Raw genomic sequence first — 54,436 nt, 5'->3', positions numbered from 1 at the left:
TGTTTGCAACCCACATTCGAAGCGACATTAGTCACAGCAGCAAAGAGGTGAAGCAGCCCAAGTGTCCATCGACAGAGGAGGGGATAAACCTGGCCATCCACACGCTGGACAGTCACTCAGCCTGAACAAGGAGAGACGCGCTGACACCTGCCACAGTGTGGGTGGACGTGGGGGATATGATGCTGAATGACACGGGCCAGATACCGGGGGACACATCCTGAAGGATTCCACCCACAAGAGGTCCCTAGAGTCTCCAGATTCACAGGGTCAGAGAGTGGACCATGAGCACAGGGCTGGGGGAGGGACAGGGTCAGTGTCTCCTGGGGACAGAGAGTGGACAGTGGTCACGGGGGAGGGATGGGGGCCAGTGTCTCCTGGAAACAGAGAGTGGACGGTGGTCACAGGACCGGGGAACAGATAGGGGTCAGTGTCTCAGGGGGCCAGAGTCTTCATTTGGGACGATGGACAGTCCTGGAGATGGATGGTGGGGACACTGCACACCAGTGTGAATGTGCATAGTGGTCCTGAGCTGTGGCTTAGAGACGGTGAAGATGGTATATTTTGTTACCCGTGATTTTTCTAATTGGAAGAAAAACTAAAGCAAAATCCCCACCTTGAGAAAACACCCGTGAGTAACGTAGGCAGATCTAAAAGGAGGCATTTGCAGCAAACTTTCTGAGCCTGTTTGCAGCCCAGGGGTCCTCCTGCCCATGGCCCCTCCCGCCGTCCTAGCCAGAGGGGCTTCAGCTGCCCCAGTTGCCCAGGTTTGTATAAAATACAAATAAACAGGCTGGGTCTCTGGGTATGTTCACAACAGCAATGGCTTGGCGGTTGCTGAGCCAGGCTGGGGGCTGGACCGGCGCCCCTGGGGCACCCTCTGTGGGGGCTAGAAGCCTGGAGGTGCTGAGGAACCACCCTGCCTGGGGCTCCCGCTCAGCAAACCAGGCCCCGGGACCCTGAGGACATCCGTGAGGGCGAACAGCCCCAGTGCTCTGTGCCAACCTGCTCCGCACCTGCCCCCCACGCTGCACCACGGCTGGACTGCGATACCCCACCTCCCTCCACCTGGCCTCCAGTTGGGGGGGGGGAACAAGCCCACATTGGAGCAGACCCTATGCCCTCCCCCCTCCACACTTCGGCTCCCCCAGGATGCCAACAGTTCCCCTTTGCCTGGGGCTGCCCCAATTTTCAGTTTGAAAGTGCCAGGACTCTCTTTCTTCCCCAGGACACAGGAGAGCCAGCCACCCTGGCCCTGCCCACGGAACTCATGCGGACTCATGCCGACCACACAGAAAGCCACGAGGTGGTCGGCAGGCAGGCACTGGGGACCTCGGGAGAAGTCCCCTGCTCTGAAGCCGGCGGCCAGGACCCAGACGCGTGGACCTCGGCCCCAGTGGGGCAGGTCAGCCCAGCCCACCCTGCCCAAGCACCCATGGGCCTGGGAAGAAGGAAGCTCCAAGGGCTCTGTCCTGGGACCCATGGAGTCCACCCCCTTGGGCAACTGCATTCCCGTCAGGCTTGGGTTTGGGCCACTCTGGTGGGAGCAAGGTGGGGTCCTGCATTTTCATTCGAGACACCCTGGTGACCTTCAGACTGAGCACTTTTGTGTGTCTGTGGCATTTGGATTTTTTTAGATTGGCTTGTTTTTCTTTTATCAATTTGTAGGGATGCCTTTATATACTCAATACAAGTTCTTTGTCGGAAGTTTGTGGGATGCTTGGGGGGGTCAGCGGTTGAGCATCTGCCTTTGGCTCAGGGTGTGATCCTGGGTCCTGGTATCGAATCCCGCATCATGGTCCCTGCATGGAGCCTGCTTCTCCCTCTGCCTATGTCTCTGCCTCTCTCTCTCTCTCTCTCTTTGTGTGTGTGTGTGTGTGTGTCTCTCATGAATAAATAAATAAAATCTTTAAAAAATTTGTATTTACTCATGAGAGACACACACAGAGAAAGAGAGAGGCAGAGGCACAGGCAGAGGGAGAAGCAGGCTCCATGCAGGGAGCCCAACGTGGGACTCGATCTTGGGTCTCCAGGATCATGCCCTGGACCAAAGGCAACGCTAAACCACTGAGCCACCCAGGCTGCCCAAGTAAATAATTTTTTTTTTAAGTTTCCACCGTGAATATTTTTTTCATTGCATCTTTTCATGAAATTTTAATTCTGATGGAGCCAAATTTATTCATTTTATCTTCTGTAATTGATGTGTCTGTGTCCTGCTTGGCAGCCTTTGCCGCAAAGTCCTAAGGATATGCTCCCAGAAGTGCTTCTACAAGTTATACCACGCACTTTGCATGTAAGACAGCGACCCGCCTGGAAACGTTCCTCACGTGTGGTGTGCCACAGATGCCAGCCTCATGTGTGTCCCAACCGCAATTGCCCCAGCACCGCTGGCATTCCTGGTGCGTCTGGCATAGATGGAGTGGCCGCGTGCGTGGGTCTGGCTCTGGGCCCCTCTGTCCCACCCACCTGTGGTCTGCCTCTCTACCTCTGTCCCTCCATCTTGATTAACAAAGTCTAGGGAGGGATCCCTGGGTGGCGCAGTGGTTTGGCGCCTGCCTTTGGCCCAGGACGCGATCCTGGAGACCTGGGATAGAATCCCACATCGGGCTCCTGGTGCATGGAGCCTGCTTCTCCCTCTGCCTGTGTCTCTGCCTCTCTCTCTCTCTGTGACTATCATAAATAAATAAATTGAAAAAAAATTAAAAATATTTTTTAAAAAATTTTTTTAAAAAAATACAAAGTCTAGGGAATGGTGGTGATTCCTCAGCGTGGCCCTTTGAAGCTTCCGTGGCTGTGCGAGGTCTCTATGTGGCCCAGCAAACCCTAGACCGAGCTTGTCGAGGCCTAAAAAGCAGCTGGGATTTGGATGAGGACGGAGTTCACAGGTCGGAGGGGAAGCAGAATCTTACCAGCGCCATGTCCTCCAGTCTGTTCACGTGATGTGTCTCGCCATCTACTGTGTTCCTTTGAGGTCACTCCCAGCAATGCCTTGTGGTTTTCCAGAGAGATCGTGCATATCTTGTTTGATTTATTCCTATTTGGAAAGTATTTTATTTTTAAAGATTTATTTATTTATTTGATTTTTTAAAAAAATTTTTATTGGAGTTCAATTTGCCAACATTTAGCATAACACATGCAGTGCTCATCCCACCAAGTGCTCCCCTCAGTGCCCATCACCCAGTCACCCCAACCCCCTGCCCACTTCCCCTTCCACTATCCCTTGTTCATTTCCCAGAGTTAGGAGTCTCTCATGTTTTGTCACCTTCATTGATATTTTCACTCCTTTCCCTTTATTCCCTTTCACTAATTTTTATATTCCCCAAATGAATGAGACCATATAATGTTTGTCCTTTTCCAACTGACTTATTTCACTCAGCATAATGCCCTCCAGGTCCATCCACATCCAAACAAATGGTGGATATTTGTCATTTCTAATGGCTGAGTAATATTCCATTGTATATATATGCCACATCTTCTTCATCCATTCATCTTTTGATGGACACCGAGGCTCCTTCCACAGTTTGGCTATTGTGGACATTGCTGCTAGAAACATCAGGGTGCAGGTGTCCCGGCGTTTCACTGCATCTGTATCTTTGGGGTAAATCCCCAGCAGTGCAATTGCTGGGTCGTAGGGCAGGTCTATTTTTAACTCTTTGAGGAACCTCCACACAGTTTTCCAGAGTGGCTGCACCAGTTCACATTCCCACCAACAGTGCAGGAGGGTTCCCTTTTCTCCGCATCCTCTCCAACATTTGTTGTTTCCTGCCTCGTTAATTTTCCCCATTCTCACTGGTGTGAGGTGGTATCTCATTGTGGTTTTGATTTGTATTTCCCTGATGGCCAGTGATGCGGAGCATTTTCTCATGTGCTTGTTGGCCATGTCTATGTCTTCCTCTGTGAGATTTCTGTTCCTGTCTTTTGCCCATTTCATAACTGGATTGTTTGTTTCTTTGCTGTTGAGTTTAATAGCTTCTTTATAGATCTTGGATACTAGCCCTTTATCTGATACTTCATTTGCAAACATCTTCTCCCATTCTGTAGGTTGTCTTTTAGTTTTGTTGATTGTTTCTTTTGCTGTGCACAAGCTTTTTATCTTGATGAAGTCCCAATAGTTCATTTTTGCTTTTGTTTCTCTGGCCTTCGTGGATGTATCTTGCAAGAAGTTACTGTGGCTGAGTTCAAAAAGGGTGTTGCCTGTGTTCTCCTCTAGGATTTTGATGGAATCTTGTCTCACATTTAGATCTTTCATCGATTTTGAGTTTATCTTTGTGTATGGTGGAAGAGAGTGGTCTAGTTTCGTTCTTCTGCATGTGGATGTCCAATTTTCCCAGCACCATTTATTGAAGAGACTGTCTTTCTTCCAGTGGATAGTCTTTCCTCCTTTGTCGAATATTAGTTGACCATAAAGTTGAGGGTCCACTTCTGGGTTCTCTATTCTGTTCCATTGATCTATGTGTCTGTTTTTGTGCCAGTACCACACTGTCTTGATGACCACAGCTTTGTAGTACAACCTGAAATCTGGCATTGTGATGCCCCCAGCTATGGTTTTCTTTTTTAAAATTCCCCTGGCTATTCGGGGTCTTTTCTGATTCCACACAAATCTTAAGATGATTTGTTCCAACTCTCTGAAGAAAGTCCATGGTATTTTGATAGGGATTGCATTAAATGTGTAAATTGCCCTGGGTAACATTGACATTTTCACAATATTAATTCTTCCAATCCACGAGCATGGAATATTTTTCCATTTATTTTTGTCTTCCTCATTTCTTTCAGAAGTGTTCTGTAGTTTTTATTTGAGAGAGAGAGAGAGAGAGAGAGAGAAGGAGAGAGAGAGAGCAACAGCTGGTGGGAGGGAAGGGCAGAGAGAGAGAGAGAAGCAGTCTCCCCTAGAAACAAGGAGCCCACACGTGGTACTCCATCCCAGGACTCCGGGATCATGACCTGAGCCAAAGGCAGACGCTTCACAGCCAGAGCCCCCCAGATGCCCCATATCTGAAGAGTTTTTAGCGCTAATTTCCAGTCGCTGGTTTCAGCATTATTGTGGGGAAATACTTTCCTGTGTGTTGACAGTCTTAGGCTGGATCCTGACCCCAAAGACACCCAGGCCCCAGTCCATGCGACCTGTGGGTGAAAGGGACTTTGTAAGTGTTATTAAAGCTCATTGGATGGGGCATGGGGTTGCCCTGGAGGGTCTCAGGATCTCAGTGTGACAAGGTCCACGGCCCTTATATGAAGGAGGCAGGAGGACCTGAAAGGAAACAGCAGGAAGAAGGCGGGGGAAGCGAGGTCGAGGGGAGAAGACCCACCAACGGGGGTGCCGATGGGGGACAGGCCGCAAGCCAGGGAACACGAGCACCTCCAGGAGATGGGTGGAGCAGGGGGCAGGTTCCCCTGAGCTTCCAGAAGGAGGCATGTTTTCTCTGTTGACACTTCCATCAAAACTTCTGCTGATGTTTAAATTGAGCCATTGGCTTTCTTATCTTTGCTTCTGAATCCAAGCTCTTTCCAAGATCTGAGACCCGTCAACAACGTTTCCCGTCAATGACCGCTCACCGCATCCACTTCACGGGCCCAGCCAAGAAGCAGCAGGTTTCACCACGAGGAGGCTCAGTTTCCAGACTCCTTTCATGGGTCTTGCTTCTGGAGATGCAGCTAACAGACCTTGCCTTACCCGGGCCATGAAGATCTTCTAGAGGTTTATGACTTTAGGTTTTATATTTAGGTCCAGGTCCATGTTGAGGGAATTTGTGAACGTGGTGTGAGGTAGGGCTGGAGTTGTGTCTCACCTCCCTTCTTTCTTCTTTCTCTTACACGTCAATGTCCAATTATTTCCACACCATTTGCTGAAAAGACAGGTTAAGATATTTCAACGTTTTTTTTTTTTTCAGTGAAGCCATTTATTCAAGGATAATTGTGGATTCCCATGGAGCTGTAAGAAATAATCCAGAAGTTCCATGTCCCCTCTACCCAACCTTCTCCCCATGGTGACAAAACCATAGCAGGAGGTCTCAGCCAGGCTCTGACACTGACACTCAGGACAAGGAACCTTGCCAACCCCACAAGGAACCCTCAGGCCGTTCCTCTACCGAACCCCTCCCCACGCCCACCAGCTACATAACCACCCCTGGCAACCACACCTCCGTTTTCTATTTCAATCATTTTGTTGTTTCAAGAATAGTCCCCAGTCTTCAAGGATTGGCTTTTTCATCCAGCATAATTCTCCGGAGATTCACCTCAGATTGTTTTGTGGATTGAGAGCTCGTGGCTTCTTCCTGCCAAGTGGCATCAGGTGGTATGGACGTCCCACTGCTTGTGTAACCTATCACCTGTGGAAGGACAACTGAGCCGCTTTCTGTTCTCAGCTATTCCAGAAATAAAGCTGCTATAGACATTGTGAGAACATTCGCTTTTGTCTGGGACAAACACCCAAGAACATAACTGCTGGAGAACCTGCCAACCTGACATCCAGAGGGGCTGTCCCTGGACATTCTCATCAGCAGACATCGAGCACGCCCGCTTCCCTGCATCCTGACCAGCACCCGGCGCCCCCAGGCTTTCCCACAGCCATCCTCGTCTCAGTGTCCCCACATGCCTCTGTGGTTTCCATCTGCACTACCTCCGGGCTCATGATGTCCAGCATCTGTCCTCGTGCTTATCGGCCATTGGTAGCCCTCTTCAGGGGACCAACTCTCCATATCTTTTGCCCACTTGTGATTGGTTTGTTTGATCATCAGTGCTGAGTTTTGAGATTGTGTATTCTAGATACTGATCCTTTGTTGAATGTGTGGTTTGCAAATATTTCCTCGCTGGCTGCACCTCGTCTTTTCGTCCTCATAGGGTCTTCCATGGAGCAAAGATTTTTCATTGGGATGCAGTCTGGTTGGACACCTGGGTCAAGGCCACCAACTCTTGGACCGTCCCTGGATCCCCAAGATTTTCTCCTACTTTTCCTAAAAGTTGCACAGTTTTGCATTTTACCGTCAAGACTGTGATCCATTTGAGTTAAATTTCATATAAGCTGGAGACTTGGATGTGGGCTCCTTTTTGCTCCTGGATGGCTTATTGAGAAGACAGTCCTTCTTCCATCAAATTGCTTTGGCAGATTTGCCACAAATCAGTCAGGCATATTACGCATCTCTGTTCCTGGGTTCTCGGTGCTGCCACACGGATGTGCATCTCCATCCCTCTACCAACACCACACAGTTTGATCCTTGCACCTTAGTAGGTCTACAAATCTGGGAAGTAATTTCTCCCACCAATATCAATTCCCCCTGCGTGAGCTTGGCCTTCAATTTCTGACACATTGTGTTTTCATGGTCACACGGTTCAGTCTATCTCTATGCTCCTTTTGACTCTTCCTCCCTGGTCCCTGGATGATTTAGACATGTGTTTCTGAGCCTTTGGAGATTTCCGTGCTAACTTTCTGTTCCTGCCTCCTAATTTGATTCTGTTGTCAGAGAACAAACTCTGCCTGGGTTCAATTATGCCAAACGTGTTAAGGTTTGTTCCGTGACCAGGATGTGGCCCATCTTGGTCTACGCCCTTTGGGTGCCCAAAAGGCGTGTGTGCTTTGCCACTGGTGGGTGGCGTGTTCGGTGAATGTCAGTCAGGTCCTGTTGGTCGATAGTATTAAGTTCCTCCATATCCTTGTTGATTTTCTGCCCAGCTGTCCTATCAGCCGTGGAGAGGGGCTGTGAAGTCCCCATGAGTAATTGTCAGTTTGCGTATTTACCCCTTCGGTTTCATTAATGCTCAGTTCACGTATTTTGCAGCTTTTAGGGGACATCTTCCTGTGAGTGGATCTCCGTTCCTTCCTCGGAGGACATTTGTCTTCCTTCCACTGATGCACCCCTGGCTCAAGGAGCACCACTCCCCTGACCCCAGGGGAAGGGGTCCTCTCACTAGCAGGCTGTGCAGATGGCCCTGACTCTGCTGGACTTCTAGCCGGAGCTTGGGGTGCCCCCTGGCAGTCCGGCAGGGGTGGCAGGCTGGTGCCCCTCAGTCTGTGCTGGGGGCTGGCGCACAGTTTGCTCCTGTAGTTGGGCAGCTACTGGGTTGGCATCTAGAAGTGCCCTGAGGGCACCTGGGTGGCTCCATCAGTGAAGCATCTGTTTTCGCCTCAGGTCGTGATCTCAGGGTCCTGGGATTGAGTCCTGCGTGGGGCTCCCTGCTCCTCAGGGAGCCTGCTTCTCCCTCTCCCCCTGCTGCTCCCCCATGCTCTCTCTTTCTCTCTCTCATGCTCTCTCAAATAAATAAATAAATAAAACCCTAAAAGTGCTCTGTTCTGCCAGCCTTCCCCTCTCTAAACCATCTTAGCTCAAATGGGTAGGTTTTGCTGGGAGTTTGCTGGCCCATTGCCCACCTCTTCAGCTCCATGCCCAGGATACGAGGCAAAGATAAAGCCCAGAGAACTCACCCCTGGGGTGCACTTTCGGCCCCAAGGCCTCTTCTCATCACTCTTCCACCTCCTTATGTTTGTCTCGTATATAATGTTCAGGATCTGGGGTGGTACTAAATGCTCCCCTTTGTCTTATTTGATTTCTTTTTTTTTAAGATTTTATTTATGAGAGACAGAGAGCAAGAGAGGCAAAGACACAGGCAGAGGGAGAAGCAGGCTCCCTATGGGGAGCCTGATGCAGAACTCGATCCCAGGACCCCAAGATCACACCCTTAGCCAAAGGTAGATACTCAACCACTGAGCCACTCAAGTGCCTGTGTTCCGTCTTTCAATTATTATTTGTGATCTCTGTAATCTACGTTGTTGCCATAATGCACATTTTTCTGTAATGACCCCTGAACCAGAGCATTCAGGGCTCAAAACAGATTCTTATATTACAACTTCCCCATGCTTGGGTTTTCTGCTAAGATTGTGTTTCGGGAGACTGAAGTATTTCTCTGACTGTTTTTAGTTTCTAGGAAAGTATATGATCATGAGTTCAGGCCCCACATTGGACTCCATGCTGAGAATGGAATCTACTTTTTAAAAAAACACATTATACCACTCAATGTGAAATATAAAACTTTAGAACAGGCTCTTTTCATTTATCCTCCATCCTTGATGTTATTAGTTGTATGTTTATCTATTACATGTGTCATAAAACCCTACAATTAATTGTTTAACTTAAATAGTTAATAGCCCTTTAAAGAAAGTAAGAAAACTACACTTTTTTATTTCTGTTTAGCCACATATTATCATTTCTGGCATGTCTACCTTGTTGATTTGTAGGTGATTTAGAACTCACTACTTTTTGATTTTCAAATATTTTCTTGCTCTCTTATTGTTACTGGTTTTTAGTCAATATTTCTTTTAGTGAGAAAACAGACTGATGATTTGAGTCCTTAGAGGCTTACTGAGACTTGTTGCCTGGCATTGTTCTCAAGATCTTAATGAACAGTCCACCTGGACTTGTAAAGAAGGTGTATTGGGAGTTCCTGGGTAGTGTCTAAAACACGAGCTAGGTCAAGTCTGCCCATAGTGTCTTTCAGATGTTTGATAGCCTTACTGAGTTTTTGTTTACTTGATTTATCAATTACTGAGAAAAAAAAAAGCTTTAACGTCTCCAAATTTTGTGGATGTATCCGTTCCTCCCTTAAATTTTTTCAATTTTTACTTTGTGTGTTTTGAAGCTCTGTTATTGGGCATGTACACATTTAACATTGCTATGCTTTCCTGTGAACTGGCACTTTATCTCTGGTAAACCTCCTTGTCTTGAGACAATCTACATTGCCTGAGGTTAACATGGCCACTTTGGCCTCCTTGGGATTATTGATCACGTGGCATACATTTTCCCATCCTTTCACTTCCAAACCCTCTGCATACAGATATTTACAATGCATCTCTTGCAGGCAACGTTCACAGTTGGCTTATACTTTTTTTGTATGCAATCTGAAAATATTTGCCTTATTTTTTTAATTTTTAATTTTAATTTTAATTTTTTTAAAAGATTTTATTTATTCATTCGAGACACACACACAGAGAGAGAGAGAGGCAGAGGGAGAAGCAGGCTCCATGCAGGGAGCCTGACGTGGGACTCGATCCCAGGCTCCAGGATCAGGCCCTGGGCTGAAGGCAGTGCTTAAACCACTGAGCCACCTGGGCTGCCCAATATTTGCCTTTTTAATTGGAGAGCTTAGTCCACTTACAGTTGATGTGAATTTTTATATGATTGGATCTATAGTGACCAATTTATTATGTGTTTCTCTGTATGCTCTATGTATTTTTCCCCTCTGGCTGCTTTAAAGATTTTATTCTACTGTCTCTTTAGCACTTTGACTATTGTGTGCATAGGTATGATTTTTTAAATATTTATTCTTCTTGGGCTTTGTTTCTTGGAACTAAGATCCTTAATTTTTAGTCAAATTAGAAGACATTTGGCCATTTTTTCTTCAAATATGTTTTCTCTTTTTTCTTATTTATTCATTCTTTCATTCATTCATTCACTCATGAGCAACACAGAGAGAGGCAGAGATGCAGGCAGAGGGAGAAGCAGGCTCCCTGTGGGGAGACCAATGCAGGTCTCGATCCCAGGACCCCAGGATCACGACCTGAGCCGAAGGCAGACGCTCAACCACTGAGCCACCCAGGTGTCCCTTCAAATATGTTTTCTACTCCCTTTTTCCTTTCTCATCTTCAAACAACTTAATTTAATTTCTGACATAATCTCAGGTCACTGAGGCCTCTTAGAACAACCGTTTCCTCTTTCTTCCTCAGTGCAGATAATTTCTACTCACCTCCTCCTAATCCATCGATCCTTTCCTCACACTACCTGATCTTCTGTTAATGACCACTCATTAGTAGCCATTGAATGACTGTTTTATTTCAGATACTTTTCCTTCAGTTTTAAGATTTCCATTTGGTTGGTTTTCAGAGTTTCTGTCTCTCTCCTGAAGTTCCTCACCTCTTTCCCTTCCATTATATCCATTTTCATCTGAAGTTACTTAGCATCTTTATAAAAGCTACTTTAAAAAGTTTATGTTCTAGTTCCAAAACATGATCTCTTTGGGTACTTCCTTCCTCTCAGCTGTTGGTCATACTCTCATGCCAGGTGACGCTGGACCTTGTGCATGGTACGTAGCAGAGGTTTTAGATTCTGTTATCTTCACCACAGGAGTGTTCTGTGTGGTGCTAGCAGTTTAATTATTGGTGGATTGATGATCTTGAGGAAGATGCTTTAGGCTCTGATATCTGGACCTCTTTCACTTTTGTGTCAGATTTCAGTTATTCTTGGGCACAGCTCTTGGTCCTGGGACACAGTCCTTACTCCAGAAACACGGTGTTGATGGAGTTTTAACAGAAAGTGCAAGCCGTTTATCAAGTGTCTCTGGGTGGCCAACCTGAATTCCAAACTCTGCTCCCTGCTACGTCTTTCACCCTTCCACTGTTTCTTTCCACAGTGATCTGGAGTTGCACCTGACTGGGTGCGACGTTGAAGGACTCAGCCTGTGACTTGTGGCTACATCATATCTTCCTTCCTAACTCCCAGTCTCTCCAGAAGCCTTGAGCTTGGCCTCCAGACTCCTGAGCCCTGTGAGCTTGCTGCATTCACTTCAGCTCTGCCCAGCGTGCCTGTAACCGAGGGAGGTACTTCTGGCAGGAGCCACCAAAATCTGGAACCTTCCTCTTGCTTCTCTTTCTCTAGGGCAGTACCCTTCTGACTGCCATCTGCTTTGGGTTGCACCCCATACTTAAAACCATTGTATTTTATCTTTTATCCTGAGTTCGTCATCCGTACTGGCAGCCATGTGAGTCTGACATGAGCTGCTCTGAAGACACTGAAGAGGCCACTCACGCTGGTTAATCTCTTTATCCTTTTCTTCTTCATTCCCAGAGAAGCTTTTATATCTTCCACATTACTCATTCCAGGCTGTGCACTGCCATCCGCTCTCTGCTGACCCTAGTGGACACGTCAGCCACCCCTGCCACCTATTTCCTTCACACACCTGCCTGAAGTTCACCCACCCTAATCTCAAGTCTGTATTACCTTTCTCATCCATCTTTCACTAATTTTGCTTCACTGAGTCAACGTTTCTTGAATTAATATTTTCTAAAATATATTTCATTTCCCCTTTTATTTATTTATTTTTTACCAAATTATGTTCCCCTCGCCCCACCCCACCCCCAAGGGAAAATGTTTATTGTAAGAGTTAATGAATCTGTCCGCAAGCCCCACTTGTTTGTTGCTCAGTTGCCTTGAGGTGGCTCTCCTGACCTCTGGTGATGCGGGCCAGGGGTTCTATGGGCCTCCAGACTCACCAGGCAGGTAGCTTCTCAGCCAGTTTAGACATCTGACATGACCACATCTCAGCCACAGGCCCATTCTCTTAGCTGAAGCCAGGCAGGTGGGTCCCCCACTGGAGGAGGGCTGGTGCTAGTTGGGAGAAGGGGGAACAGGCCGACACCGGGCTGGGACTCTAGGTGGGTGTGACAGGGGTGGGAAGCTTGGGTCCCACGTGGCCTTCTGGATGGAGGCCACGGGGCAGTTCCCGATGTGAAGTGGCCCCATCTAGACATGTCATCTGGAGCCTCACTGTGGGAGGAAGATGGTGGGGTGGGACCCCAGTCCAGGCCCAACACCATGGCCTTGGCTGTGGGCTCCAGAGGTCTTGGGGACACTCTGCATCTTTGTCCAAGCCCCCTCCCCCACTGCCTATGGGTGGGGCCTGTCTAGAGTGCAGGCTCCTCAGCCCACCTGGCTTTTGTCCCCTGAGCCCCTCAAACAGAAGCCAAGGCTGCAGACAAAGGGGTGTTTGCTTTCCTCTCCCCAGCTGGTGACTTCACCCTGGCCCTGGGCCAACCTTGGGGCTCCAGGCCCACTCTCCCGGAGTGACAGAGGCCAGAAGCGAGCTCCCAGGGCTCAGCCAGAGGGCCCAACCTGGGAGCTTGACCTCAGGAACCTAACCCCTCTCTACAGACACAGCAAGGGGGACAGGAGGCTGAGATGTACTCCAGGAGCTTCTCTGCCTGCAGGGGGCGCAGAGGGCTTCACGGAGGGGTGTCCTGGCTTGGCAGGGATGCAGGGTACGACTTACAGGTAAACAAGGGGCTGGAGGTGGGCAGGTCAGGGCATTCAGAATGGGCATGGTCAGGGAATGAAGGAATGGGAGAAGGAAGGGGCAGCTGGGTGCCCTGGGGAGGTTGCAGCCCGGAGCCCCAGCATCTGTACATCTGCACCCACCCAGATCCCTGTCCCCAACCCTCCCCTGGCTGTGGGTTGAGAGCGAGCCATGCTGCCCGTTGGTGGCCTGGGAACGCCCGCCTCACCTGGGCCTGCCAGCTCCACCTGAGACAACATCCTGGCCCGATAACGCTGATTTCAAGCACCAGGGTGCACACAGCACTAATCTGCTTACCTGCAAGGTCATCCAGGCCGTGCCAAGAGGAGCCCACACTGCGCTGTGACAGCAGAGGAGGGAGGGGCTCGCTCCACTGCCCCATCTAGCTGTCCAGCAGGGTCCCCTCCCCCTTCCCTGGAAGGGTCACTGGGGAGCCATGCCCACCTGCAGGACAGCTGGGCCAGGAGATGACTTCCATCCACGGTAGTGGCCAAGCTCCAGGCTGGGGGATACCCATATGTGGTAGAAAAGACTCAGGACACCCTAAAGCCCCTCCTGGCAGGCTGGACTCTGTCTGTACACCCTGGGCTTGCAACCAGGACCAGGTCCCTTGGTCCCTTTACATCAGCCAGCTCTGGGCAGGGTAGCAGGGAGGCATTTGCTGGGTGACTCTTGGCCTCAGTTCTCTGGCTGGACACTGAGAGTACTTGGGCAGGTGCATTGCACCCCTGAACCCCTCCCCGGGGCTGGGCACTGGGCACCCAGAAGGAGGGAAATGAGACCCTGCCCACAAGACTGCCTGCCCAAGCACAGGGCATCCTGTGGGATGCAGCAGGTTGGTGAGGGCAGGAAGTGGTTGTGACCATGGGAGCTGGAGCTGGACAGGTCCCAGGGAAACCATCAGGGAGTGAGGCCGGCGTGATGCACACTGCAAGCTACTTAAGAGCAGACAGGGAGGGCAATGAGAAGTGGCCAGCGTGATGGGCACTATGGAGTGCCACCTGGGCCCCTCTGGGACCACAGCCATTGGAAGAGTTGGCTATGAGGCTGGACCAGTCCTCCCTGGAAGCAGGCCGCTGCCCCCACAGCCTGGTCCAGAAGGGGTCCCTGAGCCCAGCCCCTCAGCCGGGCTCTGATGCCCCAACGCCCCAGGCCCCATCCCCAGTCCACACCTGGCTATGGGGTGGGAGTGGTGGTGCCTCTACCTGGAAAGGTGCCCCCTCCCCAAAGGTGGTGCTCCCCAGAGCCCACCCACCCCTGTTCCCACTCCTCAGTGAGACTTGGGCCCTCCTGAGGGATGGTGGTCTGTTGGTCCCTCTGTCTCCGGAAAAAGGCCTGCCTGGCTCCCAGCAGCAGCGACCTGCCCATCGGGGATTTTCTCCATGAATGCAAAAGTAAATGGAGCTAAACGGGGAGCATTCTGTTTGCCAAACCAGAAGGTGTCAAAGAGCCAACCATCCACAGGGGCCCAATGGCCAGCGCCTGAATGACCTTAGCCACCTGCGCCCCAGGACATGTGCTGTGGGGCTCATGGGAGATGTGCTGGTGACCTGGCAGGGCCAGGCCCCTAGAGGCACATCGTCCACACCAAACTGCTGGATGTTGCCCTCAAGTGGAGCCAGTACGTCCCAGGTGAGGGTGTCCTCAGGCAAGTCAGAACTGGCTTAGGACGGATCTCTGCACTTGCCACAGAGTGGTCTCGGGGTGCTCCTGGCAGCCCCTGCCTGGGAGAGCCAGTGCACGCACGTGGCCTGGACTCAGGGGTGTCCGCCAGCAGAGGGGGCCACCGGCCAGTACTCAGCACGGCTGGGAGCAGAGCCTGCTGGCCTTGCTTCCTGGGGCTTGCTGGGCTCCCTGGCCCCGGGTGGGATTCCCTCCTAGCCTGCTCGGTGCTGGGAGGGTGCTGGATGGGTTACTCCGACTGTGCGCCCCGGGACAGCGCCATGTGAGCTGCCCTGAGAGGCTGTGGGGTGCCGCGCCCACCAAGCGGGCAGGTGCATGAAGTTCACACCTGTAAGCACCACTGCCTCCGTCCACAGTGGCCCAGGGACACCAGAGCCCGGCCAGCTGTGGGCCTGAGGGAGAGCGTGTGCCTCTCGTCGGATCACTCACTCCCATTCGCCTCCACGCTCTCTGTCATTTGTTACTTGATTCCAAGGTGTTTCTGGGTCCCCGCCCTCCGGAGCTCACTGGGATTTGGGGACACACTGTGTCCAGGCACTGACAAAGCAGCATGTAGGGCCAGGTGCGGGGTGGCACTGGGGGTAGTGGGACCTGACCCAGGCGAGTCCTCAGGCTTGAGGCCAAATTCCAGCCCCCGACTGCTGAGCCCGAGCCAGGGTGGACGCATGTTCCGAAGCCCCACAGGGCTGCAGGCCCGCTGCTGTGGGACCTTTGCTGTTCCTCAGGCCGCCTCACAGACCACGCGCACCTGCTTGCCCCAGAAAGTCAGCCCTTGGCACCCCACATTCACAGCAGGTTTCGCCACACAGCCCAGGGGCGGACACAGCCAGGGCATCCATCAGCAAACAAATGAATCAACACAATGAGTATCGCCACATACTGGATGGTCACTCAGCCTGAACAAGGAGGGACATGCTGGCATGGGCCACAGTGCGGGTGGACCTGGGGGATGTCATGCTGAGTGACACAGGCCAGATACCAGGGGACATATCGTGCAGGATTTCACCCACATGAGATCCCTAGAGTCTCCAGGTTTACAGGGACAGAGAGTGGACGGTGGTCACAGGGCCAAGGAAGGACGGGGTCAGTGTGTCCTGAGACAGAGAGTGGATGGTGGTCACAGGGCCAGGGGAGGAAACAGAGTCAGTATCTCCTGAGGACAGAGAGTAGATGGTGGGCCCAGGGCTGGGGGAGGGATGGGGTCAGTGTCTCAGGGGGACAGAGAGTGGACGGTGGTCACAGGGCCAGGGGAGGGATAGGATCAGTGTCTCCTGGGGACAGGGTCTCCATATGGGAATGATGGACAGTCCTGGAGATGGACGGTGGGGACAGCCACACAACAATGTGGATGTGGGTAGTGCCCCTGAGCTGTGGCTTAGAGGTGGTGAAGACGGTACCTTTATGTGTATTTTACCACAATTTTTTAAGAACACTTTTGACATGTGTTTTGGAAGATATGTAGAGGGGTCAACCTGGTTTAAGGGGGACAATGTTGGGTGGCTCGGTGGGTGAAGCATCTGTTTTCGGTTCAGGTCATGATCTCAGGGGCCTGGGATTGAGTCCCGCATCAGGCTACTGCCGGAAGCCTGCATCTCTCTTCCCCCTGCTCACAAGTCCCGTCAGCCAGTGGCGTGAGCCCCTAATGGATAAATGACAATAAGAATTGTGGGGACAAAACCACACTTCTGAGTCTCCCCCCAATGAAAACTGTGGTGCTGCTAGGGGGCTTATGGACCGAAACGACCTACCTCCCCCTTGGTGCCATGAGTGTACTTAGTGCGGCTGAAATCCACATTTAAAAACGGTTAAGCTGATAAATTTGACATTAAGTGGCTTTCACCATAATTGGAGAAAGAGAGAGAGAGAAAGAGTGAGCAAAGGCCTGCCCCCCCAACTCGGGCTGAGGCAGGGGTAGAGGGCAGGGAAGGAACATGCTCCACTCAGCGCTCGGGCCTCACACAGGAGGGCATGCCCAAGTGGCTCCAGGTCAAGAGGCTTGGGGACCTTGGGGTCGCAGTGACAAGCATCCAGCTGGCTGCATGGGGCCATTCTTTCCCTCCCTTGTTCAGCAAACACCTGTTGGACTGGAGTGTGCCCCAGACCACGGTGCCCGCAGGGAGTGCTCACCCTGTGCTGCTACCTGCAGCAGGGACCCTCGAGGGGCTGCTCGGGGAGTCACCCAAGGGGACACTCTTGGCAGCTGGGACCGCTCAGGGGGGCCCGGCCCAACCCACAGGCTTTGTTGTCATGTTGTGGTGGATCAGTCACCGCCAATTCCCCAAGGGAAGCTTGGTGACAGCCCATGATGACCACAGTGGGGGTGCCGGCCTTCGGGGCTAATCCAGGATGCCCACGGCCCTGGGCACAGGTGGATCCGGGTTCCCTGGTGAAGCCTGAGTCACACACCGTGGCCCCGTGGGGTTCACGGGCCTGTGAGCCATGGACTTGGCACCAGGTCAGCGAGAGTCACGTCTATTCAGAGACAAGGAAAATATCGTGTCTGTTCCCCCTCCTCCCTGGGAAAACAAAGGCCTGGTTCATCTGCACTTCTGGGAACATGCTCTGGGTTCGAGGGACCAGGCCCTTGGGTGACAGAGGGGAACCATGACTCAGCCACCGTCAGCCACCCAGCTTGCTGATGCTGACCCCTGTCTTCGCAGCCATCACTCATGTCTCGGCCAAGGAGGGGCCGGGGGCCTGGGAGGCACCTGCTGGACCAAGGGTCTCCAGGTCTCCACTCTCAAGGACCCCCCATCACGCTGCGTGGGCTTGGCCCCAAGGCCTGGGCTCTTGCCCCTCTTGGAATTTTGGGGCACTCTGGGCAGAAGCCAGGTTTCCAGGATGCCAGGAATGCCTCCACGCACCCTCCCTGGGGCTGGGTTGCCCAGGGCCATGTGGGAGGGCCAGCCATGGTGCAGGAGGACAAGTATCAGGCTGGGGATGGGCCCGTCCTCAGCTGTCCTGTGTCCCTCCAACTTGAGAGCCTCAGGGACTCTGTGCAGCCACCTGCCCCATGGGGATGTTCTCGTGTGGGCACTACTGTCCTCGTCTCTCACACATACACATACACACACACACACACACGGGGCAGCCCTGCCCTGGACATCACGGCTCAAGGGAGAAGATGAGACAGTGGTCACACAGGTGGTGACCAGAACGGTCAGCACAGAGTCTGCAATCACAGCCGCCCCATGCATCCCCCATGCAGGGCACTGGACGGCGGGACACTGGGCTCAGGGTGCTTGTCTGGCTGCCCCTGAGCGCCCCCAACAGCCGCCCAGCCTGGCCCACCAGGAGCGGGGATCAGGCCCTTGCAGTTTAGTGACCTCTGGGTGGGCACTTAAGGCAGAATGTTGTTCAAGGCACTCATGGGGCAAGAGGGAGGCCTCAGCCCACCTGCAGGCCGTGACCTCCCCAACCAGAGCCTCCCATGCACGACCCACAGATGGGGCCCCGGGGGGAAGGGCCCTCGCTGGCCCTGTCCATCTGGAAGCCTGGTGGTTGTCAGAGCAAGGTTTGGGGTTTGCATAAGCAGTGAGGGAAGTGTGGTCTGCCCAACCTGGCCTTCATCAAGCCCTGGCTCTGCCTGGGGCCCACAGGGGATGCCAGGGGTCCCAGCAGGTCTGAGAAAGGCAAGTGCCCTCTGACATCAGGTCATGGTGTTTGGGGGTCCAAGCAGCCCCACCTCCAGCCTAAGGAGCTGAAGCCAAGAGCCTGTCAGAGGAATGGCCCGCTTGCTTGCCCCTGTACCTACCTCGCAGCCGTTTGGGGTGATTCGGAGGGGTCAGACCCTGCCTGCCACAGTCCCTCCCCAGCAGGGGCTCAGCAGGACGGTGACAGAGCCGCTGTCCCCCCATGACCCTTCCCTGCACCCCAGCCCTCCCCAGCAAACCGTGAAGCTGACCCACCCCCAAAAGTCACCAGGTTTGCTCTGCCCTGGCCCTGTCACCAGTGAGAGATGGCGATTTGCAGGGACAGGTCAAGGTCAGGGCGTGGCACACAGGTTCCCTGCTACCCTGAACACATTTCTGCCATCTGTGCCAGGGCCGAGGATGGTCAGCATCGGTGGACCTGCCAATGGATTGAAAGTCCCAGCAGGCGGAGGCTGCTCACGCTGTCCAGGAACGCGGTGGCTTCCTGGCTCCAAGGAGTGTCAGCGCTTTTTTTAAAAAGGTGTTAAAAATGGCAGCTGGAAAAATCCCAGGACGTCCTCCCTGGGGGTCAGATTGGCTACCAGCCGTCTGTCCGCCCACAAAGGCTCCCCAAGTGTCCATGGCTGGACACTGAGGTGCAGGCTCCGGTGGTGGGAAGCAGGCCACATGGCCCTTCTGGCTGAGTCCCCGACTGCCAGGCCCCTGCACGCAAGACCCGAACTTCCAGCCCCAGCATGACTCGGGATTCAGTGGAGATGCGGTGGGGTGTGGCCTCCATGGGTCAGACCCTCATGGTGCCCGTGTCGTGTGACCCATGGGGTTGCCACACAGGGGCTCCACTGCAATGAGCAGCCGGTGTCCCAAGCAGGCACTTTGCTTCCACACAGCCTGTGGGGAGCTGGATCTGCAGGGCGCCCAGTACAAACCGAGCCAAAGCCTAGATGGTGCCGGTACAGCCCAGCGGGTCCCAGCACAGAGGCATGCTGCCCCCAACCCCCAAGCGTTTCACCCTGACCAGCACCCCCAAAGCACTGCCTCCAGGCCCAGGGCCTGTCCCCTCCCAGGGCCTGCTCCTCCCTCCTCTTGGTGAGTCACCCCAGGGACCAGGCCTGGCCAGGGCTGCAGGGGGGTTGCTGGGTGCCCTGAGCCCCCCACCCTGTTACCGCAGCTAGACCCCAGCCAGGCTGGACCACGGTCCCTTTGCATTCTGAAAGGACACCGAGTGCGGGTATGTTAGGACAGCTGGCAGGGAATGTGTCAGAACTGGCACTTGTGGGAGGACTGTCTCACCCCCCATAACTGGTCCCCACATTCCTGAACAGGGTGGAGACCACACGGATGCTTCTTGTTTGCATAAAGGGCTGGCCTGGTCACCTTATTTAGTTATGAGATTTACGGGGTTTTAATTAAGCCTCACGTAATGACGCAGTCACTGGACTACACCAAAGTGGGGATTAGTCAGAGATGCAGAGACTCAGAGATGCGGAGAGACAAAGCCTGAGACCGCTTGGCTGGGTGACAGCTGAGCCCAGAGAGGCAGCAAGAGGCCCTGGGGAAGCAGGCTGGCCTCTCCCGGCCTCATCCCTCATCAGGCTCCCCGCCATGGGGGTCGGAGGTCTGCAGCAGTGCCCTGCCCACAGGCCAAGAGGGAAGATGAAAATCGGTGTCATAATGGCCATAAGCAGGCAGGGCCACTGGCTGGGCCGCTCGGATCTGCTCTTCCAAACCCCTGCAAGCACCCCGGCTGGTAGGTCAACCCGCAGAGGCTCCCCTTCCCTGACTGCCCACCCAGCTCAGGTGAGGGCCAAGCCAGGGGTTCTACTCAGGGGACATGTCTAGGTGGGTCTGAGAGCCGGGGCTCATCCCTCCTTCCTCCTTCAGAAGACACAGGAGCCCCCAAACAACGAGAAAGGGGCCTCAAACAAGCACATGCTCCCCGTGTTCACAGAGTTCACGACAGCCTGAGGGTGGAAGCCACCCCGTGTCCATCAACAGACGAGGGGATAAACGTGGGCCATCCACACGCTGGACGGTCACTCAGCCTGAACAAGGAGGGACGCGCTGACACCTGCCACAGCATGGGTGGACCTGGGGGATGTGATGCTGAGTGACACGAGCCAGACACCAAGGGACACATCCTGCAGGATTCCACCCACGCGAGGTCCCTCCAGATTCACAGGGACAGAGAGTGGACGGTGGTCACAGGGGGAGGGTTGGTGTCTCCTGGGGACAGAGAGTGGACGGCGGTCACAAGGGCCGGGGGAAGGATGGGGTCAGTGTCTCAGGGGGACAAAGTCTCCATCTGGGACGATGGACAGTCCTGGAGATAACAGTGGGGACATCTGCACAACAGTGTGAATGTGCATCATGACCCTGGGCTGTGGCTTAGAGACGGTGAAGACGGTACTTTTATGTGTATTTTATCACAATTAAAATTTTTCATTTTCATGACAAGGAACAAGATTAAAATACTAATAGGAATCATATCCCAACAGTAAAAGACAAAGGCCTCAGTGGGGAGGGACTCAGGCAGAGCCACGCAAGCCTAGGAAACCGAAGCCCTGGACCGGACGGTGAGCCGCAGGCTGAGGAGGGGCTGGGGCGCGGACCCAGAACGGCTCCCGGTGTGGACGGCCCGTGGCGAGACTACAGCCCCAAAGGTGAGTCACAGCCCAGCTGCAGGGGGAGATGCGAGTCTGGAATGTGACACAGCTGGGCCACCCCCACACACTCTGATGACTGGACCACTGCTCCTATTTCTTAAGCGCCGAGAGAAAGGATCTTTCTATTTTGTTTCAGGTCAAGCCAAACCATCAAACAGACGGTAGGACAGAGCAGTGGAGTTCCCAAGGCCCCGAGGGCTTCCCACAGACCCACAGCATAGACACGCTGCACATGGGCCCAGCCCGGGGACAAGTCTACGCAGGGAGGGGGGCTGCCCCCTAAACAGCAGCCCGGTGAGCTCGTCTGGGGCCGGATGGGGACCCATGACAGGGCTCGGGGGTGGGTGGGAGAGCCTGGCAGGCACGACTCCCATGTGGCGGCATCTTGATGCCCTCAGGGGCCTCTCCCACCGCACCCCCACCATGTCCATGCAGGACATCTGGACCCCCGCAGTGTAGGGGGACAGGTACCCAAGACCCAGGCTACAGAAGGGACAGCATCCAGGCTTCCCTGGGGAGGGGTCTGGCCAGAGCCCAGGGGCCCCTTAGCCCACTGTCCACCCTGCAGAGCCATGGCTAAGCCCTGTCCCTGCTCCTGGGCCGGCCGGGAGCTCCTCTCAGCCGAGCAGGACACAGGACAGTGGCTGCACAGCTCGCTGCCCCTGGAGATGCTGAGCAAGCCCTTCCTGGCCCAGGGGCAGCAGGGTGACGGCCAAGAGGGGAGACACTAGGAGGAGCCCATCTCCCTGGGGCCTCTATAGAAGCCGCTGATGCTTAAGGAGATGAGAGTGTCCAAATTACCCTCTGGCATCGCAGGGAGGAGGTGACTTGGCCACGGTGCGCCTTGGGGGAGCAGGATTTCACGCTTTGGGAGCATTTCTGGCCAGGACAGGGCAGGTACATCCTGCCACACTCCCGCCCAGGCCGGGGTGGTAGGAGGATGCTGCTGCCCCAGTGTGTGACCCACGGTCACTAGCCATTCCAGCCAGCTTGTCGTGTGTGAAGTGAAGGTGAGGGCCGACCCCCACCCATGATTGCCACGTGGATTAAGTGGTTTTGCCCTCGGCACAGGGCGCTGAGTTGGTGCTCACTCCCTTTACCCCTCGTGGCTCTTCAGGACAAGGTTTTTGGTGGCAAACTGCATGGCCCTCTCTGAGCTTTCCATCCAGCCTGCCTGGCTCCTCCGTCACTGTGTAGTCGTGGGGTTGATCCCAGGGTGGCTGTGATACAGCGCACACTACAGACACGGATTCTCTCCTGTTCCTGGAGCCCGAGGCCAGGGGTCCAGGCGTGGGCACGTGGGGTCCTCCTGAGGACCTGAGCATGTGTGTAGACGGCCAGGCTCTCCCTGGGTCCTCACGGGGCCATCCCTCTGCATGTCTGTGTCCTGACTCCTCCGTAAGGACCCCGGTCATATGGATCAGGCCGCTGGATTCATACAGCTATCGGCCAAGAATCGACTTTGTTTTTCAAAAACCAACTTATCACTCGTGAGCGTGACGTACGTGTCTCCACATACAAGGATCCACCTGTTTGTCCGTCCACAAAGCAGTTCCATTGTCTCGTTAAGGCCAGGGACGTGTTGTTAGATTTGCTCTCAGGAATCTGCACAGGTTCTGAGGCTGCTATGAGTGAGATAATCTTCTATTACTTTTGCTGCTTAGTTTTGTGTATTTTTTCTTCATCAACCTTGTACCCAACAATGTTATGAGCCCTCTGGCCCCGGACGGAGCAGCGTGCTCTCTCGGCTTTCCTCATCTCGGTGGTCATGGCATCTTCATTTTTTTTTAATAAATTAATTTTTATTGGTGTTCAATTTACCAACATACAGAATAATACCCAGTGCTCATCCCATCAAGTGTCCCCCTCAGTGCCTGTCACCCATTCCCCCCCAACCCCCGCCCCCCTCCCCTTCCACCACCCCTAGTTCGTTTCCCAGAGTTAGGAGTCTTTATGTTCTGTCTCCCTGCCTGATATTTCCCACACATTTCTTCTCCCTTCCTTTATATTCCCTTTCACTATTATTTATATTCCCCAAATGAATGTTACCCAGGGCAATTTACACGTTTAATGCGATCCCTATCAAAATACCATGGACTTTCTTCAGAGAGTTAGAACAAATTATTTTAAGATTTGTGTGGAATCAGAAAAGACCCCGAATAGCCAGGGGAATTTTAAAAAAGAAAACCATAGCTGGGGGCATCACAATGCCAGATTTCAGGTTGTACTACAAAGCTGTGGTCATCAAGTCAGTGTGGTACTGGCACAAAAACAGACACATAGATCAATGGAACAGAATAGAAAATCCAGAGTGGACCCTGAACTTTATGATCAACTAATATCTGACAGAGGAGGAAAAACTATCCACTGGAAAAAAGACAGTCTCTTCAAACAATGCTGCTGGGAAAATTGGACATCCACATGCAGAAGAATGAAACGAGACCACTCTCTTTCACCATACACAAAGATAAACTCAAAATGGATGAAAGATCTAAATATGAGACAAAATTCCATCAAAATCCTAGAGGAGAACACAGGCAACACCCTTTTTGAACTTGGCCACAGTAACTTCTTGCAAGATACATCCACAAAGGTCATGGCATCTTCAAATCAGGGCAGGCTAATCTCTTTCTCATCCTAGTATTTTTATTTCTTTTTCTTATTTTATCAATTTGGCAAGAGCCTCCAGAAGCCCACAGATGGGGAGCAGAAGCACGGGACAGTCCCATTTCCCCGACTTCCATAGGAATGATCTGAAAATCCCAGCACTAAGTCGGATGCTTGCCACCATTTCTTGTCAGATACACCCGAACATGGTAAGAATGTTGCTCGTGATCTTGGTTTTATTTTTTTAAACAATCAAGACTAGCTTTTTACTTTTTTAAAAAAAAAATTAAATTTAAACTCAATTTGCCAACACTTAGTATAACACCCAGAGCTCATCCCACCAAGTGCCCTCCTTAGTTGTTTACTTTCATCACTTGCTGTTTGTGCATCTACTAAGAACTTCACGGGTTTTCTCCTGAAATCTGTGGACGTGCACATCGCGGCAGCTGGTGGCCGCCCGTGGTCCCAGGAAACTACGGCTCTGCTTTCTGCTCCCTTGCTTTGTCATTTCCAGAATCCACGGTATGGACTCATGCAGTCCTGTGTGTTTGTACACTGACGGGTGTCCTAGTGCTTTCTAGATTCATCCGTGCTGTGTAAACCAGGATCAGCTCGTGTTCCCTGTAGATGGATTTTCACTGCTTGGACGGTGGACTCGCCTTTGATGCCACACAAGTGCTCCCCAAGGAAAAGGAGGTGGGGAGACAGTTGGGGGACCCTCTCAACCCCCGCCCTGCCTCCCCAAAGCCACTGCTCAGGGAGACCCCATGATTGAGGGTGAGACAGTGGGGCCCAGGGTTCACCTAGCCTGTGGTGCCCTGCACAGCCCAGAAGGAGTAGCACCAGGGTCTGGACTGGACCTGATACCACAGCAGGGCGACCCCAAGGCCCCTTCCCTCTCTGGGCCCAGGTGGGGGTCCTGGCTCTGCCACCTTCCCCTGTCATGAAGAATGAGCATAGCCTCCGGGAAGCCCAGTAGGCAGCAGGCTGGCCACTGTCCATTTGTCGTTCTGGTCACGATCTGGCTTCGAGGCAAGGGCAGGAGGGTGTCTCAGGCCCTCGGCAGCCTGAACCTGCCAGCATAGCCAGATTCTGAGCCAGACTGACCCCTGGAGGCCACACCTGGCCCACAAGGCCCAGCTCCTGAGAGCACAGGTGCCCACTGACCCAGATACTCGGTGTATGGTGGCATCCACAGGACCCAGATGTAGCAGAACCGTGAGGCACATGTCTAATCTAGAGGATGCTATATGAAAGACAAGGTAGGCCAGCATGGCCAAGACAGGCCACAACCTCTGGACACCCTGTCGGGCCCTGCGTGGCCTGTCCCTGTTCCCCAGAGTACCCTCAGATGGCAGCAGGGACCACGTGGCCCAGCATCTGAGCTTACAGGGGCAGCTGCCCATCTGACCCCCCTCCCAGGTCCTGCATCCCCATGAGCCCCAGACAACACAGTTCAGGGATGTGGGCCAGATGAGGAAGAGGAGAGAGCTGGACGTGAAAGTGGTCTGCATCGTGACCGGACCTCCTCCCTCACTGCCCCGCACCCTCCTCCACCTGCACCGAGATGACACTCTGGCACTTGGCGGTCTGGCTCTGGGCAGAGAGAACCTGAGAAGACAGTCCTGGCTGGGCCGACAGAGTGGGGTCTGTTAGGGAAGGGGGCACCTGCTCTGCTGAGCCCTCCCTGAGAAGCCCCTGCTGCACGTGATCGAGAATATCTGAGGCCTGACCCTGTCATCAGCTGCTCCCGGACAACAGCCATGGAAACAAGGGGGCACTGCTCTGCCTGGGGTTAGAGGGCAGGTCAGCATCCCAACCAGCCGCATGGATGTCAGTGCTGGGCTGGTGCTCAGCCCAGAGTGAGGACCATGGTGGGGGTGCCCCAGCCCGGAAAGCAGCATCTGCCTTGTCATTCTGGCTTTGCACCCCCTGGCAGTGTGGCCTCCACCCTGGGGTGTCCACGGGGACTTCTCCCTAGCTAGAAAGCAAGCCTACCTGGGCAGGGGAGGGACCCCTACGGAGCAGACACTGGGCCAGTGGGCTGTCCTCCAGACCCAACCCACTCTGTGGGGAGCGGAGGCTGGAAATGGGCAGAGGGGAGAGGTGGGGAGGGGTGCAGCCAGGCCACTGCCTCCGGGCAGAAGAGCAGGGTGGCTGCCCACTGCACGGCTGTCCCTAGCAGGCCCCATGTAAACAGTGGGTGTGGGACGGATGGCCTGTAAGAAGTGGAGGGGCCCCCATACATAACAGCCTCTGGGCCAGGTGGGGCTGGTGCAGAGCGCTGGATCACTCACTGGTCCCTCCAGAGAGTTGAGGGGTCTGGGGAGCCCCCTCTGCTTCATCTAGTGGGGGGTAGTGGTGGGGGCCATCTCAGCAACCATCTGACAATGGTCACCAAGTGATTTTTAAGCCAAAAACCTCTTTCCAAACAAAGCCTCATGGAAACCGCCCTGTGTCAAACAGGAAACCCTGGCTATGCTGCTTCAGGTGGGGATAGGGGCACCGCCCAGATAAGCAAGCAGGGCCCAGCTGCACCCTCACCCCTGGTGCCCCTGAGCCCCCACCTCACAGCTTCAGGGCTAGGAGGCAGATGAGAACACCGGCCCAAGGCTGACCCTTCTTGAGCCTCTCCCCCATTCCTGTCCTGTAGGTGACCTGGCCTGGGCTGGGGCTGCCCCCTCAAAGGCACAGGCAGGTGGAGCAGAAGTGACCTATTGCTAGGATGGGCCAGGAGCTCAGCTCCACATCAACGAAACACACCACACACTCAGAACTTCTGGGGTTCAAGGCATCTGTGGCCAGGGAGGGTGGCATCAGAATAGTTGAGGGCCGTGGGGTAGGCACATTGACTGTCTTACACAAAGACTGGCTCTGAAGCACCCAGAACCCCCACCTGACCACATGGCAGAGGCTGTGAGCCCCCCATCCCCTCAGTAAATCTTCTGCTCTAGGAGGTCATCTGGGGGCTCCAAGGCCAGTCCAGGCCAACAGACCATCTAGAAAGTCCACCGGTCTTTGCCAGGGACAATGTGGGCTCCTGAGATTGCCGGAGGGGGCTGTGCAGGTGCTACGGGGCCTCCCAGGCCAGGACGGCATTGGCTAGACCCCAGGCACTGGGTCCAGAGTGGTGCTGATGGTCCTGACTGGCCATCAGCGCCCTCCCTGCTGTCAGATGGGGGCAGGTTGGGGCAGGCTCAGCTGAGGGAGAGCCGAGCCCTCAGTTCCTTGGGAGACAGCGAATGCAGAGGAAGAGGGGTTACAGTCCCCACTGGTGCAAGCCCTCACTGGATCCCAGCATTTCAGAGCCTGGTGTGGGTACCACCTTCCCTGAGAGCCCCCATTCAATCAAGTGTAAAATGTAGTGGAGAATCTTGGGCAAGGACAAGCTGGGAGCCCTGGGGCAGCCATCAGCACCCTCCTCTCAGGCTTCTGAGGATGCTCACAGGTAGGGTGCCTGCACTCAGGGGTCCTCAGGCCAGGGACCCAGGGCTCCCACTCCCTTGCCAGCTGGTCAGGCTGGGGCTGTGCTGCCTCAGAACAGACACCTGGCTCCTCACCCCTCTTGTGAGCTCCAGCTCTTGTCCAGCAGGCCCCATGGCCACCCAGATGGAGACCACCGGCCTGGCAATCTGTGTCATAAAAGGACTAGAGGAGTCCAGTCCTTTCCCTAAAATTCTCATCGGGGTGGCTCTGCTCACGTATCAGCTCCCCAGATACACACAGGCAGTAGACAGGTAAATAGACACATGCCTGTACACCAACACACATGCACACACACAGTGCTGGCTTCCCATCCGGGACCACAGGACCAACCAGAACTTCTGCCAGTGGGTCTATCTGCTGGCCCTGCAGGCACATCACAGACAGAAAGGATCCATCAGGTCACCCTTGCAGCAGGAGCTGGCTTGCTGCTTCTGACCAGTAGACTACGAACGTTCTTTTTGCCAGTGGAGAGAACCAGGGTGAGGCATATTTCAGACACATACACGCAAATGTATGTGCATTCACACTCAAGCTGCACATGCACACACGTGCACACATCCAGGTGCACACATGTGCTGGGCTGTCGGGCCCCATGGGGCAGGACAAAAACCTCACCAAGGGGAAAGTTGAGGAAAGCCACCCAAGGATCCCTTTTTGCAAACTCAGAGCTGGAAGTCCAACCGGAGGGGCGGGGCACCTGCCTCGTGCAGGCCCAGGCAGGGCTTTACACATGCCGAGGGCAGGACGGCGCTGGACAGGGCTTTGGGGAGGGAGCCCTGGAGAAGGTGGCCCCTGGGGATTGCACCGTGCCCAGCAAGATTGGGGAGGCCAGGCTAGGCATGTATGCCAGGCATCTCTGCGTCCCGGTGCAGAGCCCGGGGTCAGGCCCCACATGGGCTGGAGGGGCCCTTCCCCAAAGGAAGCAGCCAGACCCCCACCCGTGCACAGCGACCACCCAGACCCTTGGCAACAACTGAACACACCGGCACAGCATCTGCCCAAGTTTATTTTGGAAAGCAAAGAAATCAAACAAAGACTCAGAAAATAAATATCTGCAGAGAGGAAGTCCGCTTAGGCGAGGAGGCTGAGAGGGTCAGCGGGAGGTGGGTGCACGGAGGGCGCTCGGGGGCAGGGGGCGCTGGATGCTGGACTGGCTCAGTCCCTCTCTGATTACAGGCCCCGGGGACTGGCGCGCCTGGCACGGCCGGGGACACTGCGCTGAGTCTGCGGGAGCTCACACATGGTGTCCTGGCACTGGCAGCTCTCGATGTGGGTGTAGGTGTAGGTCTGCGAGCCGCCCTGAGGGCAATGCAGCACCACCTGCCGCTGGCTGGTGAGCTCCTCCTTACAGCAAGAGCAGCTGTGGTCCAGGCCCTGGGCCTCGGCCGAGTACCTGGGGGAGGGTGGGAGTGAGGAGCTGCTCCCTAGGCACCACCCCCTCACTCAGGGCACACTTGGGGCCTCGGACTCACATGGCAAAGGTCCCACAGGACCCAGAGCAGTAATTCATTGTGACGTTGTTAGAGCAGCCGTTATAAGAAATTTCCTTGGTGACGGGGATGGTGGAGCAATAGATCCTGGTCTCATTACGAGGGATGCCTGGCAAGAGGGGGCGGGGGCTCTGGGGTAGGGTCTCCACACCTTCACGTGGGGCCCACAGGTCCTTCCCCGGTGGCTTCTTCTCCCTCCCCCAGCGGGCCTGGCCTCGGCCACCCCCCAGCAAGCGGGGCACCCCAGGTGACACCCTCAAATTTAACATCTGGCTGAGAGTGGCACAGAGGGCACAGGATCCCCGTGACACCATTCCCTGTGTCTCTTCCCCTTGAGGGCCCCAGATGGAGCTCCCCTGCCCAGCCACACCTGGTGCCCCTGGAGCCAGCCTCCCACCAGCTTATACTCACATTTTTTGCAGCATCCGTTGGGCATGAGTGTGATGGAGCCCTGGAAAGAAGGAGAATGAGTCTGGGAGCCCCTGGCTGCCCCCCAACCATGAACAACCCCCACCTGCCACGGAATGGGAAGGGACAGGTCCCAGTCCTGGGGACCCCCACTCACCGGGATGCAGATGCTGGGGTCAAAGTCGGGGCAGGTGATGTTGGAGACAGAGGAGATGAGCTGGTTGTGTATTTTCACACAGCTGAAGAAGGTGCAGTTATTCTTGGGGTCAGAATGTATGTCCCCAGGCTGCAGGGCACAGGACAGTTTGGTGAGGCCCAGCAGGAGGCCCGGCCGGCAAGACACACCGGAACCGCCTGGCAGGCTTCCCACCACCAGCTGAGGGCAGCTTCTCAGACAGGAGGTCCAGCCTGTGGGCCCAGAGCCCCAGGCAGGTGACGCAGAGACAGCCATCAGCCCCTAGTGCACAGACATGCCTACACCCCAACCCCGGCACCTGCAGATGTTTATAGATGTGATTACGTTAAAGATCTAGAGATGAGACTCCTGGATCACACAGGTGGCCCTAAATCCAACGACAAGGGTCCTAAATCCACACAGGCCCAAAGAGGGGAGGGGCCCAGGGAAGATGAGGCAGAGAGTTGATGGGTGACACAAGCACAGCACCGCCTGGAGCCCCGGAAGCTGAGGAGGCAAGAGAATCCCCCAGAACCCTGTGACACCTGGATCTTGGACTCCGGCTCTGAGGGCTCCCGGTGTTTCCAGCCCTAGTCTGTTCTCACTTGTCATAACCACCCCAGGACACTTGGACAGCCGTGCCCAGAGCTGAGGAGAGCCAGCCAGGGGTTGCCCATGGCTCCCAGCCAGCTCCTCCCGTGTCAAGAGACAGGATGTCAGCAGGTGGGACCCCTCACCTACCTTTAGGATGATGTTCTCCTTATTTGGCCTCTTGATGATGCAGTGGGTCTGCACACACTTCCCACAGCACTCCCTGGGAACCTCAACCAGCTCGAAGCCCTGCAGGACATGCACCACTTGGGTTGGCGGGAAGGAGAGGTGCCCTGGGGGTGGGTGGGGGACGGCCCGTGCTCCCGGGGTGGGGTGCGGCTTACGGGGTTGCAGGAGTTGTTGCAGGGCACGTGGGAGCAGGAGATGATGTTGAGCTGCGAGGTGCTGTTTCTCGTGGTGGTACAGACACAGTCCTGGCACTTGGACGAGTAAACTGGGGAACCCGGCTGAGGACAGACAGTGAGTGAGGCAAGGCATCTCCCATGCCTCCCACCCACCCACAGGAGGGCTGGCCCCTGCCCCAGAGCCCCCAGGGCGGGCACCTGCCACCCCCCGGCCCAGGGCTCACCTGGTACTCGGCATTCCCGTGGACACACACCCCCTTGGGCACTGGAAGAGAGAGTGGGGACATGGGTCAGGCTGGCCCCGCGGCTGACGCCCAGCCACCGGACACTGTGGGCCCTCGGGCCCCACTTACCACAGGAGTAGGACGGGCAGCACTTCCCGGGTTTGGTCTCACTCTTCACTTCGAATCCCAGTGGGCACTTGGGCGGCGTCTCCTGGCACAGGCTGGTGTTGCACTCTGGAGGGAGGGAGGAGACCCAGTAGGACAGGCAGGGCCTGTGGGCGGCAGCCCCCCTGACGCCCAGGGCCCCAGGCCCGCTCTGACCACGGGGCCCCCCAGTGCCAGCCCAGCCCCTGCCCCAGGGCGGCCTTACTGCAGGACGTGATGTTGCAGCACGGGTCCACGGGGTTGACCTCCGTGAGCGGGTAGGTGCCGTCCTCCGTGCACTCGAGGGGCTCCTGGCGACACTCCTTGGGCTCACAGACGATGCCGCGCCCGCCCTCCAGGCACACACAGTCCTTGCAGTCGAACTCGAAGTGCTCTCCAAACTGCAGGGAGGAGGTGGGTGGGCGGGGGGCACAGGCGGGGGCCCGGCCCTCGGCGGAGGAGGCGCCGCCGTGGGCAGCACACCGAGGGTCCCGTGGGAGACCTGTGCCCTCCCCGCCTCCCAGTCCTCGGAGCAGGCTCGCTCAGGCCACATCGCTGGTCGCACAGCTGTGACCGGCTCCCAGCATTCGCCTCCATAGCCTGGCCCGCGGCAACAGAGACACAGACAACACGGCAGCGGCCAAGGTGTCATCCTGGGTTTAGACAGAGCATCAAGTGACTGATGGGTGGGTGGTATGAAGGGGGTGGATGGATGTTTGGATCAGTGGGTGGATGGACAGATAGACAGTTGAACAAACAAAGGGTGTGGGTGTGGGTGGGTAGGAGGAAGGAAAGAAAGAGGAAGGGGGAAGGAAGGGGACACCCTTGCTGACTCAGCCTCCTGGGACTCAAACAACATGACTCAGGGTTTGAGACTCCTGGATTCTCGTGAGCATCCCACTATAACCCCAAAAACTCCAGGTTCATGGGGGAACCCCACCCCAGCACCAAGGGACAGGGCCTACCTTTCTAGGCACATTGTCAGGTCCCACACAGCCTGGGAAGGGAGAGAAAAGCAGTCCTGTTAGCAGAGTCCTGGTGCCGCAGGACTGGGGGGGGGTTTTGGGGGGGCCGTGTGGGCAGGCAGCGTACCACACAGCTCCACGCAGACATCGTATCCCGGGGCGTAGCTCGTGGTGCCCTCCGGACAGAAGCAGCCTTCCACCAGGCTGGTGTTCACCTCTGAGGGCCTGGAGGTGGGTAAGAGGGGAGCACACACAGGCTGGGAGGCAGGCATGCTGGATCCCGAAGCCCAGGCAGCACCTGCCACCATGCACAGCCCCCAGGGCCAGCCCACCATCCCTGCGCACCTTCCAGCCACTTACCTAGACTCGCAGGTGGGCTCCTCTGCGGGACCACAGGCGCGGTACTCCCGGTGAGGCGGACATGTCACCGCTGCAGGCAGGAGACACAAGTCAGAGGTGACAGAATCAAGACAGAGGAGCCCATGGGCCCCCTGGCAAGGGACAGTGCTGCCCAGCATCTCCTGTCCCAGCCGCAGGTGACCAGCTGCCTGGTGCCGCCCACCTCAGTCCCCCACAGGTGCCTGGCTGTGCCTGGCAAGGCTGGCAGTAGCCCCGGGCCCCCAGCCGCTCAGGCTGACCCTTCCTCCCAACCCCAGGCCCAGCCCAGCCCCCCCCAACCCAGTGTGCTCCAGGCTGGGCACAGCGCCCCATGGAGCCCAGAGGCCCCCTCTGGCCCTCAGGACCGCAGGTCTGGGTGAGGGGCAGGCACGCACAGCAGACCCCGTGGGTGTGGTTCCGCCAGTCGACACAGATGCCCGAGTGGGCGCACAGGGCCGCGTAGGCCTGCAGGCTGGCGCACTCCAGGCCTGAGCCGGGCACGAAGCAGGTGTCGAACACACAGGCATCGTAGTAGTGCTGGGGGGGCACCAGGGCGTGGCACTGGGCAAACAAGCTGGAAGGGAGAGGGCGAGGGTCACGCTCTGGCCGGCCCTTCCCACCAGACCAGTACCTCTACCTGGCTGCCCTCCAGGAGCCTGGCTCAGCCTACACCCCACCAAACAGGGGCCTGCAGGAGGACGGTGGCAGGAGAGCAACAGGGCCACCTTGGGGACGAGGACAATCTGCTGGGGGCCACATTCCTGGAGGTGGATGCTCTGCCCTAAGTGGCTGCCAGTTGCCAGAACCACCAGCACCACCCCCACCCCACCCCCCGCAAAATCCTGGCAGAGGGCCATCCAGCCTCAACTTGTACACCTCTGGGGACAAGGTACTCGCTCCCCACGGATGCCAGCCTTGGGAGTGCCTCCCTGCTCCCAGCCCTGAACGCCAGCTCTGTCCCCGTCAGTTGCCCTCCTTAAGGCCTTGGGCTCGGCTGGCCCTGCTGAGGCCACAAAGGGCACGGGGTTGTCTGACATCGAGATCCCCGGCCCTGGGCCCTCCGCGACTCCCCTGTGGTGCCCCAGCCCTGTGCTCATGCCCCTGCCTTGACTTCTATTTGCAGACTGGGGGTGCGGCATGGAGGGGCATGCCTGTCCCTGAGACCCCGCAGCTCGCCAGGCTGGGGGCAAGGGCACCTGTCTTTGATGAGCTCGCAGAGAGAAGAAGCACAGTCCTTGTGGTGGGTGGTGCTGCTGCCCCCTGGTGGTGTGATGAGTGGGCGCTTGGTGGTGACACCGGTCTGGGGACAGTGTGGCTTGGACGGGTCATTCACCACCCAGTGGTCAGCTGCGAACTCGCAGTTGGAAACCACCTCCCCACTGGGCAGCATGCAGTCGTCCGCGGTGTTGTTGGTACAGGTGCCTGTGTTGGGAGGAAGCCCGCTTCGTACCAGCACACAGCCCCCGGCCGGCCCTGGACCCTCCTCATCTCCAACCAGCTCCCCCGGTGACCCTCAGGCCTCCGATGGGCCTCTTTCCATGGGGCCCCGAGCGGGGCAGCAAGAGAAGTACCTCACACCCTCCTCAGCGACACAGGCACAGCCCATGGCTGTGGGGAACCTTCTGGGGGGTGGGGGCGAGGGGCTCACCACACTGGCCCTTGGTATTGTTGCCAAAGTGCTGGTAGGGCAGCCTGATGGAGAAGGAAAGCCCATTGTAGGAGATGACGGCGCCCAGCTCGGGGATGTCCACCACGTAGTTGATGCCTGACTGGTACACCTGCAGCCCGTACTTCCTGTAGGGCAGCGCCACGACCTGCCTGTTGACCTGCACCTGCGTCCAGAACAGCTGGGGTCAGGAGGGCCAGCAGGGCAGACACAGCGGCCGCTCCCCCGGGGCCCTCCTGGCCACCTCAGGAAATGGAGCATCATGGCTCTAACCAGGGTGAGTCTTCAGAGAGCACCTGAGTCACCCCACCCCTGCCTGTTTCCAGGCCTGTGCCTCCAGGGTGGGGGTAGGGGGAACCTCTGCCTGTCCCCCTGCCCCTGCTCTGGGCCAGACTTGTCCTGGCCAGTCCCTGGGGTAAGATAGCAAGGACCCTGCCCTCACAGGCCCCTGGAGACTCTGGGACCTATGCTGAAGAGAGAGCCCCCCAGGCCGCACGAAGCAACACCATGCAACTGTGTGCACAGTCCCTGCACTCAGGAAGGGGGCTTCTGCCCCAGAGACCTGGGGCAAGGCGGATGGTGGGAGCAAGAGCGGGTGAGGTTAAGGGGTCCCTGACAGCCCCCAGAGGGGCCTGCTGAGCGAGGGTGTCCTCCACCTTGCCAGCGCACCTGGACCTTTATGGGCATCAGCTGCAATGTCTTGATCAACACCTCCTGAGACTCGTGGCGCACGATGAGTGTGCGCGGACAGGACACCTGGTCATTGACGTCGCAGTGGTAGTTATCGATGTACACTCCAAAGTTGTCCACCTTGGAGGTGATCTCCTCCACAAGCACGTAGGTGCAGTTGCCCTGGTAGCTGTAGTAGAGCCCATCGAAGGTGACGTAGTGTGGGTCCCCCCAGCCTGTGCAGTAGCCTGCGGAGGGAGCTTGGCTGAGCCACGCTGGGGGCCAGGACGGGGGCAGGAGCAGCCAGGAGCCCAGGGACGGGCGGGGAGAGCAAGCAGGGATCAAAGGGGTGCCAAAAATTCTGGTCCCTGGGGCACGTGGGGCATCTGAGCCTGTGCTGTGGGATGGAGCCTTACTTTGGAGCTGGGAGGTCTGGGGCCCAAGTCCAGCTCCTCCAAACCTAGGAGCAGCCTTGCTCTGGTCCAGCCCCTCCCCTGCCTGGACCCTCTGCCTAAGGTGGGGAATGAGCAGAAGGCCCACAGCAGGCAGCCATCACGTCCACCTGGGTTCTGCGCCCCCAGACCCCGGCCCCACAGAAGGCATCAGGGGACTCACAGTCACATTCCCAGTGCCAGCAGCAGCCATCGGGATCCAAAACTCTCACGGGCTGGAGGCCGTTGGTGCAGGTGGGCATGGGCGGGGGCTCACACTCCACCTCTACTAGCTCCACGGTGTTGTTGTACTTGCAGATGGCCATGGTGCAGTTACACAGCCACCACGTCTCATTCTCCTATGGCAGGAAGGGCACGGGATCAGCGAGGGCCAGCCTGGACCCCCTGGCCTGCAGAGAGGGTGGGCCTGAGGCCCCGTGCAGGAGGCAGCTGCCCTGCCAGCCTCGCTGAGGGGGACCAGGGACACCCTGTGCCCAAAAGGCTGCTGGAAGCCTCAGTGGTGATGCAGGGCATAGGAACGGGGGCATCTTGGATGACCAGCAGAAACGCAGTGCCTGGCATCAGACACCTGGCTGGTGCTTATGCTCAGTGCCAAGGGGACAAAACATGGCCCACAGCACACTGACCTGTCTGGGAGGAATAAAGTCTGGGCACCCAGGAGGCTTGCTGGTGGTCGGTGTGCTTGATGCCACAGGTGTGGGTGTTTTGGGTGTTGAGGTCGGTGTAGACTTGGAAGGGGTGGGCGTTGGGGAGGGTGTGGATGGGCATGACCAGTTGAAGATCTCAAGGGTGCAGGACAACGAGCAGTTCACATAATAGCAGGTGTCTCCGTGCGTGCCATTGTACACCACATCACCTGCAAGGGGAGAGAGACCAGGCTTCCACTGTCCAGACAGGGCTGACCACCAGGGCCTGCAGGCAGGTCCCCATGAGGCCACCAACCCCCACTTCCCTGACTCATAGCCACAGCAAAGTGGGGCCAACCACAGGGACAGCCGCCCATACCCAGCATCCAGCTTCCCAAGCAAGCTCCTGGTTTAGACTTATGCCTGACCCCTGAGCACTGGTAAAAGCAGACCAAAGCTTCACCAGCCTCTGTCACCTGAGAGCCAGAAGTGAAAAGCTTGGGTACCTGGTATGTAGTATGTGTCATTCAAAACGCAGCAGTAGACGAGGGTAGAGGAGGGGATGAAGCCCGTGCTTTTACTGATGTGGGGAGAGGAGATTGAGGTCTGTGTGGGGGTGGGCCCATGGGAGGTCGTGGTGCTGGTGGTCTGTGGCGTGGGCGGCGTGGGCGGTGTGGTCGAGGAGGGCCTGGGGGTGGTCGCACTGGTGGGAGTGGTCTTCGAGGAGGGGGGACCAGAGGTCTGCGTGCCTGTCAAAATGAAGGTTTCAGGTGGGAACTCATGGCGTCCATTCATTTTAGAGGCCACAGGGACCTAATGGCAAATGCAGTCAGAAAACGGGCTTAGGGCATGGCACGTGGCATGAAAAGGCTGACGTCCACCTTTCTGGCTCTCAGTCGCCACATAGATCACGCTGAGCAGGGCCCCTGGTCCACAGCATATGCAGGGGGTAGGTCCACAGGGATGAGGCTGAAGGGGTTGCCACAATACCGGTCTATCTGAGATATGCTGACCAGCTGCCCTCTGAACCCCCTCGGGGAGGGGAGGTGTAGGCAGAAGTGGGAGACAGAGGGAGGGTCTCCCAGGGACCTGACTGGCAGCTTCCATTCCCTGCCCAGCCCTGGCCTGACATGATACAGTGGGTCCCCCTCAATGGGCTGCTTTGCCTATGTTGCCCATCACACAGCCAAGGAGTGAAGGACAAGGACCTCCGGCAGCTGTGCCTGAAGAATGACATCTTGTGGGGGAAAGTGAGAGCACTCAGCTCTGCTACCCACACATAGCGTGATGGTCAGCAGCTCCCTGAGCACTCAGTGGCCCACCCTGGCCTGAAAGGGAGGCATGCTGAGCCTGCCTGGAACCTCTCTGCTACTCTCTCTCACTAGACAGACTCATGTCTGAGAAGCTACAGGGCTCCCCTAGCAGAAAAACATGCTCTCCTAGGGTAAGGAAGAACCACAGCCCATCATTGGGAACCACACTAGCTCTGTGGTGTTTATATACCTGGAATGGTGGTACCAGGAGCGGGCGGGGAGAAGGTGAGTTACCTCTTGTTGTAGTGGCCTTTGTTTCTGTTGGCGGGGAAGGCGATCCTGTGCTGGTTGTCTCCACGATTGTCGGGGTACGGGTCAGATGTGTAGTTGATTCTGCAGAAAAAGGGAAAGTCAACTGAGAGTTTGGAGGAAAGGAGGGCTCCGGTGGGGCTTTTGGCATGGTGGTCTTACCTGTAGGTACAGTGCTGGTGGTAGTGGTGATCGGAGTGGTGGTGGTGGTTGTGGTGGTGGTTGGGGTTGAGGGGCCAATAGGAGTGGTGGTCAGAGTCCCTGTGGGGGTGGTAGTTGGAGTGGCGGTGGGGGTGGTGGTTGGGGTGGTAGTCAGGGTGGTGGTGGTGGTGGTCGATGGAGTGGTGGGGGTGGGGGGGGTTGTCGGGGTGGTGGTTGGGGTCGTTGTTAGAGTGGAGGTGGGGGTGGTGGTTGGGGTGGTGGTGGTCGATGGAGTGGTGGTGGGGGTGGTGGTCAGGGTGGTGGTAGTGGTGGTTGATGGAGTAGTGCTGGGGGTGGGGGTGTGAGTGGTGGTCGGGGTCGTTGTTGGAGTGGAGGTGGGGGTGGTGGTTGGGGTGGTGGGGGGGGGTAGGGGTGGTGGTCGGGGTGGTCGTGGTGGTCGATGGAGTGGCGGTGGGGGTGGAGGTGGGGGTGGTGGTTGGGGTGGTGGTGGTGGGAGTGGGGGTGGTGGTCGGGGTAGTGGTGGGGGGGGTTGGGGTGGTGGTGGTGGTGGTTGATGGAGTGGTGGTGGGAGTGGGGGTGGTGGTCGGGGTGGTGGTCGGGGTCGTTATTGGAGTGGAGGTGGGGGTGGTGGTTGGGGTGGTGGTGGTGGTCAATGGAGTGCTGGTGGGGGTGGAGGTTGGGGTGGTGGGGGGGGTAGGGGTGGTGGTCAGGGTGGTCGTGGTGGTCGATGGAGTGGTAGTGGGGGTCGGGGTGGGGGTGGTGGTTGGGGTGGTGGTGGTGGTGGGAGTGGGGGTGGTGGTCGGGGTAGTGGTGGTGGGGGTAGGGGTGGTGGTCAGGGTGGTCGTGGTGGTCGATGGAGTGGTGGTGGGGGTGGAGGTCGGGGTGGTGGTGGGGGTAGGGGTGGTGGTGGTGGTGGTTGATGGAGTGGTGGTGGGAGTGGGGGGGGTGGTCGGGGTGGTGGTCGGGGTCGTTGTTGGAATGGAGGTGGGGGTGGTGGTTGGGGTGGTGGTGGTGGTGGTCAATGGAGTGCTGGTGGGGGTGGAGGTTGGGGTGGTGGTGGTAGGGGTAGGGGTGGTGGTCAGGGTGGTCGTGGTGGTCGATGGAGTGGTAGTGGGGGTCGGGGTGGGGGTGGTGGTTGGGGTGGTGGTGGTGGTGGGAGTGGGGGTGGTGGTCGGGGTAGTGGTGGTGGGGGTAGGGGTGGTGGTCAGGGTGGTCGTGGTGGTCGATGGAGTGGTGGTGGGGGTGGAGGTCGGGGTGGTGGTGGGGGTAGGGGTGGTGGTGGTGGTGGTTGATGGAGTGGTGGTGGGAGTGGGGGGGGTGGTTGGGGTGGTGGTCGGGGTCATTGTTGGAGTGGAGGTGGGGGAGGTGGTCGGGGTGGTGGTGGTGGTGGTCAATGGAGTGCTGGTGGGGGTGGAGGTTGGGGTGGTGGTGGTGGGGGTAGGGGTGGTGGTCAGGGTGGTCGTGGTGGTCGATGGAGTGGTGGTGGGGGTCGGGGTGGGGGTGGTGGTTGGGGTGGTGGTGGTGGGAGTGGGGGTGGTGGTCGGGGTAGTGGTGGTGGGAGTAGGGGTGGTGGTCAGGGTGGTCGTGGTGGTCGATGGAGTGGTGGTGGGGGTGGAGGTCGGGGTGGTGGTGGGGGTAGGGGTGGTGGTGGTGGTGGTTGATGGAGTGGTGGTGGGAGTGGGGGGGGTGGTTGGGGTGGTGGTCGGGGTCATTGTTGGAGTGGAGGTGGGGGAGGTGGTCGGGGTGGTGGTGGTGGTGGTCAATGGAGTGCTGGTGGGGGTGGAGGTCAGGGTGGTGGTGGTGGTGCTTGATGGAGTGGTGGTGTGAGTGGGGGGGGTGGTCGGGGTGGTGGTCAGGGTGGTGGTGGTGGTCGATGGAGTGGTGGTCGGGGTGGTGGTCGGGGTGGTGGTCGGAGGAGGCGTGGAGATACAGTAGTCCGGCAGGTAACAGCACTCCACGTTGATCTCGTAGTTGAGGCAGTACGGCTGTGGCATGAGCACCCCTGGCTTCTGGTCTTCGTTCTTGCACACCAGCCCCACGGAGATGTCGCACTGCACGGTTTGCCCGAGGTCGCCCAAGGGGATGTCGGGCCAGAAGACGGCTCTGCAGGAGATGTTGACGGGCGAGCCCAACGTGCAGACTTTCTCAATAGGTTCGAAGTCCCCACCCGGTTTGGTAAAGCTGGGTTTCCCGGAGTCCAGCCAGCCCGTCCAGTGGCAGTCAGGCACGCAGGGAGTGGTAGACTTTGTGCTGGTAGGCGTGGTGGTGGTGGTCGGGGTGGTGGTGATGGTTGAGGTCGGGGTGGTGGTCGGGGTCGGGGTGGCTGTGGTGGTGGTGGTCGGGGTGGTGGTGATCGTTGAGGTCGGGGTCTGGGTGGCCGTGGTGGTGGTGGTCGGGGTGGTGGTCGGGGTCGGGGTGGCCGTGGTGGTGGTGGTGGTTGGGGTGGTGGTGATGGTTGAGGTCGGGGTGGTGGTCGGGGTCGGGGTGGTGGTGATGGTTGAGGTCGGGGTCGGGGTGGCCGTGGTGGTGGTGGTTGGGATCTGGGTGGCCGTGGTGGTGGTGGTTGGGGTGGTGGTGATGGTTGAGGTCGGGGTGGTGGTCGGGGTCGGGGTGGCCGTGGTGGTGGTGGTGGTCGGGGTGGTGGTCGTGGTCGGGGTGGCCGTGGTGGTGGTGGTGGTCGGGGTGGTGGTCGGGGTCGGGGTGGCCGTGGTGGTGGTGGTCGGGATCTGGGTGGCCGTGGTGGTGGTGGTTGGGGTGGTGGTGATGGTTGAGGTCGGGGTGGTGGTCGGGGTCGGGGTGGCCGTGGTGGTGGTGGTGGTCGGGGTGGTGGTCGTGGTCGGGGTGGCCGTGGTGGTGGTGGTGGTCGGGGTGGTGGTCGGGGTCGGGGTGGCCGTGGTGGTGGTGGTTGGGGTGGTGGTGATGGTTGAGGTCGGGGTGGTGGTCGGGGTCGGGGTGGTGGTGATGGTTGAGGTCGGGGTCGGGGTGGCCGTGGTGGTGGTGGTCGGGATCTGGGTGGCCGTGGTGGTGGTGGTTGGGGTGGTGGTGATGGTTGAGGTCGGGGTGGTGGTCGGGGTCGGGGTGGTGGTGATGGTTGAGGTCGGGGTCGGGGTGGCCGTGGTGGTGGTGGTCGGGATCTGGGTGGCCGTGGTGGTGGTGGTTGGGGTGGTGGTGATGGTTGAGGTCGGGGTGGTGGTCGGGGTCGGGGTGGCCGTGGTGGTGGTGGTTGGGGTGGTGGTGATGGTTGAGGTCGGGGTGGTGGTCGGGGTTGGGGTGGCCGTGGTGGTGGTGGTGGTCGGGGTGGTGGTGATGGTTGAGGTCAGGGTGGTGGTCGGAGTCGGGGTGGCCGTGGAGGTAGTGGTCGGAGCTCCTGTGGGGGTGGTTGTTGGAGTGGTGGTTGGGGTTGTGGTGGTGGTGGTTGATGGAGTGGTGGTGGGGGTCGGGGTGGGGGTGGAGGTCGGGGTGGTGGTCGGGGTGGTGGTGGTGGTTGATGGAGTGGTGGTCAGAGTAGTGGTGGTTGATGGCGTGGTGGTGGTAGGGGTGGTGGTGGTGGTGGTTGATGGAGTGGTGGTGGGAGTGGGGGGGGTGGTCGGGGTGGTGGTCGGGGTCGTTGTTGGAGTGAAGGTGGGGGTGGTGGTCGGGGTGGGGGTGGTGGTGGTGGTGGTCAATGGAGTGCTAGTGGGGGTGGAGGTCGGGGTGGTTGTGAGGGGGGTAGGGGTGGTTGTCAGGGTGGTCGTGGTGGTCGATGGAGTGGTGGTGGGGGTGGGGGTGGGTGTAGGGGTGGTGGTGGTGGTGGTGGTTGATGGAGTTGTGGTGGGAGTGGGGGGTGTGGTCGGGGTGGTGGTCGGGGTCGTTATTGGAGTGGAGGTGGGGGTGGTGGTTGGGGTGGTGGTGGTGGTGGTCAATGGAGTGCTGGTGGGGGTGGAGGTCGGGGTGGTGGTGGTGGGGGTAGGGGTGGTGGTCAGGGTGGTCGTGGTGGTCGATGGAGTGGTAGTGGGGGTCGGGGTGGGGGTGGTGGTTAGGGTGGTGGTGGTGGTGGGAGTGGGGGTGGTGGTCGGGGTAGTGGTGGTGGGAGTAGGGGTGGTGGTCAGGGTGGTCGTGGTGGTCGATGGAGTGGTGGTGGGGGTGGAGGTCGGGGTGGTGGTGGGGGTAGGGGTGGTGGTGGTGGTGGTTGATGGAGTGGTGGTGGGAGTGGGGGGGGTGGTTGGGGTGGTGGTCGGGGTCATTGTTGGAGTGGAGGTGGGGGAGGTGGTCGGGGTGGTGGTGGTGGTGGTCAATGGAGTGCTGGTGGGGGTGGAGGTCAGGGTGGTGGTGGTGGTGCTTGATGGAGTGGTGGTGTGAGTGGGGGGGGTGGTCGGGGTGGTGGTCAGGGTGGTGGTGGTGGTCGATGGAGTGGTGGTCGGGGTGGTGGTCGGGGTGGTGGTCGGAGGAGGCGTGGAGATACAGTAGTCCGGCAGGTAACAGCACTCCACGTTGATCTCGTAGTTGAGGCAGTACGGCTGTGGCATGAGCACCCCTGGCTTCTGGTCTTCGTTCTTGCACACCAGCCCCACGGAGATGTCGCACTGCACGGTTTGCCCGAGGTCGCCCAAGGGGATGTCGGGCCAGAAGACGGCTCTGCAGGAGATGTTGACAGGCGAGCCCAACGTGCAGACTTTCTCAATAGGTTCGAAGTCCCCACCCGGTTTGGTAAAGCTGGGTTTCCCGGAGTCCAGCCAGCCCGTCCAGTGGCAGTCAGGCACGCAGGGAGGGGTAGACTTTGTGCTGGTAGGCGTGGTGGTGGTGGTCGGGGTGGTGGTGATGGTTGAGGTCGGGGTGGTGGTCGGGGTCGGGGTGGCTGTGGTGGTGGTGGTCGGGGTGGTGGTGATCGTTGAGGTCGGGGTCGGGGTGACCGTGGTGGTGGTCGGGGTCTGGGTGGCCGTGGTGGTGGTGGTCGGGGTGGTGGTCGGGGTCAGGGTGGCCGTGGTGGTGGTCGGGGTCGGGGTGGTGGTGATGGTTGAGGTCGGGGTCGGGGTGGCCGTGGTGGTGGTGGTTGGGGTGGTGGTGATGGTTGAGGTCGGGGTGGTGGTTGGGGTCGGGGTGGCTGTGGTGGTGGTGGTGGTCGGGGTGGTGGTGATGGTTGAGGTCGGGGTCGGAGTGGCCGTGGTGGTGGTGGTCGGGGTGGTGGTCGGGGTCGTGGTGATGGGAGTGGTCGTGGGGGCCAGGGATGTGGATGTGGGACACGGCAGGCAGCAATTGACACGGATCTCATAGTCGTAACAGACCGCGAAGGGGCCGTTTCCAAACTGGTCTTCATTGTAGCAAATGAACCCCACGGACACATCGCACTGGGCCTTCTGGCCGGCCTGCTCCCAGCTGAGGTGGGGGTCCGTGGCCAGCCTGCACTCGATCTCCTCGGGGGCCCCACAGACGCTGTCGAAGGTCTCCCGGTCTCCAGCATTCTGCTCAGTGGGATGGTTCTCGTTGATCCAGTCGGACCAGAAGCAGCACAGCCCTGGGGTAGCAACACCCGATGTTGGTCCCTACCCTGGGCGCAGCTCCAGGGAGCTCACCAGGGCCTCCCAGAGGTCAGGGTCCCGTGGCTGCCCTTCCTAAGAATGTCAGGATGGACACCACGTCTGCCCTCCTCCTGCAGCTGAACGCTGCACCCCTCATGCCACACCTGGGTGATGGACCCTGGCCTCAGGGCCCCCAACCCCTTGCCCAGCTGCTGTCAAATCCTGCTGCCCCCAAAAAAAGTAAATCCGGGAAGAGTGACCCATTTCAGTGAGGAAGCCCGCGGGAAGGGGACTGGTCTGGGCTCCCAAGCGACGGTGTCACCCAGAGCCAGCAAGTCCCTGGGGTCAAGGCCCGGAAAGCACCCTCTGGGCAGAAGGGAACAGCACCACTGCCTGACCCCACCCATGTCCTGGTCTCTTAGAAAGTTACTGGGAGCCCTTCCTGGCACCTTCCCTCCCAGCCGCACACCCGTGCGACCCCCACAAGACCTACCCAGAACTTGCGAGGACAAGGGTGGAAATACAGAAGAACCAGGAAGGAAAGAAGCCTGGCGTTAGGTAGTTCAACATCTTTTTTAAAAATCTTGTTAATTTTTACGACTTTCTTTCCAGTGGCTGTTACCCACCGGCGTGGCCTGTCCATCGGTGGCTGCCACCTCCGTGGCATGGACAGCATGGACACAGGGACACCTAGGGACCTTCCTCTGCTTTCTCAGGGACAACCTCAGGGGTGTTCTCCTGCTGGCTCAGGAAATGTCCCCCCAGTCACCTTCATGTCTATCTGGGCTCAGGGATGTGGTCGTGAGGCTGGCACCTCAACTCGAAAGGCCAGGGGCCCAGGGGACATCCCCTGAGCAGAGACACCCGTCGTTTTGACCGCCCACCCGCAAGCAGAGGTGAGAACCTGCTGCACTCGCCCCCGGAAGGGCCACACCTGCTGGGCTCAGGGAAGCTGGGCACTCGGGGAAGTGAGGGGGGCATGGCCCTGAGGCCTTCCTTACCTGTGCTGGGTGTCGGGGTGCTGGTGGTGGTGGTGGTGGTGGTGGTGGTGGTGGTGATGGGGGTGGAGGTGACAGGGATCGTAGTAGAGGGCAGGGGGGTTGAGGTCACACAGATGTTGAAGTGCCTCTCCACAGTCCCGTTGGGGCCACAGATCTCCCAATAGCAGAAGAAGCCATCCTGGGTGTAGTTGAGAATCTTCCCTGGGGGGCAGGAGGAAGGCCCATGTCCACACGGCAAGAATGAGACTCTCAAGAACCCCCCAGGTGTCTCCTAGCTCCAGCAAGTGCTAGGCCAAGCCCCCCACCCGACCTCCAGAAACCCAGGGGGTCTCCCATCAGGGCACAGGAGCCAGCTAGAAGAAGGGATGACCTGGGCTCCCCATCACAAGTCTGAGCCAGCTCTGAGCCGGGAAAGCCCCCAGGGGGCCACAGGGACAGGGAGGGCAGCCTGGGGGCTCTCCTTGGGGGAGGAGGCCCTGGCCGGCCACCTCGGGGTAACGCAGAGGGTGGCTTACCTTCATCCCACCAGCAGACAACTTCCGAGGAGTTGCTACACACGCTGTGAAGCAAGTACAGAGCTGCAGACCCTGAGGCCAAGGCCAGGCCCCTCCTGGCTCCCAGGCCCCCGCCCCGAGCGCCCCTCAGGATGTGGGGCAGGATGTGGGGCAGGAGCCCCAGCTTCTCGGCTCTGCCCATGCAGAGGAGGAGCTCGCGTGCCTACGGCCTGGATCCTAGGGGTGCCCGTGGGCCCGTGTGCATGACATGCTGGTGCAGGTGGGCATGTAGGTGTGCGTGCATGTGTGCATCCGTGAACATGCAGTGTGCTGGTGCGCACAGCTTGTAAGTGTGTGTGTGCATGCACCTGACCTCCCCCAGGCCCCTTGCAGCGTGAGCCCAAGTACCAAGAGTGGCAGTCCTTCTCAGGGGGAACAGATGCTCCAGGTGGGTAGCGTGTGTCCCCGACATAGCAGCCACATTTGTCTTCTGTGACGCACTGCTTCAGGTCCTCGTCATAGATGGGCCTATCCTTGGGGCACCGGGGGTAGCAGCCTGGAGGGCACAGGGTAGGGGGCTTAGGCCACTGCAGAGGGCCGTTTGTCCACCAGACCCCACCCATTGCCACAACCCCCAGCCACAAGGCCCTGCACACCGCCATTCAGCCCAAGAGACAGCCAGGTCCCACCCAGCCTCCTGGGGAGGTGAGGGAGGGCGCCCTGAGCCCCCGACCCTGTGTCCCCCCATGGGCTAGGATGCTCCCTCCCCAGAGGTGGCTCAGTCTCTCATGCCCCCTAGTTCTCAGCCACAGTCCTTGTCACCCCACCCTGTCCTCCCTGACCTCTTCTGACCTTCGGGTCTCTGTCACCCTGCTCCTTACTACCTCTGTCTCCAGGCCAGGGGCTCGGCTCAGGGCACGCGCTCCGTGGCCAGGTGAGCCTGACCCGTCCAGACCTCAGGCCCCCAGCCCCACGGGGCCGCTCTCAGGCCAGCCTGTGGGTGTCCGGGGCGCCATGCTCGCCCCCGAGGCCCCCACTCACCCTCCAGGTAGGACACGGAGATGTTGGAATGGATGCCATTGATGGTTCTACAGGTCTCGAAGCTCCGATTCCCGCACGGCTCGTAATGCCACTCACACTCGTCCGGGGGGTTGTAGTAGTCGCAGAATATGGCTGGGGGGAGGGGTCAGCTTCAGGGGGGGCCGAGGCCAGGGTCGGGGGAGACGCACCAGCATGGCCCCTGAGGGGCGACACCTGGCCCAGGGCCAGGGAGGCAGAAAGGGACGATGTGCGCCCCGTCTCCTCCGTGGGCAGGGAGAGCCGCCCGCCCGCAGGGCAGCCCCAGCACGGAGACAGGTGGGCACTCACGGCACAGGTCTGGCGTCCTCCAGAACACGCAGGCCCCCTCCTTTGTACACTCCTGGGCGTAGGAGGCCACGGCAGAGCAGAAGCACTCACAGTCCCCGCCGGAGTCACAGGAGCAGGAGTCATGGACGCAAGCCTCGTAGAAGGGCTTGGGGTCCACCTGGGGGAGAAGACTCTGCCTCAGGCCCACACCGCCACCCGAGGCCAGACCTGCCCTGGGGCCAAGGAACTCGGGACCCCCCGGACCAGGGCACCGTCACCCAGCACCAGCCTCCCAGGGAGGCCTGGGGGAGACAGGGGTCCAGAGACCGGTGGCCTGCCCTCCACACCCCCCACCACTGCCTGGAGCCACGGGCCTCTGGGCCTCAGGGACTTATGTGTCCTTTCTTCCTCTTCGGAAGGCACCGGAGGAGCAGCGAGCTGGGGGTCTCGGGGAAGGTGGGACCTCGGGCCCAAGGACAGAAGATGCAGTTGACACTGCCCGGTGGTGGCCACGGTGTGACCCCAGCATGACACCCCCCCCCCCCCCCGGCCCGCACACCTTGCTGTGGCAGCTGCTGAAGACAGAGCTCTTGATGATGCTGCACTGCTTCTCAGCCCAGGCTAGGCGGTGCGGTCTCAGGACACAGGGCTCCGGGGTGCTGCTCACATCGGGACACGTGGGGGCCTCCTTCCAGCTGTTCCCGAAGTCCAGCTCGCTGTCCACCACCATGTGGTCCCTCGTGGTGAAGTCATTGCTGGAACGCTGGTCAAAGTTGCCGCACAGCCCGCACACCGTGCCCTGCAGAGACGGCAAGCCCGCGGCTTCGAGACGGGCTCGTGGGAGGGAAGGCAGCCGGTCCCCTCATGTCCCGGGGAGGCCAGGCAGGGGAGGGCCACCACGCACCTTGTAGGATGGGGACAGCTTGATGAAGATGGTCGTCTTCCTGTCCCAGATGACGATGACACCAATGCTCGCCTCCACCACTAGGTACTGGCCCACATCCCGCGTGGTGTAGGCCACGGCGTGGCCCGTGTCGCGCTGGACCACCAGGCGCTGCTTGTTCTCGAGCTTCAGCTCCGTCCTCTGTGCCCGGGGAGAGGCCCCGTCACTGGTCAGGTCCGAGGGTCCCCGAGGGTTCCCGTGACCCCAGGGTCAGGCAACACTCACCCCTATGAATATTTTGATGGCCTTAGAGCAGGTGACCCCCGTGGTGCCACAAGGAACGTTCTCAGTGATGATGCTGAAGGAGCCCAGGGAGGCATTGTGGCCGCAGTAGTCCTGGGGACCCACAGAGGATGTGAGCCAGGCTGGCTAGGCCACCTGGACCCCAACCTGGCATGAGGACCCTGAACCATACCCACGAGCCCCTCAGTCCCCGTGCGCTGCGGGAGGGTCACAGAACAGGAGCACCGAGGGAGGGCCAGCAGTACCCCTCACTGGGCGCTGACCACGGGACCAGGGCCAGGCCTCACCTGAGCGGCCACATAGGAGCAGTGTCCGTCAAAATCATAGTACTTCCCGTCAAAGGTGATGTAGTGCCCACTCCCGTAGATGGAGCAGGAGCCGTAGCACACGGACTGCGTGCACGTCCAGCGCCCTCTCTGGCAGGTGCTGAGGAGAGTGGGAAGTGGGCCTGGAGGGGTCACAGGGGCCCAGCCCCCACCACTGGACAGCCCCGCCAGCAGCTCACGAACCACACCTACACACACGCATCCGTGTGGACCTCACCGCCCTCGTGTCCCCACCACATGTTCCCACCCATGCCCAGAGTGGGGCCGATGGAGCCAGGCCACTTACCAGGTGTTGCAGTCCACCTTGATCTTGTCCCCTGGGGAGTACAGGTCATGGTTGTGCACGCACGGGCAGTCCTCCTCCTTGACACAGCCACCACGGCCATCGTCCAGCCACCCACTTGGGCAAATGCAGCCACTGACACACTCTGTCTGATACTGCAGGGGCCGGGAAGTGGGGCTCAGGGCTTCGATGGCAGGCCCAGGGGGCCCAGCCAGCCCTACTCAGGGCCGCCCCATCTCCTCACCTGTGGACGCCCCTCTGTCCCCCGCCCTCTGTCCTCCCTCGGGCTCTCTGCTGTGCCTGGAGACAGCAAGGGCTACCTCCCCTGTGCCCTTGGTGGGCTAGGCAGGGACCCACAGGGCGCCACCTCCTTCCCCAGGACAGGGAGGGCCGGTAAGGCCTGTGGGTGTGGAATCCCGCCTCCTCCGCCCCCATGGTGGCCCCTACACGCACATGACCGGCAGCCAGCGTCTGGCAGCTGACAGGTCGTGGGTTCTGGATGGCCACCGCTGTCAGGTTGTTGCAGTCAATGTGGATCTTTGGGGATGGACAGCCTGTAGGACAGAGGAGGCCATCCCAGCTTAGCTGGAGTGGGGACGCGGCAGGTACAGGGCAGGTGAGGGACAGGAAGCCGTGCGCTGCAGCTGTTACTTACTCTGGCCAAGCAGCTTGACCTGCATGCAATGCAGCCTCCCGTTCCGGCAAACACTGAGGGGGAGAGGTGGGAGCTGAGTAGGCTCATAGGGGCAGGGGGCAGAGGGGGGATGTAGGCCCCCCCCCCAGGTAGAGCACACCCTCTCCAGCCCTCCCACCAACCCCAGGCCACCCACCATCGCTCCTCCTGCCTCAGCACCACTTCTCCGGCCTCGAGGTAGAGGCCATGGTGGTAGCAGGAGCACTTGGCCAGGGACACACAGCGGCCCTTCTCGTCCAGGAAAGTGTGGTCCGGGCAGCCGCAGCCATCCACAGGCGCGAAGCCCTGCACACAGTGGGTGTCGGCCTCGGAGAGCGAACGGCAGGTCTGCTGGCAGGTGGTCAGGTTGTACAAGAAGACCTGCGAGTTGGGGCAGGAGCCCACATCCTCATCTGTAGGGGGAAGGGAGGGGCCAGCATGAGGGTCGGAGGGATGGGCCCCAGCTGTCCTCCCACAGGCCCCCTGCTCCCAGGACAGACAGATGCTGGCCCAGCCACGGGCTGACAAGGGCAGGATCCCCAAGGCCTAGAAGGCGCACGGCAGCAAAGAGCAGCAGAGGGCTGACCCCTCCCGCCACTGGGGCCCCCAGACACCCCAGAGGGGACAGCACTCACTGCACACTTGCTCCCGCCATCCCCACAGCATGATGCCCTTGGTGGCACAGGCACGGGCGTAGGAGGACAGCGCGGCACACATGCAGCTCTCGCTGTTCTGGCAGTTACATGTGTCATATTTGCACCTCTGGAGGCAAAGTGAGGCAGGCAGTGAGGGAGGGAACACGCAGACACACACGTGTGCTTGCACAAACATGCTCAGCAACCTCCAGCGGCAGCCTCGCCGGCAGGGGTCAACTGCAGGCAGTGCAGGTGCGGGTGCGGGGGCCACCCACCTTGTAATACTCCGAGGGGTCCACGGCTGCGTGGCACTTGCTGAAGGGGGTCTCTGTCTTCTTCAGCAGGGAGCACCAGTGCTCGGCATAGTTGGCTGCAGAGGGTCCAGAACCTCAGCGGGGCGGCCCCCCTCTAGCAGCCCCCCAAGCCCAGCTGCCTGGCCACCCAGGCTGGAAAGACTGTGCCCCCGCCCCCACACTGGCCCGGCCCCTCCTGCCCAGGGCAAGTCCCACCCCTCATCAGGTGGTGCACCCCCCGCCTCCCCTCCCTCTACCTCCCCTGACCGGGTGGACAGTGGTGTGCAGGCACAGCCCTGCCCCTGACGAGGGCCGCCACCCAGTGATTAGCGGGCGGGCCCGGGCCCTCTGCTGTGTCTCTTGGCGGACGGCCACCACGGGCCACCGTCAACCAGCCACGTGGCAGAGGGCAGCCGGTGGATGGGCTGGCCACCCGGCTGGCACCTGCCCCCACCCGCACGTTGCGGTTCCCCAAGTCCAAGCCTCACCACTCTCGATATTGAGGGAGCAGGGGTCGTCCAGCCAGTCTAGCTTGTCGTGGCAGTTCGACTGCGCCTTCCAGGAGTTGGCAAAACTGGCCCCTGTGGCCTCCACCAGCCCACCAGGCGTCTTAAAGTCATCCCCTTCCTGGCCATTGAAGTTCCCACAGAGCCCTGGGGGGGGCCAGGACAAGGTTGGGAAGGGGCAGGGCGGCAGGGGGACGGGGCGGGCCCCGAGCGGGGCCTCTGTGGGGACCCGCTGATGGCGCCACTCACCCTGCACGTGCCCCTGGGCAACCTGGTCCAGCGTCAGGAAGAGCTGCATGACGGGCAGCAGCTGCACCTGCAGCCTGAGGCCGAAGGCGGTGTTCACCATGAGGTGGTAGGAGGACGGTTGGAAGACGGAGAAGCTGGCTGCAAGGCAGGGGGCAAGGGGGTCCCACCTGGTTGGCAGGGGCTCCAGGGATGGAGGGGCTGCCCTCCCCCACCCGACTGGGTGGTGAGGGGCAGGACTCACCTGTCACGTGGGGCAGGTTCACCTCCAGCTCGTTCAGCAGCACGCTGCCATCAGACTTGAAAGCCAGCACCTGCAGGGGGAACAGAGCAGACAGCAGGGCTGAGCAGAGCCTCAGGGACCCTGGGGTGCTGGGCAGGGCGAGGGGGGGCACCCACGTTCTTCCTGTTGTCCGCCAGCAGCACCACTGTCTTCAGGCAGGTCTGCTTGTCCGTGGAGCCGCAGGGGGCCAGCTCACCCAGCAGGGCATAGGAGTCGTTGTGGTCACCCTGTGGGGGACGGGGGGTGGTGGCAGTGACCGGCGTGGAGCCTAATGCAGGGCCGGGCTCTGCCCACACACTGCCCCCCAGCTACCTTGATCAGCACGTAGTAACAGTCCCCGTGGAAGGTGTACTTCTTCCCGTCGAAGGTGGTGATGTGGGAGCCGCCTTCCAGGCTGCAGGTCCCCGGGCACGGCAGGTCTTTGCACACCCAGCGGCCGGCGGTGCAGACGCTGTGGGTGGTAGGGAACAGCATCAGGCTCCACTGCCCCCAGGCCTGCCCCCCAGCCTGCTGACTCCCTGTGTTCCCCCCCCAGCCCCAGGCCCTAGACCCACCACTCCTCGCATTCATTGGTGATCTGCTGGCCGGGCGAGTACAGGTGCCCATGAAGCCTGCAGTGGCACTGGCTCACGGGGATGCAGCCGCTGCCTGCGATGTCGTCGTACACGGTGCCTGCACAGGACGGGCGTGACGTCACCCTCGGCTGCCTCAGAAGGCCCGGGAAGCCCCACACTGCGGCTCTTGCTGCAGGGGCCAAGGCCCCGGACGGGCACTCGGAAGGCGGGGTGATCCCCTAGGTGGGGTCGCCAACCAGGCCTCCCTCTCCCCCCACAGATGCTCCGGTCCTTTGGGCAACATATGTGCCCCCGTATGTCATCCAGTCAGGGGTGGCCTCCAGGGCCCGCAAGCAGGGCAGCAGGACACTTGCTCACGGAGCGCTGACCAGGAAGGACCCCCCACATCAAGACCCCCCCAAGGCCACCACTGTGTGTGTTGCAGGGGAGGGGTCTTCAGCACTCGCGTCTCCTCTACCTGGTGTCAGGGACGGGGCACTGCACCTCGCTCCCGGCACTGGCGCTACCCCCACCAGCCGCACACTGCCCCCCGCCCCAGAGCAGTGCCACCAGCCTCACCCCGCAGCCCCCCAGCACACACCTTCCGGGCAGAAGCAGCCATCCATGTGGTGCTCCTCACACAGGCTGCTGACCTCCAGGTGAGAGCAGGTGTCCATGCAGGGCGAGCCGCTCTCCAGGTAAACCATGTTCCCAGGGCAGCTCTTGGCTGGGAGGACAAAGGAAGGCCCCTGAGCCGGCAGAGTCGCCGAGGGGGGCCACACAGCGGGCAGGGGAGCCCCTGAGCGCCCACCTCGCATGCTGAAGCCTGGGCCACTGCTGAGTCAGCACCCACACCAGCCCCCAGGCCAGGATGCCAGGCCGCCCAGACCCCTGGACGGCCCCCCCCAACAGTCCCCCAACTCAGGGCCCCAAGGTGCCCACCTCCCACCTGCCCTGGCGGCACTTACGGCACAGCTCAGCCGTCCTCCAGTTGCCGGGCTGCCCGCCCGCGTGGGAGCACTGGCGGGAGAATTCGGCGAGGGTGCTGCAGGCGCAGGAGGTGCCCGCCGGGCACCGGCAGCGGTCCTGGGCGCAGGCCTGCACGTACAGCTCCAGCGGCAGGAGGCCCAGGCAGTCTTTGAAGGCCAAGGCCGTCAGCAGCCTCTCGCACTCAGCGCGCTGCAGACACATGGGCACCGGGTGAGGACCACACGCCCCCTCACCTCCCGGCCGCCCACGGCCCCCCAGCCCCCCAGCTCGCCCCGGGCCGACGACGCACATGCTCAGAGCAGGACTCCAGGGCCGGCTCCTCCTCGGGGTCATCGCACACCACACCGGGCTTGTTGATCTTCTGCATGGTCCCAAACTCGATGGCACTGAAGAGCACGCCTGGGGACACAGCCCATCAGTGGTCACCCCGCCTGCACCGCCCACCTCTTGCCCACCTGCCAGGCCCCGGGGAGGCCCTCACCATCAGAGAGGAACTCCGAGTAGGTCTGCAGCCCATTGTAGTCCCCACAGAGGCCACATGTGTGGTTCTGGAACCTACTGTCCAGCTCCAGCTGTTGAGGGAAGAGGAGGCAGGGGATGGGCTGGTGGCCAGCAGGACAGGGCCACCACGGTAGGTCTCCTACGGCCAGGCTAGCCTCGGGACGTCCCAAGTGGGCTTCGGAGGTGACAGGAGGGCAAGTGTTGGCACAGCATGTCTGGCAGGGCGGGGGACGGCACCCCAGGCCCTGATGGTACCCTCTCCAGGTGGGCTGCCAGCCCCCTGCGGGACTCCTCATGACCAGGCTCGGACTCCAGCCACCACACCCCCCTGGGATCCCCAGCCCGCAGGCCCATGGTGGGAGCTGCACCCACCATGAGTGAGTCTTCCCGGTTCCACATGAGGGTGAGTCCAGCACGGGAGTAGACCTTGGTGTAGGCGTCGTTCTTCTCAATGAGCAGCCCAGAGCTGTAGTGTGGGGTGCTGACCCTGGGGAAGAGGCATCGGGCAGGGGTCACCCGCCGGCCCACACAGCCCCCACCACGGCAGGTCTCCCACCATCCTGCGGCGCAGAGGCCACTGAGGCTGTGCTTGGGTGGGAGAGATGGCCAGGACCACAGACAGGGTGGCCACCTCCTTGTCCAACCCCCCTTCCATCCCCCTCCCCACACCTCTCCTCAGAGCAAGGCTGCCCACCCCCTGGCCCCGGGCTGGCTGAGGGGTTCGCTTGCCCCAAGTCTGTGCTCCCTGGGCCTGGACCCACCCGCTGTGGACATGGGAGACGACAAAGGACAGACACCGTGGGAGGCTGGGCAGGAATGCAGCTTAGAGCCCCATTGTTCCAGAGACAATGGGGGACAATCACCTGGGAGGGGCTCCCACTGCTGGCCCCCCACTTCTGTAACTGGAGCCCGGTAACAGGGAGGCCCCCTCCTCCTGGGAGGGCCCCTAGCGGTCGGGCCCATTCCTCCCACAGGGCGGCGCCCCTCTTGTCCCCCACTCACAAGGCCCCATTCACCACAACCAGCTGCGGGGTGAGGTAGATGGTGTCGTCCTTGATGCTCAGCAGGATGTACTCAAGCTGGGGGTGCTTCCCATCTCTGCCCGCGCCCCGCTTCAGGTGAACCGCGAACTCCTTATAGGAGTCCCTGCAGTCGGACGCGAAGTTGTAGTCACACAGGCCCGGGAAGCGGAAGACGTCCCCATCGAAGGTCTTGTAGTGGAAGTCGCCCCAAGTGCTGCAGACGCTGTGGCCGTGGTTCCGGGTCCTGCCCTCTGGGAGAGCGGGAGACGCAGGGGTGAGCAGGCCGGGCCCCCCGGAGGCCTGTTCTGAGGCCCTACCTGGCAGCTGCCCGCAAGGGACCCTCCTTGGCCACCCCGCCCAGGGGGGTCTCAGCCCCCTGAAAGGACATCTCCAGCTGCCACACCCTCGCACCCCAGCCCCGGCACGGAATGCAGCCATTTGCCAAGTGGGCAGCGAGGGCCGTGGGGCTCCCCGGAACGCTGGACTCCCTGTCCGCCTAGCTCAGTGTCCCCTGCCCTGTTGCTGCCTGGACCCAGGCAGCCTCCCCCTGCTCCCACCGCCCCTCATCCAACAGGACTGCATCCCTGCACCCCCAGACGGTGTCCCGTTGTTTCCAAACGTCAGAGGCCAGTTCCCCTCCAGGGGTTTTTCCACCCAACACGCAAAGGGTGGAGGTGTCCCCATCTTGCGTTCCCAGTCTTCTCTGTCTGGAGCGACCCTTTCATCCTGTGGCCAAACACCCTACTCTGCAGAAGGATCATCTTGGCCTTGGCCCCTGGAGGGTCCCTTACTCCCGGGCCCTCTCGGCTGCCCCTGCCTCCCACACACACCCCTGGACAGAGGCCCAGCTCAGGTGTTTCCAGCAGGAGATTGTCCTCAAAGGGATGGCACAAACCCAAGACCCCCTTCCCTCCTTCCTTCCCTCCACCCAAAGTCAGCAGGGGCTCAGGAGCAGGATGCCCAACCCAAGCAGCGCACCCCAAAGGAGGGGCAGAGGAGGGTTGCCTACTCCCAGGTAGGACACCTGCCCTGGGCCACCCCAGCCTTCCTGCTGCCCCTCACCTCTCTGGAGCTCTGCACCCCTGGCCGAGCTCAGGACCAGGCAGATGGCCACCAGGCGGGCTAGTGGCAGCCCCATGGTGGCTCGGGAGGGCGGCAGGGAGAGCATCTGGGGCAGGGGTCCAGGCCTTATATGGCCCAGTGGAACTGGCAGAGGCGGGAGAGGAGAGGAGGGGAGGGGCGGGGGTGGGTGGGTGGGGCGTTTCCAGGTTATCAAGAAAACAGCTGTGGGGGCTCCTGTGGTGCCACCTGGGAAATATTGATTCACGTTATCTGCGGTTTATCTTTTTATTGAGCTCTCCTGGGGATGCCTCAGCACCAGTGACCCAGTTCCAGCACACACCCTCCCAGCTGCAGGCAGGACCGGGCCCAGTGAGGTCCTGGGCCTCCACGCTCCGGCAGGCTCCTGCCCCTCCTGGCCCCAGCCCACCCTGCCAGCATCCCGGCAGAACCAGGGCTGAATGAGGCTCTCCCTCAATGGGGGTCCCAGTCAGGACCATGGCCATGTCTGCTCCTCTCTCCT

At 59.1% G+C, this 54,436-nt stretch overlaps 1 protein-coding gene across 1 annotated transcript; it reads right to left on the bottom strand.

Moving 5' to 3' along the window:
- Positions 1 to 28,130: 28,130 nt before the first annotated feature.
- Positions 28,131 to 54,038, bottom strand: MUC2 (mucin 2, oligomeric mucus/gel-forming). The gene is given in 53 exon segments (XM_041722432.1): positions 28,131 to 28,535; positions 28,615 to 28,741; positions 29,044 to 29,083; positions 29,198 to 29,326; positions 29,957 to 30,055; positions 30,151 to 30,273; positions 30,396 to 30,436; positions 30,525 to 30,629; positions 30,766 to 30,940; positions 31,505 to 31,536; positions 31,632 to 31,729; positions 31,865 to 31,934; positions 32,278 to 32,456; positions 33,079 to 33,304; positions 33,531 to 33,714; positions 34,218 to 34,465; positions 34,833 to 35,007; positions 35,296 to 35,525; positions 35,802 to 36,044; positions 36,843 to 36,941; positions 37,020 to 37,420; positions 37,422 to 38,376; positions 38,446 to 38,506; positions 38,558 to 42,519; positions 43,005 to 43,013; positions 43,516 to 43,716; positions 44,031 to 44,074; positions 44,418 to 44,565; positions 45,051 to 45,182; positions 45,378 to 45,534; positions 45,916 to 46,155; positions 46,261 to 46,440; positions 46,525 to 46,635; positions 46,830 to 46,968; positions 47,155 to 47,306; positions 47,605 to 47,705; positions 47,807 to 47,859; positions 47,982 to 48,237; positions 48,460 to 48,586; positions 48,735 to 48,829; positions 49,241 to 49,405; positions 49,508 to 49,645; positions 49,749 to 49,818; positions 49,904 to 50,014; positions 50,100 to 50,238; positions 50,342 to 50,459; positions 50,943 to 51,068; positions 51,310 to 51,520; positions 51,621 to 51,730; positions 51,813 to 51,903; positions 52,205 to 52,319; positions 52,835 to 53,105; positions 53,917 to 54,038. Coding segments are annotated over 53 exon segments (12,111 nt in total). The 5' UTR covers positions 53,993 to 54,038; the 3' UTR covers positions 28,131 to 28,312.
- Between the last annotated feature and the right edge of the window lie 398 nt (positions 54,039 to 54,436).

The sequence above is a fragment of the Vulpes lagopus genome, chromosome 11 (assembly GCF_018345385.1).
Source record: "Vulpes lagopus strain Blue_001 chromosome 11, ASM1834538v1, whole genome shotgun sequence".
Lineage (NCBI taxonomy): Eukaryota > Metazoa > Chordata > Mammalia > Carnivora > Canidae > Vulpes > Vulpes lagopus.
This window is presented reverse-complemented; position numbering and strand designations above follow the sequence as displayed.